Source organism: Squalius cephalus (assembly GCF_949319135.1).
Source record: "Squalius cephalus genome assembly, chromosome: 1".
In the NCBI taxonomy this organism is placed as follows: domain Eukaryota; kingdom Metazoa; phylum Chordata; class Actinopteri; order Cypriniformes; family Leuciscidae; genus Squalius; species Squalius cephalus.
The window spans coordinates 60,270,342-60,342,430 of NC_137122.1; the positions used below are offsets into that span (position 1 = coordinate 60,270,342).

Consider the following 72,089-nt stretch of genomic DNA (forward strand, 5'->3'; position numbering starts at 1 on the left):
AGCTCTGTGTTTATTTTTTTTCCACTTTTCTTTTTTAGAAGGGCCTGAAAGACTATAATACAGCAGTAGGTATACAGGGGAATACTAGGTTATGACTCCTTTAACAGAGAAGCCATCAAGTGTTAGACAGTATTCTAGGTTATTACGTGAGGAAGTTTTTTGTCCAATAATTAGAATCTGTTTTTTCAGAATTTAGAAGTAGGAAATTACGAGTCATCCAATTTTTTATATCAGCTATGCATTCTGTTAATTTAGTGAATTGGTAAGTTTCGTTAGGTTTTGAAGAAATATAGAGCTGAGTATCGTCGGCATAACAGTGAAAGCTAATTCCATGTTTCCTAATGATATCTCCTAATGGTAGCATACAGAGTGAACAGCAGCGGTCCTAGTACTGAGCCTTGTGGTACGCCATAATGAGCTTGTGATCGATGAGACATCTCTTCATTTACTGCTACAAATTGATAACGGTCAGATAAGTATGATTTAAACCATGCTAGTGCAATTCCACTAATGCCAACATAGTTTTCTAGTCTATTTAAAAGAATGTTGTGGTCAATGGTGTCAAACGCAGCACTAAGATCGAGTAACAATAAGAGAGATACAACAACACTTAGAGAGATACAACCACGATCGGATGATAAGAGCAAATCATTTGTGACTCTAATGAGAGCAGTCTCAGTACTATGGTACGGTCTAAATCCTGACTGAAAGTCCTCGCAGATATCATTTCTTTCTAAAAAGGAACACAGTTGTGAAGATACTGCCTTTTCTAGTACCTGACAGAAAAGGTAGATTCGAGATCGGCCTGTAATTGACTAACTCTGAAGGATCAAGTTGCGTTTTTTAACAAGCGGTTTAATCATAGCCAGCTTAAAGTTTTTTGGTACGTATCCTAGAGACAAAGACGAATTAATGATATTAAGAAGAGGATCTATGACCTCTGGAAGCATCTATTTCAGTAGCTTAGTCGGTATAGGGTCTAACATACATGTTGTCGATTTAGATGAATTAACGAGTTTGCAAAATTCTTCCTCTTCTATAGCAATAAATTAATCAAATTTTTCCTCAGGGAGACTACAATGCACTGCCTGATGCGATACTGTAGTAGACGGTTGCATAGTTATAATTTTGTCCCTGATATTATCAATCTTATAAGTGAAGAAGTTCATAAAGTCATTACTGCTGTGCTGCTTGGAAACTTCTGTGTTTGAAGCTTTCTTTTTCGTTAGTTTAGCCACCATTTCAAATAAATACCTAGGATTATGTTTATTTTCTTCTAATAGGGTTGAAAAATAAGCAGATCTAGCAGCTTTTAAAGCCTCTCTGTAAGCAATCGAGCTCTCTTTCCATGAAATGCGAAATACCTCTAGTTTTGTCTTCTTCCAGTTGCGTTCCATTTTTCTGGCTGCTCTCTTAAGGGCCTGAGTGTGCTCGTTGTACCACGGCGTTGGACTATTTTCTTTAATCTTCTTTAAGTGCAAAGGAGCAACTGTGTCTAAAGTGCTGGAAAAGAGAGAGTTAAAAGTTTCTGTTGCAATATCAAGTTCTTCTAAGCTATCCGGGATGCTAAGATGATGAAACTGATCAGGGGCCTGTACCATGAAGGTAGCTGAACAAACTCGGGGTTACAGGATTAGTTTTGAGTTGACAAAACCAAACCGATGCAATCAGGCTTTATTGGTACCATGATGCAGCTCATCGACTTTCTCTGTCAACTCAGGCTTTGATCTTAAGCTATGATTACTCCATGCGCGCGTGCACATAAAAGAGTGACGTCAACACTGAACAACCAATCGCGGGTAGAGAGAGCGCGATATATTTTTCTGTGGAGGAGCAAGAGATAATCATTCATAATTATCATAATTACGATGAATTTAAATATGTATTTCAAGCTCGAAACAATACGGTCTCTGCGGCCAAAGCAAGAGAAGACTGTTGGAGAAAGATTGCTGATTGTTAATGTAAGTTAAACAAATACGTTCTATATTTATGTAAAATTATGTATATATGTATGTGTAGTCTATGTGTAGCCTATACGTTTAATATAGCCTATAGCCTATTTTTATAATATATAAAAATGTGCATGTACTAAGAAAGATTAATATTCACCGATTATGGATGGGATTACAGGTGCTGTACAATCTGACCCTGGTGCTGGCTCCTCTAAGCAAGTTACACTGGGTACGTGTGCAATACATTACTACTTTTTTAAGTTTTAAATATGGCTGACTGCATGTTCTGCAGTAGAGGGAAACACATACACACATCTCCCACACAGAGGTCAGTATGCAGCAGACAGAACACCAAACATAACCTGCTTTACAACAGTTATGCTTTACATTGGCCTATTTTTATTTATTAGGGTGGAGGAAATAAAGACACTCTGTCTGTACTCTGTCTGTGTGTTCTCAGACAGTTGCTGAGGGGAATGCACTGGGCTTTACTATGGCAAACATTTGAATGTGTGGCATAAAAAAGGGACTGGCCCTTACACATCTCTTTTATTGTAGGATTTTTCACAACCTGCCCCAGAAACTGAAGCCTCTTCCTCAATGGGCTTCAGAAGAAATGTGAACAAGGATTTAAAACCCTTGACATAAATTACAGTCAGTCCTGTGTTTGTAGGAAGTCAAGGAACTTTTTGTGATTTGATGAGCCTCCAGAAAACCTGTACAAAAGGAGTCTTGAACTAGACTGCACACTAAAGGAGACTTGAACTAGACTGCTCACTAAAGGAGACTTGAACTAGACTGCACACTAAAGGAGACTTGAACTAGACTGCACACTAAAGGAGACTTGAACTAGACTGCACACTAAAGGAGACTTGAACTAGACTGCTCACTAAAGGAGTCTTGAACTAGACTGCACACTAAAGGAGTCTTGAACTAGACTGCACACTAAAGGAGACTTGAACTAGACTGCACACTAAAGGAGTCTTGAACTAGACTGCACACTAAAGGAGTCTTGAACTAGACTGCACATTAAAGGAGTCTTGAACTAGACTGCACACTAAAGGAGTCTTGAACTAGACTGCACACTAAAGGAGACTTGAACTAGACTGCACACTAAAGGAGTCTTGAACTAGACTGCACACTAAAGGAGACTTGAACTAGACTGCACACTAAAGGAGTCTTGAACTTGACTGCACACTAAAGGAGACTTGAACTAGACTGCACATTAAAGGAGTCTTGAACTAGACTGCACACTAAAGGAGTCTTGAACTAGACTGCACACTAAAGGAATCTTGAACTAGACTGCACACTAAAGGAGTCTTGAACTAGACTGCACACTAAATGAGTCTTGAACTAGACTGCACACTAAAGGAGTCTTGAACTAGACTGCACACTAAAGGAGACTTGAACTAGACTGCACACTAAAGGAGTCTTGAACTAGACTGCACACTAAAGGAGACTTGAACTAGACTACACACTAAAGGAGTCTTGAACTAGACTGCACACTAAAGGAGCTGGACTGTGAGCTGAGGAGGCTCCAAACAAAATCAAACAGCTGGATAAAACTGATCTCAGTATATTTATATAGTATATATAGTATAACTTATTTAACCAAGTAACACTTTAGTATGAATATTTATTAATGCAACTTTCTCTTGCTCTCTTTCTCCCTCCCATCCCACAAAACCAATAAAATAGTTTGAGGCCTATCTGCAGTTTCAATGTGCTTTTATTAAGTGTAATATTGTATGGTGACTGCTTCTACATCTGCACCAGCTGGGTGGTCAAGTGTGATCGGGTCAGTTTCATCGGGGAGAAGCTGGTTTTGTGGTGTTTCTCGCTCCTTTCTACTGGTGGCTATATTGTGCAGAATGGCACATGCAGCCACTATCTGTGATGCCCGCTCTGGTGACTCTGAAGCGCCGAACACAGTTGAAATGTGCCTTTAGGAGGCCAAAGGTCATCTCTATCTTCACTCTGGTTTTACTGAGGGCCACATTGAAGCGGTGCTGTGGCCCTGTCTGAGGGTCATGATGGTTATTGTGTAGGTTTTTCTATCTCAGTTCAAATTAACAGTGTTTTGTACTGTACCAAATTTAACTTGCTTTTCTCAAAGTGCTGACACAACACAGACTCAAGGAAAATTTGTGAGACAAGCACTGGAGCCAGGCCATTTGGCATCCAAACTTGATCATATGTTCATGACCACAAGTCGTCTGCAGATGAAATGTTTAGTAGATCATTGTTATATCTGTTAAAGTTACTATTAATTTAAAGATTCATCTCACAGAAAATAATCATCTCACATATTCACATCATCTCTACCTGAACATTAAGGCTGTGATAGGACTTCCTATTAACATAATCTGCCTCATGTTCCCTAGAGCCGTGGAGATTGGAGCAATAGACTGCATACATGTTGCAATGACTTGGGAATCCTATCATAAGATTAATAGAAGAAGAATAAAAAAGATTCAAAATAATTCTTAACATGTATTATATTGTATAGTACATTTGTGAAATTTGCTTTAAAAAAAAAAAGTGTTCATGTGATGTCACCCTATCAATATATCTTACAGGCAATTTAATAAAAGCCCTCTTTTATGGACATGGTCGATTAATAGTGTCCGGGGAACACTATTAATGAAACTCTTCATGTACTCCTGCAGAGCGAGGACCACCTTGCGAATGGTTTGACAAACATATGTTTTCCCCCAGCTTCTGTGCGTCACCCACCGTGCAAGTATGTACCACTTGCAAAAAAAAAAAAAAAAAAAATGCAACGCAATACCATTTGCGGTACAGTAAGTGCATGAATTCGACGTGTTAAATTCTTTATGTGCGGCTCAAGAAGTTCGCAAAGATAAGACATTCCTTCCGCGTAAAATCTGTATCTTTCATACAAGTAACTATCAGTTAAGGCAAGGGGATTTTGTCTGGCTAAAAACTCTTTCTCTACGAAGTGCACGTCAAACAATTTGCGCTGAGATGTCCACCGGATTTGGAAGAAAAGGTGAAGTCATTGCAACAGACACTTGGAATAAGTTACGTCACCTATATGTTTCTTTGCTCTCAGCTGATTGGTCAAACTTCAGTCTGAGATCTTGAATCCAGAACATAACCTGCCCCGGAGCAGGTTAGCCGGGCAGCGTAAGATACCATGGCAACGAACACCGATTAAAGCCGAGCTACTTTCATAGTACCTAAAACCCAGGGTTGGCGGAAACTAAGCTGAAACATAGCTGGCTAGCCACCTAATCCGGCTTCATGGTACAGGCCCCAGGAAGATTATTAATAAAACAATCTTTAGTGGCAGAAGTGATAGGTCTAACATATTTGAAACACTGAGTCGGCTTTGCAGCCTTGGCTAAATGAAGTTTACACGAGACTAGATAATGATCTGAGATGTCATCGCTCTGCTGCAGAATTTCAACGGCATCAACATCTATTCCATGTGATAATATTAGATCTAGAGTATGATTACGACGATGAGTAGGTCCTGACACGTGTTGTCTAACTCCAGTTGAGTTTACAATGTCTTTAAATGCCAAACCCAATGCATCTTTTTCATTATCGATGTGTATATTAAAATCACCAACAATTAGTACTTTATCTGCAGCCAATACTAACACTGATAGAAAGTCCGCAAATTCTTTGATAAAGTCTGTATGGTGCCCTGGTGGCCTGTATACAGAAGCCAGCACACATCTCAAACGTGATTTATCATTTATACTATATATTTTTACATTAAGCACTAACACTTCAAAAGAATTATATTCAAAACTTGATTTCTTAGTGGTTTTGAAAATATTACTATAAATTACAGCAACACCTCCCCCTTTGTGTTCCAGACGAGGCTCATGTTTATAACAGTAATCTTGCGGGGTGGACTCATTTAAAGTAATGTAATCGTTTGATTTTAGCCAGGTTTCTGTCAAACATAGCACATCTAGGTTATTATCTGAAATCATATCATTAACAATGAGTGCTTTTGAAGTAAGAGATCGAATATTCAGCAACCCAAGCTTTAGCATTTGCTCATCTGTATTATAGCTGTTTTTTATTTGTTGAACATCAATTAAATTTTTAACCTTAGATGGGTTTAAACATTTTTTTGGATTTCCAAGTTCGGGGGAACAGACACAGTCTCTATATGATGATGATAGCTAGGTGAAAGAGGCTCTATGTGATGGGATTTATCTGACCTGGGTGACGCGAGGCCGCTAGCAGACGGTCGGTTAAGCCAGTCTGTCTGCTTCCTGACCTGAGCCCAATTTGTCATGTTTGAGCTCTAAGACTATGAGCCATATTACTAGAGAGAAGAGCAGCACCATCCCAGGAGGGATGAATACCATCTCTTTTCAACAGGTCAGGTTTGCCCCAAAAACTTTTCCAATTGTCTATAAATTCTATATTATTACACGGACACCACTTAGACAGCCAGCGATTCAGTGAACACAATCTGCTAACTATCTCATCACTCCTGAGAACAGGAAGGGGGCCAGAGCAAATTACAGTCCTTGACATCATACTTGCAAGTTCACACACCTCTTTAATATTAATTTTGGTGATCTCCGACTGGCGGAGTCGAACATCATTAGTGCCGACATGAATAATGATCTTAGAGAATTTACGATTAGCATTAGCCAGCACTTTTAAATTTGCTTTGATGTCAGACGCTCTGGCTCCCGGCAAACATGTGACTATGGTCGCTGGTGTCTCTATTTTCACGTTCTGTGTGAATGAATCACCAATTACTAGGGCACAATCAACAGAATTCTCAGTGGGTGTTTCACTGAGCGGGGCAAATCGATTTGTTATGGTAATCGGAACGGAAGAGTGGTTTAACATACCTCCCCTTCTGAAACAGAATACTCAGAGTTTCCCTCATTTCAGGGTTAACATTCTCAGAGTTTTCACTTAACCTCCTTTCTGAAACAGGCCCCTGGTGAAACTGACTGTTTACCGTTCGAAATTAATAAATAAATGCGCTGGCTACATCAGCTGTGAGTAACCATAGCAATAGGCAGTAAACTGAAGGGTTCTATGAGCTGAGCGGACTATCTCCGAAACCAAGTTATTGTTAGTAAAAACTTTAGATTTCGATTGTAAAACTAATTAAAATATAAACTAATGTTTTAAAAATGTGTTATTTAGCAAGTGACCATGGTATAAGCGGGTTAATGCCCTTCGAGGTGTCCACTGTCAGGTATTAATGGACCTTCGCTGCGCGTCGGACGGTTCACGCCTCGCCATCGTCCATTAATACCTGACAATGGACACCTCGTCGGGCATTAACCCTTACATAATTGACAAACAGACCTTAGCAAATATCCTTTAAATGCTTTAATCACGGCCGGAGGATCTCCCCCAAGAAGAAGCGAGGCTGGAGGATCTCAGACAAATTCCATTGAGAATCCCACCAGCTAAAAGAATACAACCGTTTTTATAGAATAAGGAGGTATGGCAAAAATGTCATGCTGCATTACATAATTTCCCCACAATTTGATTGGTTTTCATAGACAAACCCTTCTGTTACCAGGTAAAGCAAACTTTGAATTAATGATTACTTCATTGTTAATCACAAGGTTCAAATGTAGTCATCTGTCTAGTTTCAATTCCCAAATGTGTAATTTATACACTCACACAACCAAAGTCAAAGGGCTATGGCAAAAATACAACATCCAAAAACACAGGGCAGAACGTTTTAGTACATTGTGTTTCAAAGTGTTATCATGTTAGGCCTGAAAAGAGAAGTAAGGTTAGATGTTAGAAACATGGTTAGTTTAATATACAGTTTACCATTTTATCTATTAAAAATCTACCACACTATCCCAAACTCAAACCCATGGAGATCGACCCTATTAATCGCCAATAAGGGCCCCAGCGTTCCTCAGATAATTAAATTGAAGGACTGGCAGAAGAACACAGACCACTACATCATGGTTAAGCAGTCCTTGTCTTGCATGGACTTGTTGAGCTTCATGGAGCTCCACGGAGGAAGCTGTAGCGTTTATACGCCCGTATAAATATAATTAATTATTATTCATAACGGATTATGATCAATAATTAATAATTTAATTACTTTCAGAATTTTCTGTAGCAGAATCAATATCATTTTATCAGTTCATCCAATGAACAGAAAGCATAAACAATTATTAACTCTAGGAAATATAATATCTTCCTGGCCAAGAAAGAATAATCCCCAGCTAACAGTAAATTAAGAAATAAATCAAGGGTAAAAGCATAGGTAACTTAGATCGCAGTTCAAGACAATACATTCGTAAGCACATAACACAAGTAATACTTCTCTTTTTAAATACAAACAATACTTTATTGATTATATGCTAACACACATAAAAGTACCTAACACAAACACACGCATATACACACACATTCATACAAGTTACAGAAAGAAAGAAAAAGTTTAGAAAAAATGAGTTTAAGGGTAAGAGGTAGAAATCTCAAGATTCTATGCACTTATAAGACATAATCTGAACGAACCATCAAGCATTAATTCAACCCTTCTATCGTTTTAGGCAGGTTATTAAATTTATATCAATGCACCAGTTCAGTTTAAAGGAGAAATACCTGTATTTACATCCTGTTTTCGGTTGAAGTCCAAAGTAGTCGATTGTCGAGTTCACGCGCATAGGTTTAGTTACCTATGATCACGCGCGTGAACTCGGCAATCGACTACTTTGGACTTCAACCGAAAAACAGGATGTAAACAGGTATGTGCGCTGGCTTAAATAACATCATTTTTATACACATCTTTCACATCTACTGCAGTCAGATTCACTCGTGTTCACTCTGAAGGAATCACTCACATTTTCTGTGCACTTGTAATGACACATCAAGGATGTTAAGAGGCTAAAAGCAGGTTTAGTACTTGCCCCATTGAAGTCAACAGGGTGCAAATTTTAAAAATAGAATAACTCGGTGTAGGCAACACCGATTTTTGTCATTGTTCTCTGTATTGACAGCACTCCAAATGTACAAAAAAATGAGCTCAATGTTAAAATTGACCGGAGTTCTCCTTTAAGGATAGAGCAGCATGTATGCTAGGCTGCTGCCACTTTAAGAACTAATGCACGACATTTGCACACATTTGATTTCATTCCCCGTTGTTTACATCGATATTCGCTAAAATGGTTCATTCAGTCAAAACGGTTCATTGTGTTTTTTTAACATGTTCCCGCGCTGTATTTTCTTATACATAACAAGACAGTAAATTCACCCTAATGGGGGTTCAATGTTTTTAATCAAAGTAGTGCATACCGTTTACAACAATTCTAAATTTACAGTTACAAAACCAGTTACAGCTTTAGCTGGCTCTTTCTTGGTGTAAATCCTTCCCCTCGTGTGTCTGTCTCATGCCTTCAGCGACTGCACAAACTCTCTGTAATGATAAACATAGACATTCATTTTGCTGCCATTATCTGATATTTTTCTGTCATTAAGTGATTTATGTCCAACATTATATAAAGTAATGCATATCTTACTCATCATACGTTACTTTTTATTGAAAGTATTTCTCCAGAGCTGACTTTACTTGTAACATGTTACCCCAAGTGTTGTGAATCTCCTATGAAAATTCATTGAAATCTTAAAAATGAATAAAACATGACATCACCTTATGATATTTGGCAAACCAGGGTCTTTATAGAGACCATTATGAAGATATCCAAGCGATCCATCAAAAGGTACCAACTTGACCCGTTCATCTGAGTTCTGGGCCTTTTTTGCGATTCTGTAAATCTGAACCAGAATAAATGTAATTTAAAGCAAAGATTTACTTCCAAATTATTTTTTATAAGGTAAATTAAGTTTCATACACGTAAACTCAAACCTCTTGAGCCGTGGCGAATGGTCTTAAATGGTCGTCTTCAGCATGGAGAATCATAATGGGAGTTCTAATTTTCTGCAAACTATCAAAAAAGAAAAAAAGATAAGAAAAGCGAGACAAAAATTTTACAACAAATTGTCATATCTAACATTACATTGGCATACTATTTCAATCACATTTCTACTAATATTGTTAAATATATATTAATTACTTAAGTGAAACAATGTCACATACTTCTTATAAGTTGGAAAGACCACAATGTTGTTTTTCAGTGGATTGAAAAGGAAGAACTGAATGTATGGGAACTTCCAATAAAACTAGAGAGAGAAAAAAGAGAGAGGTACCAAACTGATTAATGACCCATATCATCTTGTGTGGTTTGTCCATGTAAAGTTTCAAAATTCAAATTTCATCAGAATTGAATTGGGATTTTCTTACAAAGTAAAATGTACTTAAAAAGTACAAGGTAGGTTTTAAAATGTAGGTTTTAAAAACATTTAAAAGATGATCAATAAAATGCCTAATAAAAATATCTAGAATGAAAACATCTGAAACTCATTTGTCAGGACCAGTTGTTTTTCCATGATTTCTAAGATCCTAAACGTTACTTACCCAGGAAAAAGCGTGTTCAAAAATTTGATTAGGTGCCACTTCCCTGGTTAGGAATGCACCCTCAAGTATTATTCCATCAAACTGTTTTCCTGTCAATAAATGTGCAGTTTTTTAATCAAGAAAAATGTATATTTACAGAATAAAGAAAAATACACCATTCCCCTCTTGCAGTCAAGAAATATGTATAAAAAAATATGTAAGGTGTGTAAATTATGTTACCCATGTCTTTTGACTTTTGTGTTACTTCCTGTTTCTGCGCCATTTTTGTAGTCCCATGTTTTTCATGTTGATTAGTTCCCTGATACACTGCCCTACAAAGGCAAAAGACCGTAACTCGCTAGAGTGTTGAACTGAGAAAAATGACTTTAAAGATTTTTAGTTGTCCAGCCAAATTAATTATAGGTAGGACACTGGAAATCTGGCAAATAGATGTTTTATTAATGAAATTTATATACATAAAAAAATATTGAGCTCAAACTTGACTTTTGACCACTATTTTAAAGTTACTGTACTCTGCCTTTGTATTGTCAGCAAAAAGTAAGAAGTCATGCCACGTGGGAGCCAGTGGGAGCTGAGCTCCCAGAGAGAGAATGAGTTCCCATGAAAGCAGTAAAATCATACACCTGTGGAATCCGTGTATCATTCGTTCAATCGTTTTTTGACTTAATATTGAAAGTAGAAAAATGAGAAAACAGTTCCTTTTTCGATTTTTCATTTTTTCCAAAAAAACGAAAAACAAGAATTCAGCTTGATTTTTCGTTTTTCGTTCTGAGGTAGCAAAATTAATAAACAGCTGGAAAATTCGATTTCTACACGTGGGCGGGAATGAAACGCCCCTTTCCTCTGATTTGTCAGCCGAAGATCAAACTGTCCCGTCATCAGCTCTTCCTCAGTTCTGCACTGCAGAATAAGAGTCCTCCGTTGTGTGGATTCTTAACGCGTTTATTGCAACTTTTTCATGTTTTCCATTAACGAGACTGAATGAATGGCTCGCCACAACCCGTACTGGGGAATAGACTAGACGGGGCTTTCTTCTTTGTAGACCAGAGTTCTCAAGTGCCAGGGGATTGCTATTTTCATATTTTCCGAACTGGAAAGTTTTTTTAATTTTTTTATCATGAACCACGCTGAGTTTTATTCCTAAGTGACTATATAATGCATTTTACTTCAAATAATCTAAATGTTGACTTTGAAAAGTAGGCGCGTCCGAAGGCTCTTCACTCTATTTTGGTTCATTTTTGGTGTGCGCCAGAAAGATGTTCAAGGAGACTGAGACGCACTAAAGTAGAAATCATGTTGTTTTCTTTATTTTTCAAAGGCATGACATTTTGTAGTCATTTTGAATGTACACAAATAAAAATATATTTTTTTACTGTTTCGAATGACAGAGTAACGAATAACGAAGTTATTTCCCCTGCTGAGCAACAAATCCAAGTGATGGCGCCGACGCATCGCTAGCTCTAACAACATAGGCTATTATCAGTTCACTTCTGGCATTGCTAACTTGACATCGCAGCCTGTTCATTATTAAAATAAAACACAGTCAACCAAATATATAAAAAGTTATTCTGCTTAATTTAATTCGTCTGTTGTACAATATAAAGGCTGTGCCGCACAGCAGTTATTCCAAACTCATTTCCCATGCTGTGAAGATGATGATTTAGCCTATACGTGTAGGCCTATATTGGGACTCGACTGAATTTTAAAGCCTTCTTTACATTACTAGTTAGCATCCAAATTTTGCATTGCAAATATGGAAACTTGGGACCGAGATGCGCGAAACCAACGTCGGTACAGTTTCAGTTTCGATTCAAATAGCCTAAATTTGTTTAGGCTTGGCGTTTAAAATAGGCTAAATGTTGTTTATAATAAAGGACACAATAGGCTATTATTATAAGCTATTAGGTTATATTTTTATTATACGTGGCTACTTATTTTTTATTCTTGTTGTTTTCTGAATACCATTCATTTAAGGATTTGACATAGGCAAATGTCAAAGGGGAAGTAATGGTAAGGGGAAGTAAAATACGCATAGAAATAGCCTATATGTTATTAATAGTGTTTATAATGTTAATGTTGAATTTTATTTACCGGTCTTTTTCTGAATAGGCTAATAATAAAATGCGTTTGTTTCCCTCTCAACATGACCCAGTGCACTGCGCACAAGCGCACATCTTTGAGATATAAATTAATACATTTTAATAAAACACAATAAGGCCTACATTATAAAACTCAGAAGAGTATGTATTTTAATATCTCTGTTGTTCTCTGTTCTCCGGTTGTTAGATTCTCCGTTTATGTTAATATAGCCTAGGCTTAGGCTATATATATAGTCAATGCATTATTCTTTTCTTTTTCTATAAGTGTTAAAATATTTAATTTACAACTAATTATATTGATTATCTATATCTACATTTATTATTTAAAAAAAAAATTACTGGGCGATCGAGGGCGACCATGTTAGGCTAACAGCCGTCATTTACCCTGCATACCGAGCTGATGCAAAGCATAAAGTTAGGTGAATTTATATCTACACAGAAGAAAGCCCTGTGTAGTTTATTTCCCAGTACGGGTTGTGTCGAACCATTCGTTAGTCTGGTTGTTTGATGAAAAAAAGATTAAATGTAGTTGCAATAAACGCGTTAAGAATCCACACAACGGAGGACTCTTATTCTGCAGTGCAGAACTGAGGAAGAGCTGATGACGGGACAGTTTGATCTTCGGCTGACAAATCAGAGGAAAGGGGCGTTTCATTCCCGCCCACGTGTAGAAATCGAATTTTCCAGCTGTTTATTAATTTTGCTACCTCAGAACGAAAAACGAAAAATCAAGCTGAATTCTTGTTTTTCGTTTTTTTGGAAAAGATGAAAAATCGAAAAAGGAACTGTTTTCTCATTTTTCTACTTTCAATATTAAATCAAAAAACGATTGAACGAATGATACACGGATTCTGTGGGGGTCTCTAAAAATCACCAGCACCATTATTTTAAATTACAAATAAAGCACTTTTTCCTTCAGACTACTGTGACTTAAAAGATAGGACATGATGCCAAACACATGGATCTCACGGGATCTCGGATCGTCATCATACTACATCCTGCTTTTCTTTCTGCCAGGACTTTTACTGACTTTTCTCAACTCACAGAAGTGACGTCAACGTCCGATCTAGCTGAAGCATAACCCATCAGGCAAGTGTTATTTTTAACATAGACGTAATTTGCGGGTGGGACATGTCCCCACCACTTTTGAAACATCTCGCGGCACTAATATACCAATACAAATAAATAAAACATCTCCAGTTAACTGGCAGAGCATTCATTTAGTTAGTTTGTTTAATAAGAAGCAATCTAGCGCTTAAATGTGTTGTTTTTTAAATAAAGTGATCAAAGTGCTCGTTGCCGCTGCGATCAGTGGCGTGGATACTGTGTTCTCTTGTGGCTCGCGCACAGTCTTCACTCGCGCTTTAATCCGTTGTGGAGACTTTCTATTTGTTCCGGTGAAATTACAAAACAAAATGCACACAAACGTATCCTTGCCTGATATACAACCACTGATAAACATAATCGGTTTTGATGAGAAAAAAAAAACCTATAGAAGTGTGGATTAGAATCCAGAACCTCTGACAAACTTGACAAAAGTTCTACCACTTGACCACTTAAATACACACTTAAAATTGTAGAATATATTTATTTATTCACATGAAAATGACTCCCTACACTTCCTGCTTCCTCTGCCCTGGCTCCCCGCTCTCTCTGCTCCCTCTGCCCTGACTCCCCACACTTCCTGCTTCCTCTGCCCTGACTCCCCACTCTCTCTGCTCCCTCTGCCCTGGCTCCCCGCTCTCTCTGCTCCCTCTGCCCTGGTTCCCCACTCTGTCTGCTCTCTCTGCCCTTGCTCCCCACTCTTCCTGCTCTGCCCTGGCTCCCAGCTCTCTCTGCTCCCTCTGCCCTGGCTCCCTGCTCTCTCTGCTCCCTCTGCCCTGGTTCCCCGCTCTCACTGCTGCCCTGGTTCCCCGCTCTCACTGCTCCCTCTGCCCTGGTTCCCCACTCTCACTGCTCCCTCTGCCCTGGTTCCCCGCTCTCTCTGCTACCTCTGCCCTGGCTCCCCACTCTCTCTGCCCTGCCCACTCTTCCTGCTCTGCCCTGGTTCCCCGCTCTCTCTGCTCCCTCTGCCCTGGCTCCCCGCTCTCTCTGCACCCTCTGCCCTGGATCCCTGCTCTCTCTGCTCCCTCTGCCCTGGTTCCCCACTCTCTCTGCTCTCTCTGCCCTGGCTCCCCACTCTTCCTGCTCTGCCCTGGTTCCCCGCTCTCTCTGCTCCCTCTGCCCTGGTTCCCCACTCTCTCTGCTCCCTCTGCCCTGGTTCCCCGCTCTCTCTGCTCCCTCTGCCCCCTCTGCCCTGGTTCCCCGCTCTCTCTGCTCTGGTTCCCCGCTCTCTCTGCTCTCGTTCCCCACTCTCTCTGCTCCCTCTGCCCTGGCTCCCCGCTCTCTCTGCTCCCTCTGTCCTGGCTCCCCGCTCTCTCTGCTCCCTCTGCCCCCTCTGCCCTGGCTCTCCGCTCTCTCTGCCCTGGCTCCCCACTCTTCCTGCTCTGCCCTGGTTCTCCGCTCTCTCTGCTCTCTCTGCCCTGGCTCCCCGCTCTCTCTGCTCCCTCTGTCCTGGCTCCCCGCTCTCTCTGCTCCCTCTGTCCTGGCTCCCCGCTCTCTCTGCTCCCTCTGCCCTGGTTCCCCGCTTTCTCTGCTCCCTGCTCTCCCTGCTCCCTCTGCCCTGGTTCCCCCGCTCTCTCTGCTCTGGTTCTCCGCTCTCTCTGCTCCCTCTGCCCTGGCTCCCCGCTCTCTCTGCTCCGGTTGCCCGCTCTCTCTGCTCCCTCTGCTCCCTCTGCCCTGGTTCCCCGCTCTCTCTGCCCTGGTTCCCCGCTCTCTCTGACCCCTCTGTCCTGGTTCCGCGCTCTCTCTGCCCTGGTTCCCCACTCTCTCTGCTCTCTCTGCTCTGGCTCCCCACTCTTCCTGCTCTGCCCTGGCTCCCTGCTTTCTCTGCCCTGGTTCCCCGCTCTCTCTGCTCCCTATGCCCTGGCTCCCCACTCTTCCTGCTCTGCCCTGGCTCCCCGCTCTCTCTGCTCCATCTGCCCTGGTTCCCCACTCTCTCTGCTCTCTCTGCCCTCTCTGCCCTGGTTCCCCACTCTCTCTGCCCTGGTTCCCCACTCTTCCTGCTCTGCCCTGGCTCCCCGCTCACTCTGCTCCCTCTGCACCGGTTCACCGCTCTCTCTGCTCCCTCTGCACCGGTTCACCGCTCTCTCTGCTCTGGTTCCCCGCTCTCTCTGCTCCCTCTGCCCTGGCTTCCCACTCTCTCTGCTCCCTCTGCCCTGGTTCCCCGCTCTCTCTGCCCTGACTCCCCGCTCTCTCTGCTCCCTCTGCCCTGGCTCCCCGCTCTCTCTGCCCTGGTTCCCCGCTCTCTCTGCTCCCTCTGCCCTGGCTCCCCGCTCTCTCTGCCCTGGCTCCCCGCTCTCTCTGCTCCCTCTGCCCTGGTTCCCCGCTCTCTCTGTTCCCTCTGCCCTGGTTCTCCACTCTCTCTGCCCTGGCTCCCCACTCTTCCTGCTCTGCCCTGGCTCCCCGTTCTCTCTGCTCCCTCTGCCCTGGTTCCCCGCTCTCTCTGCTCCCTCTGCCCTGGCTCCTTAATCTTCCTGCTCTGCCCTGGCTGCCCGCTCCCTCTGCTCCCTCTGCCCTGGCTCCCCGCTCCCTCTGCTCCCTCTGCCCTGGCTCCCCGCTCTCTCTGCTCCCTCTGCCCTGGTTCCCCGCTCTCTCTGACCTGGTTCCCCACTCTCTTTGCCCTGGCTCCCCACTCTTCCTGCTCTGCCCTGGCTCCCCGCTCTCTCTGCCCTGGCTCCCCGCTCTCTCTGCTCCCTCTACCCTGGTTCCCCACTCTCTCTGCTCTCTCTTCCCTGGCTCCCCACTCTTCCTGCTCTGCCCTGGCTCCCCGCTCTCTCTGCTCCCTCTGCCCTGGTTCCCCGCTCTCTCTGCTCCCTCTGCCCTGGTTCCCTGCTCTCTCTGCTCTCTCTGTCCTGGCTCCCCACTCTTCCTGCTCTGCCCTGGCTCCCCACTCTCTCTGCTCCCTCTGCCCTGGTTCCCCACTCTCTCCGCTCTGGTTCCCCGCTCTCTCTGCTCCCTCTGCCCTGGCTCCCCGCTCTCTCTGCTCCCTCTGCCCTGGCTCCCCGCTCTCTCTGCTCCCTCTGCCCTGGTTCCCTGTCTCTCTGCTCTGGTTCCCCGCTCTCACTGCTCCCTCTGCCCTGGTTCCCCCGCTCTCTCTGCTCCCTCTGCCCCCTCTGCCCTGGTTCCCCGCTCTCTCTGTCCTGGCTCCCCACTCTTCCTGCTCTGCCCTGGCTCCCCGCTCTCTCTGCTCCCTCTGCCCTGGTTCCCTGCTCTCTCTGCTCCCTCTGCCCTGGTTCCCCACTCTCTCCGCTCTGGTTCCCCGCTCTCTCTGCCCTGGTTCCCCGCTCCCTCTGCTCCCTCTGCCCTGGCTCCCCACTCTTCCTGCTCTGCCCTGGCTCCCCGCTCTCTCTGCTCCCTCTGCCCTGGTTCCCCACTCTCTCTGCTCTGGCTCCCCGCTCTCTCTGCTCCCTCTGCCCTGGCTCCCCGCTCTCTCTGCCCTGGCTCCCCACTCTTCCTGCTCTGCCCTGGTTCCCCGCTCTCTCTGCTCTGGCTCCCCGCTCTCTCTGCTCCCTCTACCCTGGTTCCCCACTCTCTCTGCTCTGGCTCCCCACTCTTCCTGCTCTGCCCTGGCTCCCCACTCTTCCTGCTCTGCCCTGGCTCCCCACTCTTCCTGCTCTGCCCTGGCTCCCCGCTCTCTCTGCTCTCTCTGCCCTGGCTCCCCGCTCTCTCTGCTCCCTCTGCCCTGGTTCCCTGTCTCTCTGCTCTGGTTCCCGGCTCTCTCTGCTCCCTCTGCCCTGGCTCCCCGCTCTCTCTGCTCCCTCTGCCCTGGTTTCCCGCTCCCTCTGCCCCCTCTGCCCTGGTTCCCCCCTCTCTCCGCTCTGGTTCCCCGCTCTCTCTGCTCCCTCTGCCCTGGTTCCCCGCTCCCTCTGCTCCCTCTGCCCTGGCTCCCCACTCTTCCTGCTCTGCCCTGGCTCCCCGCTCTCTCTGCTCCCTCTGCCCTGGTTCCCCACTCTCTCTGCTCTCTCTGCCCTGGCTCCCCGCTCTCTCTGCCCTGGTTCCCCGCTCTCTCTGCTCCCTCTGCCCTGGCTCCCCGCTCTCTCTGCCCTGGCTCCCCACTCTTCCTGCTCTGCCCTGGTTCCCCGCTCTCTCTGCCCTGGCTCCCCGCTCTCTCTGCTCCCTCTACCCTGGTTCCCCACTCTCTCTGCTCTGGCTCCCCACTCTTCCTGCTCTGCCCTGGCTCCCCACTCTTCCTGCTCTGCCCTGGCTCCCCGCTCTCTCTGCTCTCTCTGCCCTGGCTCCCCGCTCTCTCTGCCCTGGCTCCCCGCTCTCTCTGCTCCCTCTGCCCTGGTTCCCTGTCTCTCTGCTCTGGTTCCCGGCTCTCTCTGCTCCCTCTGCCCTGGCTCCCCGCTCTCTCTGCTCCCTCTGCCCTGGTTTCCCGCTCCCTCTGCCCCCTCTGCCCTGGTTCCCCGCTCTCTCTGCTCCCTCTGCCCTGGTTCCCCGCTCCCTCTGCCCTGGCTCCCCACTCTTCCTGCTCTGCCCTGGCTCCCCGCTCTCTCTGCTCCCTCTGCCCTGGTTCCCCACTCTCTCTGCTCTCTCTGCCCTGATTCCCCACTCTCTCTGCTCTCTCTGCCCTGGCTCCCCACTCTCTCTGCCCTGGTTCCCCGCTCTCTCTGCTCCCTCTGCCCTGGCTCCCCGCTCTCTCTGCTCCCTCTGCCCTGGTTCCCCGCTCTCTCTGCTCCCTCTGCCCTGATTCCCCACTCTCTCTGCTCTCTCTGCCCTGGCTCCCCACTCTTCCTGCTCTGCCCTGGCTCCCCGCTCCCTCTGCTCCCTCTGCCCTGGCTCCCCGCTCCCTCTGCTCCCTCTGCCCTGGCTCCCCACTCTTCCTGCTCTGCCCTGGCTCCCCACTCTCTCTGCTCTCTCTGCCCTGGCTCCCCGCTCTCTCTGCTCCCTCTGCCCTGGTTCCCCGCTCTCTCTGCTCCCTCTTCCCTGGCTCCCAGCTCTCTCAATTCCCTCTGCCCTGGCTCCCCATTTTATGTTCCCCACGTCTTGTTTAGACTTGTGTTACTTCCTGTTTTGGTGCCATGTTTGTAGTCTCTTGTAGACTTGTTTTAATGTTGATTAGTTTCCTGATTGTTGTCTTTTTAGCTTGTTACCACTTTTGTATAAACTGTATAGCCCTTGCGTTTCCCTTGTTCTTTATCAGCCGATGTTTGTTGTGGATTTATGTAGACGGATTGTGTATCTACTCCCAGTGTTCCCTGGTTTTCCTGTTCTTACCTTGTTCATGTTTTTTCAATAAACCCCTCGCATTTAGATCTGAGTTCTGCCTCCCATTACATGAAGTTTACTAAGCTATACAATGACAAGTGAAAAGTAAAAAGCAAGACAACAACACTGAAGAGACATTGAGAGAAATAAGAGCATAAAAGTACAACAGTCAAATTCTTACCTTCCTCCAGTAATTTCACTGCAGCGTTAGTCGTTACACTATTGAAAAAGAAACATACAGCTGTTATACTGTTTATGTAGAAAATATTTTATTTACAGTAATTTTATATTTATTGTCTTTATTGATTTTTTTTATACATTTGTAGAAACTTAGCAAAAGTCAATAAAAAAGCAGATTCTACACACCCGCTACCAAGTGAGTGCCCCCACACACACACCAGGCTGTTTCCACTGCGTGCCTTAACCCAGTGGTACAAGAATAAGGCATCAGTACTCAGACCGGCCTCTGTAGGTTCCCCAGTGGAGTCCCCAAAACCTGACAGATTTGAATCCATTTGAGTAAGCATTGCCATAGAAAAATCATATGAAGTTTGAAATGAGTTCCAATGATTGTGGGTACAGTGAAGTGACAACATTTTAACCCACCTCTGTAGTCCAACGCCAAGACATGATATCCAACATCACTCAAGACCTGTATGGTAAAGATACTTCAGTCATTGTCTCTATTTAAGTTCTTAGTCTTTCTACATAATGAAATAAGTGAGTTTGCTCACGTTTGCAATTCCAATACGATGGGGTGCAGATCTGTTTATTGAGGGTACAAAGGTCATGACAGCATCAAGACAAAAGCAAATCATTTACATGTATTTTCAATATAATGCAAAATGTATCACTTTATTTATTGATATATATATATATATATATATATATATATATATATATTAGGGGTGTAACGGTTCACAAAATTCACGGTTCGGTTTGATACGATACACTTGTGTCACGGTTCGGTTCGGTACGTTTTCCATGCAGCAAAATTAAATAAATGCCAGAGAAATTTCCTTGAATTCATTTTTTTATTATTATTATTTTATTTAATGAAACTAACGTCATAAAGTATGATTTTTTTTTGCTTTTTTTTTTTTTTGCTTTTTTTTACTGAGCAATAATGGAGCTATACTTGACTTATGAGCATATAAAACAAAACAGCTCCTTGGACAAAATGAAATGTAATATTGTAGAAGTAGGCTAGTTATAAACAAAGGTTTATTTTAGTTCAGATTAACATTTGAGGGCAGCAGTTGTATTCATAATGTCAAAATAAAACCGACGTAAGGGTACTTGAAAGCATTAGGCTATAGCCCACTATTCCTGACAAACTTCCATACCTTGCAGTTAGTGTTAGCCTACTACAGTAAATCCACGGTGAATGTTGCTGATCTGTGGACACCATAGACAGTAGTAAAGGTGGACACCGGCCAGTTCATTCATGGCACGATGTTTCTTCCTGGTTTCCACGTCAGCGCTGTTTGATCCGTTAATAACAGAGAAATGTGCATGTTTCTCACTAGATCTCGCAGCGATGTTATTACTTCAGTGGCGATTTCAAAAATCATTTGAAATTCAAATGCTTTCTTTACTGGTCTGGATCTCTTAGCGCTGTGTGGTGTTGCCTGATCAGGCTGGCGCACAGGGCTCGTGCATAGGGCTCGCGAGTCCCGCTTCACAGGTCAAAACTGATAAACGGTCCACACAAACACAACAAGAGTAGCTCAGTTTCGTTCCTTACATTGCGTTTGCCAGTTGATGTTGTGGTCGCGCCGCGCTTGCCACCCGCGACGCGCCTTCATTTGAAATAACGAAATTGTGGTCGGCAGAAAAAAATGGTCCAACGAACCGTTCGGTACGTAATGCGTACCGAAAACCAAACCGAAAGCCTCGTACCGAACGGTTCGATACGAATACGCGTATCGTTACATACGTTGTATCGTTATTAGAGGTGGGCATAGATTAATTTTTTTAATCTAGATTAATCTAGATTAATTTTGAAATTAATCTAGATTAATCTAGATTAAAATGGCTCATTTGAATTCTGCCGAAGGCATTCAGAGTATGTGTGCTACCCAAATAATGACTATAAAAGTAAGTCTTTGAGAACGGGTTTGTCAAGCCAGGTGGCGCATTAGACCAGGTGCTCATCTCCTGTTTCCAAAATGCATCACAAACTGCTTGAGAAAGCTGTTCTACTCATAGACTGTAAAAGGTTACTACTGTACTGTTACCGTCCGTAGGCAACATTAGGTAGGCCTATGTTATTATCAACTACTATAGGCTATCAATTAGGGATGGGCGATATGGCCTAAAATCCATATTGTGATATACATTGCAGCCTCTTGCGATAACGATATTATAATAAAACCATTTCAGAACAGGTTACACAGACCCTTTTTTTTTTTTTTTTTGAAAGGGTGTATGTAGTTTTGAGAACATATATTGTGCAAAACTGTAAGTATACAACATCATTTTGCAGATAAATAAAATTTAAGTACACTAGCTGCAGAGACTTAAGTAGGTCTAATGTTTATTATGGCTTGGAGCTTATGAAACCCCAAATTTAAAATTAGAATATTGTCTAACTGATGTCTTTTCAGTTAAAAAGAAACACAACAACGATTCTTAAAATCGGGCGCTTTTAATAAAAAGAGATTATGTGCTACACCACTAAGATATATTGGGAATAATACGCGCGCGCTGGTTTTCAGTGATATGTTTCGTTTTGAATTTGAGGTGGTAGAACGGATTAGTCGTGTGTTTACTTACCGAACTGTTACACCACACAGTCTAAGTCGGACGGCTTAAATACAAACCAAGTCCAAATAATGGTTTGTTGCACCGATCTTTTACACCAGCTTTCACTTTCAGCCGTGTTTACTTAAGATGACGACGAATATGATGCGTTGCAGCCGGGTGTTCCTCGCGGCCGCGGGTAGATTGCGTCATCATAGCTTGTGTAGCTTGAGCCAGCTCCCAACGCTCCCAACCCAACTTGGAGAATAGATTAACGGCGATATTTTTTTTATCGCGCGATAAGAGTCTCGCGTTAACGCAGCGCGTTAACGCCGATAACGGCCCACCACTAATCGTTATATATATATATATATATATATAGAAGAGAAACAATTTTAAATAGTATCACAAAGGAACTCAATGTGCAAATTAGCCAAAATTAATATGTGGTAATTTTATTTAAGCTAAACAAGTTGATAATATTGTGGTAGTGTTTACACACTTATATGTACACACTTATAGTTTTTATGTTTGGTTTTATTGGACTTTGATCTTTTTTTCAAATAGTGAGGTTGCAAAAGGATTGAATGTGGAGTGATATGCTGCAGTTGCCCATCGCAGTTTTTTAATAAGGTAAAGGTAAGGTAAAAAAAAAAATGCACAAGTTCAATGTATGTAAAAGATATGTAGGCCCACTGATCAATGTCAAGAAATTATGTAGACATTGCATAGTGTCAGCATGGTTAGCATATCAAAGGGAAACTTTAGTGAACAGAGATTAAAAGTCTTAGAATAAAAGGTGTTCTCTTGTGTTTCAAGTTGATTAAAGGTTTCTTGCCTGTTACCCGCATTGCCATGGAGGTAGATGAAAATTGGCGATCCATCCCCCAGAGCTTTCTCATACCACTCTAGATTCTGCCCCTGCGCCTCCTTCCATCTATGTGCAGGTACAGTATACCTACAAATTAATTAATTCAAAAACAAAGAAAAATAATATATTGACAACATCAATATTTGTTATTGTTGTTTCGTAGTTTTTGAGTATATATGTGACATGTAGGTGTCTTAAAACTAACCACACGCCCACTCTCACCCCCTCCTCGGGTTTGAGATAGATATTTATAGTGTGATTGAGACCTATATCTGAAGGTTGGCTGAGGTCAACATAGTCTGGAGAAATAAACAAATGCATTTATAGGAAAAATCCATAAACTACAACAGTATATACCGGTAGATGACATTGGGGGGGGGGGGGGGGGGGGGATTGCATACCAGAGAAGAGATGCATTAGAAATGGTATTGTTGCAGAAAGCACGCACATCAAAAGAAGTCCCATTTTAGTCCAAGCCCACTGAGATCTTAAGAAAAGAACATTCACAGAATCTGTCATTTTTGACCCAATGGGCTGTATTCAAGATGTGTTAAAGACAAATTTATTCTTAAACCAATGCAATGTGTTTTGCTTTTGCCTTTGCTATACAACTCAATTATGTAGTTGTTGAATATGAAATGTTTTGTGTTGCAAACTCCTGATGAATTGTACAAATAACCTTCTAAGTTTTAGCTTTAGATTGTAGTGAAAATTAAACGTCAAATCACCAATTGCATTTTATTTTTCAATTTGACAAGGATGATGCATTGTCACAGTAAAAATGATTCATTTAATTTAAAAATTGTCACATATTTTGCATACAGGTTTTTTTATAATGAAATTGTTAATCTGGTTTTATTTTTAATTTTGATCATTTAATTGATTTAAAATTGGCAGAAAATGCCTTCCATAATAACAACAAATATGGCTTGCCTTGCAGGCTCGTTCAAATCCTTAGGTTTCTGCAATCTTCCTTCAGACTGAAATTTTCTTTCAGATTTATTTATTCTTTGCTTCATTTTGCAGAGCAGGGAACACTCTTGATGGTTACTTTACACAACTATGCCAATAATTGACAAGCAAACTCTGCAACTCACTGAAGTGGATGGGTGTAAAGAGCAAAGAGCATAGACTGGGCTTATGTGCACACATTTTACAGGGTTTTTTTTCCCACTCAAGACAAGCTACGTCATTTGTGACTTATGAATATACACTGCTCTTGATCTGCTTTATTTATTGGTTCAGTAATGAATATAAAGTGTAACAGAAGAAGATTTCATTAAATTGCCACTGTGTAAATCAATGCCCAAAAACAAATAAGCATGTTTAGTGTGCATGTTTGTATAGCTTTAATTTGCAAAGTAAGCTATACATATCGAAACAGGGCTTTAAGGTGTGTGTTTTATGGAGAATAACCCAGTTTAGGTTAGATTTATAGCACCATGGTAGCCTACATTATAATGTCATTTTAATGCTGAAATTCTCAATGAAAATATTAGTGTCATTATTCATATTACAATTTTACATAGAATACATTAAGACTGAATACATTAACACCACATTATCATAAACAGTTACAAACATAATTGTTAATAATATCAAAGTTAAAGATAATAATAATAATAAATATAGCTGCAAGCAGCCATTACCGGGGCCAAGCACAATCAGATGACAAGACAAGCCGACATTGCTGAAAGTGTCAGACCAACTTCGACAATGAGCAATTAAAGACATTTAAAAAGGATTATAGGCAAAATGCCTGAAAAATCAGAGAAACAGTAAATAAAAATATGATTTAATGGATTATCACTTTTGACCAATAGGTGGCGCAGTTACAAAACTGATGTGATGTGGTCAGAGTGAAGTGACAATGACACACAAAGTTTGGTGTCAATATGTCAAGGAATTGCAGAGATAAAGCCTGAATAGTGCTATTAGCATCATGCCTCAACTTTGCTGCTGCGCTATACGAAAACGGTTTTGTCAATCGACACGAAATCCATAACTTTTAGTCGGCACGGTCTGGAGATGATACGATTCGATTTTGGTGAAAATCGGACAAACGGTCTAGGAGGAGTTCGAAAAAGTAGGTTTTGAATGAAAATCAAGATGGCGGACAGGAAGTTAGGCCAAATAAGGTAAACTTGGTATCTATCAGAGCCCGTCTACGGAGAGCCTGCCCACTCCCTATTAACTCCTATTGTACCGAATTTTGGTTGTAGTACCACCAGAGTTCCACTGGGGGCGATCGCCATGAGTGCAAAATGAATGGGAGTCAATGGGGCTAGACGGCTAAATGTGTCTCTTTCACCCGATTGCCGTTGATAAATCTCAAATCTGATTGTAGATTTTGCAAGTTCAACATGGGTTTTAAGTCGAAAGTTGAATGAACGAGTACTTATGTCCTTTCGATTTCTTACAGGTTGAGTTGTTGTTGCCCATAACACGCTAGCATTCTGCTAATGAACGCTGATTGGTCAGTGAAGGACTGATTACGACCAGAGATACCGCTTGATGGCATCGTGTCATCCGCAGCGGGACCAGAAACAAACAAAACAAAAACTCTTCTAGCACGTGTGTTTACCTGTGTCAGCTGTGTTGTCGATGCCTCGAGAGAAAAGAAAGTGCAGAGCGCGAAAGCACCAGAGTGACTGAAGGATTGCCGTGAAGCAGTATCTCTGGTCGTACATGTATATGACGTCATTGACACTTTAAAAGACTTTTTAAAAGCAAATAAGTGACTCTAAAAAACTAACACCCAGCAATGTGTAATTTATTTGCATCTCCTTTCGAATACAACATTCAAATTACTAGACAAAAAATTATATCCTGAGAAAAGTGGATTTTTATTGGTATAGCGCCATTGACCTCCATTCATTCTGCACTCGTCCTGTGAGCGCCCTCATATGGAATCAGAGAGGAACTGCAACCAGTTCAGAAGCCGGAAGTGTAGTGAGAGTGAAACTTCTCGCCATATTAGACATTCTCTGGTATCTATGTTCTCAGCTTGACCCAAGGAATCTACTAAGATGAGTTGCATTACAATAGGCCAATTTATTCAAAAGTTATTAGCAATTTTGGAAATTTTGTTATAACTTTTGACCACTAGGTGGCGCTGTTTCTAAATATGTTGGGTACCTTCAGGGGATGGTGCAGATGGCACATTCTGAGTTTTGTAATATTACACCAATGCATTTGTTTAGTATAGCATTTTATTTCACAAAACTGTATTGAAGTCAATGGGAATTTCATGTTTTGTTCTATTATAGCGCCACCAAGAGGCTCAGTCCAACCATTTTTTTTATGTGTCCTCAGAGTGAGCCCATACATATGTGTGTCGATTTTGGTGAAAATATCTCAATTATCTTCGGAGTTATAGACATTTATATGAAAAAACACGTAAAAAATGACTGACACATGACTTTAATTGGAATTTACTACCTCTAGACATCAATATTTTCGCATTTGGGCTTTGACGTTTAGTTAACAAGCTATGATTCCAAACTTCTGACGGTGGTTTCGTCTCGATCGGACAAACGGTTTCGAAGATATCGCCTAATGTTTTTTAAGTGCTAAATCACAACGCTACACAAACCGTAAGGCGAAACCTAGCATGTTTGGTATTGTTGGACTCGGCAAGGATTCAGGAGTCTAAAGAGATGAGTCTCCTGAAAATATGTCAACCACACCCAAAGTTATAAGCATTTAAAAAAAAAAATTCACCACTAGGTGGCGCTGTTTCGAAACTTCTCAGGCTCCTTCAGGGCATCGTGCTGATGATCCATTCCGAGTTTTGTAACGATACGTTCACGCGTTCATAAAATACAGCATTTTAGCACATAATTCAAAATGGCCGACAGCCAAAATGGCTGATCTGGGAAAATTGGATATCAGTCGACTCGGCATGTTGCCCTGAATCTAACGAGACTGATTTTATGATTTTTGGACAAACCATTCAGAAGTTATAAGCAAAAACATCCATTTGTCATATCTCCGGACCAGTAGGTGGCGCTGCGCCGAAACGCAGCATGTAGCCTCAGGTCATGCTTGTGATGACATGTACCAAGATTGGTCTGAATCTGATAAAGCGTTGCGGAGATACAGCCTTATGTCTGTTTTCGCAAGCGCTACGTAAAATTTCTTCGTGGGTTTATCGAAAACGGTTAAGAGAATCAACTTGAATTCCATAACTTTTTGTCGGCATGGTCTGGAGATGATCTGGTTCAAATTTCGTGAAAATCGGAGTAACGGCCTAGGAGGAGTTCGAAAAAGTAGGTTTTTCGGAAAATTCAAAATGGCGGAAAAATTTTCATGACGGAAAATGACGTCATAGGGTGCAATCGAATCGGCTTGAGCTAAGGAATCAGAGAAAAAAATAATTTTGTTTCTAGCCCATGTGGTTCAAAAGTTATTAGCATAAACATGAGTGCAACTTTGGACAGTTGGTGGCGCTAGAGGTAATGACTTGGAGACTCCAAATTTGCTATGCTGATAGGTCAGACCCTCCTCTATCAGTGTGCCAAATTTCATAACTTTCCCGCAAGCGGTTCTATGGGCTGCCATAGACTCCCAGTCGGAAAAATGAAGAATAATAATAAGAAGAACGGGAACAGATACAATAGGTGCCTACGCACCTTCGGTGCTTGGCCCCTAATAATAAACAATTAAAAAAACAAACAAACATGGGATTGAGTTTGAATAGTTGTAAATGCCTGATGAAGGTCGTGAGTGAGACCGACATGTTGCTAGTAAAATGTTGATACTCATTTGCAAGTACTGATAGTGTGCGGGAGTTCCTTCTAGATTGTTTTGACTTTTTTAAAATGTTTTTACCACGCGCCTATCACCTGCAGGTGTCCGATGGTGTTTGCTAATAGCTATATTTCTGAAACATTTTAGTTGAATAATACTCTGTTGACAAAATTAGTTAAACATAGGCTAGCGAACATTCACATCCAAGATAAATCACTTTTAAAACATTAAAATAATCTGGATGTTTTAAACGTTCTAAGAACATTCAAATTAAATGGACAGTCACATCACATTTAATGGACTTCAATGTTTGGAGGATTTTTTTTCTGTAGAAGTAAGTTAACGTTATCAAATACAAATAGCTAATAGCCTACCATTAAACGGTGAATTTGTATTTATATTTCATTAAATTGCTTTATTTAGAAGTGGAGAATGCTTACCAGCTTCCAATTCTAATGAAATTTTAGATTTTTGATGAAAAAAAAGAAGAAGATGAACCTTTATTAGGAGTTTGAGAGCCATACATCACTTCCTGCTGCTGACATCTTCTTCTTCTTCTTTATTGTTTATTGGCGGTTGGCAAACCAGCTTTTGGTGCATTTCCGCCACCTACTGGGATGGAGTGTGAATACCTAAGCTATCTGGGATGCTGAGATGATGAAACTGTAAACTTTCAACAGCCGTTGAAATTCTGCAGCAGAGCAATGACATCTCAGATCATTACCTAGTCTCGTGTAAATTACATTTAGCCAAGGCTGCAAAGCCGACTCCTGAATTTTGAACTCAAAAAAGCACAAAAATAAAACACATTAATTAGCATCTCCTTGTGCTTCCCAAGGCAGAATAAAGTCATCAGAGAGACTGCACACTGCTGTCTGTAAGTTTAAAAAATACAAATATTAGGAAAAAAAAAAAACAATTACAAAATGCAAGTTGAGTGATGTAGTATCAAATACCATTTTGTCGACACAGATCATGCTTCTTTCTTCGGATGGAATAAATAATCTCATGGATTTCTCTCTGGAGCTCTTCCTGCTACTGTGAGTCCTGTGTCTCTCTTGAAAACCAGAAATAAGCAAAGACGACCATTACAGAAAACACAGTATCACTGCAAACATGTAGACAAATATATATGGAAATGTATACACCAGCGACTATATTACATACCAGTGGCTGCCCATTGCTTGCCATCACACACCCACCGATCTGCATCCTCCATAGAGATGTTCAACTCCTGCTTGAGACTCTCAAGATCGGCTGCTTCCATTTCTGCTCTCTGTGTAGTCTATTTAAAAAGATAAAAAAAATGATAGAAAACATAGTATCACTGCAAAATGAACCACAATTGCCCCTGAAAGAAATGCAGGGTAGAGCACAATCACATTCATAGTGTCTCCAGGGCCCAGGAAACACCTTAACGTGCGGTCTAGGCTTCTTACTTTGACAAATCTCTTCGCCAGTGTCTTGTGGAGACTCTCCACCTTCCTATTGCTCCATCCCATGGCAAGTACAGTAATCATATCTCCTCTGCCTATAAAAAACTAAACCAATAAGAACAAATCAATTGTACAATCTAGCATTGTGTGTCAAACACACTTGTTAACCCTTTACTTGACTTGGTCCTGTAGTTTGTAGTAAGAGCTGCCCTTGAAAGGAAGCTATTGACCTGTTCCAGCTCTTCACCAACAGTGTTTCCTGCTCCCTCCTGGCTTCTCCCGCCCCACCTAACCTGCTCCCAAGAAGAAGACCAAGACCTTTATCATTCACATCTTATTTATTAGTTTGTGTATCATCAATTGAGTTTGGTGCCATGAGCAAATTTTGATATGTTTCAATATTTAAAATATAAAATGTTCTGAGGTAGGATAACAATGAAAGAAAAGCTTTCACAACTGCAATTGTGCAGTCAGAACTTTTGGACGGGATCAGGAAGCATATCCTGCAAACAACCCTGCGGTTAATCAGATATGTTTTTTAGCTGAGTCTTGAAGGTAGCCATAGATGAGATATAACGAAGTGTAAGGGGTAGTGAATTCCATAATTTAGGAGCATTAACACTAAATGAACTTCCACCTACAGTGGACAAAAAAAAAAGTTCAGCTGATCTAAGTGATCATACTGTAATTCACATTATAAAGATTGAAGAATATATATCATTCATCTTTTTAAAATGCATCAAAACAGTACACTCATCACCATTTAAATAATCACCGGGCAGGGTGGTAGGAGTAAAGTAGATCAGATGGATATGGAGGTGCAAGACCATTTAATGCCTTAAATGTTAGAAGTAATATCTTAAAGTGAATACGTGATGCCACGGGTATCCAGTGTTGAGCAGAGGAGTAACGTGAGCAGAATGCCTGGTCGATGTGAGAACATACTGTAATCGATTGATGCATGAATTAAGGTGTCAGCATCAGATAGAGAAGTTCGAAGATGTGCAATTTTACGAAAATGGAAAAAAGAGTTTTTAACAATAGAAGAAATAAGAGAGCAAAAAGAGCTGAGTCAAATACAACACCAATGTTACAGATGGATGAAGAAGGCTTAACATGAACCCCGTCAATATCAAAGGACCGGTCCATCCTTTTGACTGAGGCAGCAGAACCAATCATCAATATTTAAGTTGTGTTATTATTTAACTTGAGGAAATTCGGGGACATCCAATGCTTGATATCCCTGATACATGCAGTAAGTGAGTCGGGCAGGGATGCTCTATTAGAGCTGGTGGTGAGGTAAATTTGAATGTCATCAGCATAGCAATGAAACTGAAGTCCATGCATGTATATGAGGTCACCAAGTAGATATATATAAATGATGAACAGTAGTGGGCCAAGAACTGAGCCTTAAAGAACACCCAGTGTAAGCGGAGCAGTGACCTATAGTGATATAATACTTTCTGTCGCTGATGTAGGAAATGATCCAGGAAAGAGCTGAACCGGTGATGCCGATATCACTAAGGCGAGAGATGAGTATTTAATGGGAGACTGTGTCAAATCCAGCACTTGTTTATTAACCTTGAATCCATGGACAGAAGAATGTCATTAACCACCAGTGGTGGAAAGAGTATTGAAAAAACATACTCAAGTAATAGTACCATTACATTCCAAAAAATGTAGTGCGAGTAGAGTAAAAAGTACTTGTCCAAAAAACTACTTAAGTAAGAGTAAAAAAGTAGCTAATTTAAAAGTACTCATGAGTTTGAGTACTGAGCTGTGGATTCTACCCCCTGTGCACTGTGCACTACAATTCATAAAGTAAAAAAGCATTGCACATAATGTAATTCACATTATAAAGATTGAAGAATATATATCATTCATCTTTTTTAAAATGCATCAAAACAGTACACTCATCATCATATTGTTTAAAAAAAAAAAACATTAAAAATTAGGCGTAAGGCCACAGCCTGAGCATGCTTGTTGCACATAAAATATCAATGTTCATAACTGTGCAAAGAATTAAAAACACCTTTAGAAACTCATACAATAGTTAAACATCACACACCAATGAGATGGGGTAAATAGAGAGATGAAAAAATACCCAATTTCTCTCCAAAACGGTACCAGTTTTTGTGTTTCGATAAAGAAATGAGAATCACTAATATTATCAGTTTACCTCACTCAACTGTAAAAGCTGTGAACTAACACTAATTACACTGTAATTCCATGCCATTAAATACTGTTGTAAAGTTTTTCTTTCTTCAAAGCAGAGATCAGGAGACGTTGGGATCGCGTTCAACTGAAGTTATTCTTTATTGAGAACTCCGCTGTACGCGGCTGTAGGAATCCAACATGATCTAACTAAAACATTATACATTGTAGCTATATACATTCCAAGGGGGAGGGATTGCATAGAGGCGGGAACTCTGAATAAAGCATGCAAATGAAGAGGGAACACACCCTACTCTGAGTCCAATTGAATCAGCATAACTATTCACATGCTGATACTGGCCAGGAACTCCAATTCCAAGAGCCATCCCAGAGCCATTAAAGACAATAGGTGAAAGTCAATCAACCTAACGATTCAACGTCTGGGCTCCGAAAGGTGAGAATCAAGTGATCTGACTTATTTAAAACACAATAGAGAAAACAGGTCGGGCAGGAAAGGAGACTCTTGCTGGATAAATCAGTCTATAAACGTTATCAGTTTATATACTATTGCAGTGGAAAAACTAAATTAAACATTTAATAAATATGTAATACAACACTTCCCCCTTTGAGAGTTCTAATAACTCTCACAAAAATACAAATTTAGACACTTAAAAGTTCATTCTTGTAACTGGTCTAAGTTACAGGCACGTATAACTTATTCTGTGTTGTGTCCTTGATTTACATGAGTGTCATAGTTCTTCTCAAAACCATAACTGTTGACACCTGCGACGCAGGGTGTAAAATGTCATATAAAACTACATGATTACACAGAAAAACCATGTAGCATAAGAGTGGAAGTCTTGAAAGTCCATGGCGCCTGAATAGCTGTGAAGTCTGTTTCCTGTAGAGTCCATTTGTCACGTCGAGTCGCTAAGATGACTCGTCCCTCATGAGGCTTGTTCATGGAAATCTGAGGTGATGTTTTATACCAGGATGCCGCTTGTAAAGACATCATGGCATATACACATACCTGTAACACAATAAAACAAAGAAACGGCAGACCGGTAGTATTCATGCATTCACTGAATTCTTCCATTAGTCGCACATGTTTTGTGTTGATTTTCTATAATTGCATGTTGACACAGAAATGAAACATGCAATTAGGGTCAGTGATGTCTCTGCGCTGTGTTTTTTTTTTCTTCTTTTATGGTTGGAACTCATTTTCTCGTGAACAAGTTTCTGAACCATGAAGAATTATCTTCAGTCATCTGGTGTGTAATTTTGTTGAAAGATCAAGATTGCTTGTTGGTTAACTTGACATTAACCTGGTGCAGCACTCATGTAATGGTGCAGGCTTGTAGTCTTGATCATGTCGATGGATGACTGAAGGTTTCGTATGTCTCTGCGTTGTGTATTTTTCTTTTGTGTTGGTTGGCTCGGCACGGCAGTGGGTCTAGTTGTTTTCTTGAGGTTGTGGCTTCATATGCAGGTGAGGAGGTCTTTGCATATGGGTCTCAGGAGAGCCATCAAGTGTTTATCTGCAAAGAGGAAGAAAGAAAACAAAAGACGACAGAGCAGTATTTGTCCAAACACTAGGGTTGTAGCAGTATTTGTTTAAACACTAGGGTTGTAGCGTTTTCAGAGTCTGCTGTTGTTGTTTCATTCTTTCCCTATTTCTCAATTTATTTGACACCTATGGACCAGTGAGGTAAGGATGGACTAAATCGGGAAAGGCCTATGAGGTAGTGTCTTCACCCTGGGTTCACCCCCGAACGCCTGTTGCGTCAGTTCTTCCCAGGGCACCTCACTTGTCCGTGTCCTATTCTGTCCCTGTGTTGTGTACACACTGTACAGTGTGTGAGAAAATTGGCACATTTCCATTCTCCAGTGAAACATCAGTCCTAATAAACATCATTAACAGAGGATTGTGTCTGATTGTAGTGTTCTGCAGTGTAACATTTAAGGCTGTGAGTATACTGAATGTCCCCCAAACAAAAGGCTGTGACAGTCACTTTCCTTTTGTTCTATTAAACAAAAATAAGTCTTTCATCTTTGTTGTGAGTTACTGGGGAAATTAAGCACTCACAGCCTAAATGGTTAACACTGTATCAAGTTGCCCCACGAGTTTAACGAGGAGGGGAGGGGCTGCTTCAGAATATCAAGCAGGCTAAGCAGAAGCTGGTTAACCTTGTTAACTTGTCTTAAGTTATTTTTGTTTTTTCTACATTCTTTTCCAAAATGTCCATGCTTGCCACAGTAAGAACAACTGGCTTCTCTAGGACTTTTGCGTTTCTTTGGCTTCTCTGAGTTGACCTTAACAGAAACTGCTGCTGCAATTCTTACTCTCTCTTTGACATCAGAATCTCTTTCCCAAATAGCTAAACTTTCTAGGTTACTTCTGAGAGTTCTTTTAGCCCACGTAATATCTAGGAATGGCAAGGCTGTTCTGTACTCAGCTACAAGACCATCTGCCCAAATTCGGATTAGAGCTCCTTTGTCAGCTAACACACTTTCGGAATCATCCACTATTCCACTGTACGTTACCGCTACCTGACAGAACCTCTCAGTATATTCACTCACAGTTTCTTCTTTCTCTTGTACACAGCTAGTAACTCTCGACCAATCGATTTTCGGTCCTAAGATATTCTTTAGGATTTTCAAAACACCTTCTCTGAAATCGCCTTTACTGACATGTTGCAGTTCAGAAGTAACAGCAGACTCAAAATTGTTGAATTCAGATTCAGTTAGAATTTGTGACATCAGCTGTGTAACTTCTGGCAACGACATGTCGTAAAGATGCATTTTACTGAACAATGCTCTCCTAAACTCAGAAAAATTTCTTTGCACTGATGGCAAACTTTCAGCAATTCTCTCAATATCTTTCGGACGTAAAGATGTTTTGACTGCTTGTGGCTGCAATATGGGGGTTGCAAATGAAAATTTTATTCACCCCTTTCCGCAGTTGAAAAACACTGATTGGTCGATATTATGTATGAGGAATATACAATTTGGTAAGTTGGACTGTATCTTTCAACAGTGTTCATTGGTCTTTATAAATATTAGCTAGTACAGATGATTGGTTCACGTGCGCTAGGGATCTGTCACGTAACATTTACAAGCGCCAAAACGGTATTTATTGTTTGAATTTTGTAATAAAATTGACAGAATCGGAGAGCTGAGATTTTTACTAACTAACCTGCTCTGTCTAAGTTAGTCTGTCGGTCTCCGTGTCCTCTTGCTTCGCGATTTTTCTGTGCGTGAGAAAATGGATGGTAAATGGTAAATGGACTGCATTTATATAGCGCTTTCACAGACCCAATGGCCACCAAAGCGCTTTACAATATTGCCTCACATTCACCCATTCACTCAAAAAGCAAAGGATGTGTGGCGTGAGAGCGTGTGAAAAGTGTCAATTGCGTGTGTCTCACGGTGAATGCGTGAGAGTTGGCAGCTCTGACTTCGTTTCATTTTCGCGTTTAGACTCATCTTGCTTTGTATCTGTTTGTTTCCCAGTCCTCCTGTCACTAGTGATGTGACATTTGAAGCGAGGCGTCGGAGCGTGTGTCGAGAAAAAGTGGGCGTGCCAGATGAAGCCGCGATTCGAGGCTTGTGTTGTTAACGTGAAAATCACGTGACTAATGACAAACGAGGCCTCGGTTTGTGTAAATATGTCATCGGTTCGGTCTGAGTGTCGCTTCCGGATAAAAGGATTCGAAACTCGCGCCACCTTGTGGGTGTTGTCAGGAGTTGTAGTAGTGTCAGAGAGTCAGAGAGTTATCATTGTCATAGTCGTTTATTGTGTCATATGTGAGGGCTGTAGGCCTATATTATTACATTATTAGGTTAGAATAGTTATAGTAGCCTATATTATTATTATAGTAGGCCTAGCTATATTATAGTCTTGTTATATTAATTAGTTGAGTTTATTTGGATTGCTCTGGATTTTTGCATCTGGACTGGATTGCTTTTTTATTTGGATTGCCCTTTTGGATTTGTTTGCTTTTTGTGACTCTTCCTTTTTCCTGGTAATGGAGCCAGCAAGAAAGAGGGAATCCTCCCCTGTCTGGGCTCAACAGAAGCATCAGTGTCCTCATTTATACCAGCTGGCACTGGCATTTATATGTTCCCCTGCATCCTCTGTTCCTTGTGAAATGATCTTTTCCAAGGCTGGAGAGATTTTGTCCAAGAAGAGGAATCGTCTAAACCCCAACACACTTGAAATAATTCAATAAATAAATAAAAAAAACTTAATAAATAAGTTTCTCAATAAAAAATCTATTGTAATCCTTCCTTCTGGACTATTCTGTTGCAGTTTACTTTAATCTGTTAAATGAATAAATGTACTTTATTACACTCCCTCAAACATAAGCACTGCACTCAACACGGTGTCACTGTTGTTGTTCATACTGTCACTATCTGTTCATACTGTCACTTTGGGTGTATTTTTAAAAAACATGGTGTCTCTTTTCATCTATATGCCGACGATACACAGCTCTACCTGCCCTTGCAACGCAGTAATAAATATACTCTTCAGCCACTGTTAGATTGTCTAAACGAACTTAAGTCATGGCTTTCAAGCAATTTTTTAAACTTAAATGAAAATAAATCTGAGTTTATTATTTTCGGCCCCAATGAAAACTGTGTTTTTGATTTTGATCTGGGCTTTCTCTCCCCTTATAACACAAAGTGTGCCAGAAATTTGGGCTTCCTTTTTGACTCCAGTTTAAAGTTTGATAAACAGATTTCAGCTGTTGTCAAGTCATGCTTTTACCAACTTCGCCTTCTCAGTAAAGTAAAGCCGATTTTATCTAGGAGAAATTTGGAAACAGCTATTCATGCATTTATTACATCTAGGCTTGATTACTGTAATTCTCTGTATTATGGTATTTCTCAGGCCTCCATCTCTCGTCTACAGTTGGTTCAAAATGCAGCCGCTAGACTACGCGAAGGGAAGCGAAAGTATGACCACATAACACCCATCTTAATGTCGTTGCACTGGCTTCCAGTAAAGTATAGGACTGAGTTTAAAATTTTATAATTTCTCTATAAAACTCTGAACAATTTGGCTCCTCAATATTTAACGGATCTTTTGACCCCGTACACTCGTTCCAGAAACCTGAGATCCTCTGACCTTGGCCATCTTACAGTCCCTAAAGTTAAACTTAAAAAACGTGGAGAGCGTGCTTTTGCCACTGCTGGGCCGAAGCTCTGGAACAGTCTTCCTCCTTCTATTAGGCATGCTCCATATATCTGTAGTTTTAAATCTCAGCTCAAGACTCATTTGTTCACCTTGGCTTTTAACACTCTGTAGCTTGTCTTCCTGGATTTCTTTTATTCTATTGAGTGCCTTTTTGACTTGTCTGGTATTTATGTATGTGGTTTTATTTTTGTGTCTCTTTTATTCCTTGTAAAGCACTTTGGTCAACTTTGGTTGTGTTTTAAATGTGCTCTATAAATAAATGATTGATTGATTGATTGATATGTCTGCTGTCTTTGGCAAAATCCCCAGTTAAATTAGTGTTAAAGTAACTCTGAATCAGGGTACGTTTACACGACAACGATATGCTTAAAACAGAGAAGTTTTTCATATACAGACTTTGTCAAAACGATCCCCATTCACACAGATCTGTGAAAATGGCTAAAAACGCTGTATTCTGCTGCCAGGCCAGTAGATGGCGATGAAACACTATAGACTGAACACGTAATACACATGTGCATGACGTCATCGTCTTCAGAGATTCACGTTTTTGTTGTTTACACGGAGACCATTTTCAGAAACTTGCACTTTGAAACTCGTTTTCAAAAGTTTGCGTTTTCAGGCCCCAAAACACTGTTGTCGTGTAAACGAATGGTCAAAGGGATGTTAAAGGGATAGTTCACCCAAAACTGAAAATTCTCCCATGATTTACTCTCCCTCAAGCCATAGGTGTATAGACTTTCTTCTTTCAGACGAATACAATATGAGTTATAGTAAAAAATGGCCTGGCTCTTCTTTATAATGGCAGTGAATGGCCGTTTCTGTTAGTTCTGTTAGCTAGTTATTTTAGTCGATAAAGTTTTAAATATGGATATTTTTCTAACACATCGCTTCACTTCAGAAGGCCTTTAAAAGTATCTGATTACCACTGCGTTTGATCTCTTGATATAGTTACACAGTGTTTATAATACAATATTTAACACTTTTTTTTAATCACATTCAGTGATAACTGATAGCAGAAGAGGCTGTGAACAAAATCACGAAAACAAAGTCAACTGTCAGACAGGTGAATGTCAAGCACACAGGGAAAGAGAAGGAAGAGTGCACGAGGTGTGGTGACGTACATGAGCCAAGGAAGTGTCCGGCTTATGGCAAAATGTGTAATGAGCGCTCGCGGAGGAACCATTTTAGCCGCATGTGCAAAACACCACAGCAAAAAGGCAAACCTGGAAGATTGTAGAAAAAAGTCCATGAGATTGAACAACAAGAAGATGCTGAATTGTTTACGTACCATCGAAATTGAACGAAGTGAGCAAACAGCTAGCAAATGGCTGACACAAATGAATACAGTCGCTACCATGGAAAGTGGAAACAAGAAATGGACTCCAGAATTCAGAATAAACAACTGCATACTAACCTTTAAGCTAAACACAGGAGCAGAGAGGAACGTGTTGTCCTTTAAAGACTTGGAGAAAACCTCTAACAAGAAAACACCTCCGAAGAAGTCAAACTGCACGTTAGTTACATATTCTGGCCACACGATGGAGACAAAGGGTAAAGAAAGGCTTAAATGTGGTTACAAAGACAATGAGTTTGACCTAGAACTCCAAACTGTAGAAGAGGATTCACCAAACTATTTACCAAACTACTACTTTTGAACACAGCTGGTAGCCGGTAATGCTGTTTGTGGAGTTGTTTAATCCTCCTCTGCTGAGATCTTCACAGATTTAATGTCTTCTTTTCTCTTCAGCTGATTTCATCTAAGGCTGTGTCTGAAGTCAGTTGTAGATCTTGTGTTTCTGCTCGTCTCTTTTTCTGTTCTCTTCTTTCCTTCAGTAGCCCCGTTTACATGTAGCATTGTATTCCGATTATAACTAGTTTAAAAGTCCAATCAGAATGAAAATGCTCCATGTCAACACCTCAATCGGAATAAAAATGCTCAAACCGATTGAAATTTCAGTCGGATTGAAGGGGGTGGAATCAACCTTTTCATGAACCGATCAAACGAAAGATTACACCATGTAAACGAGCTGATCCGATTACTTTGAGTGTACGTCTTGCTGCGCATGCCTGGTTTTGCGCCAGATAATTCTGTCAGCTAACATAATGCCTTCTGTTTGTGATCCGTTGTGGATTCTGATCACCGTATAAGGTAGGAATATTTATACCCGATGCAAAAAACTATGCGCGCTAACCATTACCATAGTAAACATGGTAAATATGTACGTTTGAAGAAATCAGACAAATCATAAGTTATCTTAATCCTGTTTTTATTTAATCTTATACTGGACTATCCTCTTTTAAATATAACTGTATCCTTCTGGGAGAGAGTGCTAAAGCTCCTCAGGTCAAATTTCTGGTGGCATATTTGTAGAAATTATCATTCTTTTTAAATGTGATGTAAATGTCCTGTAAGGCTACCAAATAAACAGAAACAGACGCGACTGAATAATTGTGTCCTCTTTCTTTTGTGAACGTTCACAAACGTCATAAACGGTAAACCACTTTACTTCTGTGTGACTTATGTGCAATTTTGACACAAATTAATTCATTATGATCAATGTATCGCTTTTTATTGTAAACCTGTGGTAAAACATCTATTCTTGGGTTTTAAATATTCAATTAAACAACAAAAATGCCAGCAAACGGTCGCTCTTGTTTTGTGATCACGCTGTTTCCAGTGATTTCTTTCTGATTAGTTTTCTGATAAAACTTCCATTTTATTGGTGAAATGATGGGTTAGTGTGACGTTGTTCCAGAGAGGCGTGTTACGGGCGTGTTTTAGTGAAGCGCTGTGGAGCTTCTGGCCCGACAGTGGAAACGCAGCAGATTTTGGGCACGGTGCGAACGTTACTGGCCCGAGGCTATTAGCCTGGCAAGGGCCGTTTAAAGCCCTGGCTCGCACTGGCCCGACATTGGAAACGCGGTTAATGCCTAACGTACAACTAACGCGGCGATTAAGTGATGCACCATCTTGACAGGATTGAAAACGTGGGAAATAATGAGCTTCCAGATCCGGCAGACAAGCTGTGTGCGCATGTCACAAAATGATTTCGATTGGAAGCGTCAGCACATGTAAACACCTAATCGGTTTAGATAACATCCCATGTAAACAGTCAACCGGAATCCGTCAATCAGAACGATCTCAATCAGAATAGCTAAAAAGTGTGCATGTAAACGGGGCTACTGATTCTGCTTGTTAACAGACTTATTAAGGCTGAAATGACTCCATATTTAATATACACAGGTTTTGTGACTCAGATACGGTCCAGTTCTGGTTTATTTCTTTGCTCTTGGCTGACATGTGGCCAGAGGTGTAAAGTCCCGGTTCAGAAAGTAAAAGTCCTCCTCAGTATTTTGTTCCAATCACCTGGATATGCTAATTCAGTCAGGAGATATAACTAATTAGTGAAATCAATTCATGGGTGGAATAAACATATGGCAGGACTTCTACTTTCTGACCCCTGGCCTATACACCTCTGACTAGATCACATCTCAAGATTTATCACTGCCATCTTTTCCGACATGAAGAATACACTTTACGGGAGTTAATCGAGCTTGATCGCCGCTATCAGATGAAGATGCGCTGCTTACGTCCTCCTCCATGTTTACATGTGCGTAGTGATATTGGCTTGATTTCGGCTGTGACCTACTTACATTTTCGATGCTGATTGGTTGAAAATCTAGCTCAACAGTTTTATATGTCTCAATACGCAGTCAATAGCCTATAGTGCGCCAATAAATTACACTTTTCTCATTAACTGCAGGATAATGCGTGGATAACTTTTTGCTTGTGTAGCAGACTTCAAGTGGTAACCACAGGACACCATGGAAACACGACCACACCACGACTGAAGTGACGATACTCAGAGTTGTTTATTCACCCTTAAACAGAGTAGTGAGACACAATTTGGGACATACCAGAAGGCCTACTCTCTCGTTCCTCCGCTTCCCCGTCTGCATACACTATGCGTCTGAGCCCGAACGGTTTAACAAGGGCATTATATAGCATTTAACATATGTAATTGATGGTGCTGAATTACCCCACATAACAGGACAGCACTCGTAGGAAACATAAATGGAAATTAAATAACACATTTGAGAAAGTTAATATACAAACATGTTATAAATTCACTTAAATGCACATATGAATGTACTTTAAACTGATTGTTGAACTACTGTGTGTATAATAAAGTTCCTTTTTTTTTTTACACACTTTTTTTTTTTTTTAAACTACCTCCGCTTCCCCGTCTGCATACACTATGCGGCCCTGTCCCAAATGGCGCACTTCATGCGGACTTTCGGTCTCGTGGACCAGTGTTGCCAGATTGGAAATTACAATTGATTGGGGGGGGGGGGGTGGAAATCAATTCTTACAATTGATTGGTTGGGTCCTTACATGCGCTTCGTGAGGCACACTAGCACACACACGCAAGGTCTGTCGCTCCCTCTCTCTATACGTTCTTATCCCGGTAGACGCAGAATCAACAGCTAGATCAATGAGAAACCCTATGATTACAACGACCATCATTTGAAGTGTCACACAGTTCTGAAATTATCGTACATTATATGATTTTTTCCATTATTGATCGTACAGAGGTCAAAATTATCGTACAAATACGATAATTATCGTACATCTGGCAACACTGTCGTGGACTTGAATTGCGTGTGCTCGCTGAGTCTACGAGTCCGTAGGCCGTCCCATTCAGCATTTTACCGCTCTGAAGTGTGCTCAGCAGCGCCCCCTTTGTACCCTTGATGGGGTCTTCCACGAAGCACACATAGAAGCAGGCTTCACGCACTTCAACTACCCAGGAATCCTTGCGAAAGGCCAATCAGACAACAGATGGGAGGAGATTTCACTCACGGATAATTGTTGACATGGCTGAGAAGAAAATATTACGGTTTTTATGACCTAAATGTACATTTTACCAGTTGTTACCTACAGTTTATACAAACATTATGGTCATCGAGCAGTGGTTGATGTCTCAAACATAATAATAGCGCGTTTAATAATACGATCGCATTATGATTCATTAAATAAATAGAACCGAATGTCAGGGCTTTACTGAGTCATATGTAAACATAGTATGAATATTGAAACCTGTAAATTCATCTGAAACACATGCACATTTTCATTATGTTTTAAAATTGCAATCTTAGTTCAAATGTAACATTATGTATTATTATGTACAACTGTATACATCATTTAAATAAGCATGATGTATCTATTGTCTAATGCCCAGGTGATATGCACAATATCAAAATATAGAACTGTAAAATTCGGCTGTGTAGTGGACATGGAGATAAGACGTTGGAGCGCAAAAAATGTGATTTCTCCTGTCCAACAACAACCTGGCCTGTAATATTTCTGTCAGTAAGGTTATTTTTCACTCTGATGTCTCTGAAAATAAAAAGCTAGATGATATATTAAACTTTTTCTGTAAGATGGGTAAATATCATATTAACAAAGCAAGATACCTTAAATTCAAACCTAGTTGCAAATTTTTTGCTTATGATTTACAGTTATTCTTCACTTCAAAAAATCCCCTCCAATAAAAGAGCTTCGAAAATATCCTGTATTATAGAACAAGTTTTACTGTTATTATTTACATTCATTTTCTCTGTATCCCCACATGTTCATGTTCATTGTTTTGTATTATTTCCATTGTAATGATTTATATTGTAATGCAAAAAAAAAAAAAAAAACACAAAAAAAAAACCAGCCCGTTATTTCCGGCGTGACCAGGCACGTGCACACATAGACATCAAAGGGGGCTTGAGCACCTGCCCTTTTTTATTCCTGGAGAGAAAGTGCCCTTTTTTCTGGGGTGCTTTTTTTCTATTTTTGAAAAATAATATATATTCCTGTTTGCGCACAGCTTCCCTGTCAAACAAATATATTTATTGAAGAATAGTATATCTAAATATCAGGTCCGTCCAAGTGATCTGAGGGCGCGCGCGCATCCTGGTGTGTGACGTGTACGCAGACTGGTGCATAGATATATATATATACACTAGATGTCGCCTTGTCTACGGCAGGTCAATGGAACGAATGTCTTTAAGGCGACATCTAGTGTATATATATCTATGCACCAGTCTGCGTACACATCACACACCAGGATGCGCGCGCGCCCTCAGATCACTTGGACGTGGCTGTGTATAGAGCTAAAAAACGATATAAATACTGTTCGTTTTCTCACACAAACCGCTCGTTTCGTGTCTTAGGCAATCAATGTGTACTTACGATGGGGAATTGTTTAATTTTGACGATGGGGAATTGTTTTAATTTGGACTCTGTGCATCCTCTTTGAGACCGTGACCATAGACCTGCATTAACGTATACGACTGACAGACAAGAACGGTTTGACCTAAAAATATCAAAATTGAAACTACTGCGGAAAAAAAGACACCTACATATTGGATGCCCTTGAGGTAAGCTAAAACATACCAAAATTTACTTTTAAAGTGAACTATCCCTTTAACTAGTTGACGCCTAATTTGCATACGTGGGGGGGGGTGGTGTGGCGCAATGGATAAGACACATGCCTTTGGTGTGAGAGACCCGGGTTCGAATCCACTGTGAGACACCAATGTGTCCCTGAGCAAGACACTTAACCCCTAGTTGCTCCAGAGGCGTGCGACCTCTGACGTATATAGCAATTGTAAGTCGCTTTGGATAAAAGCGTCAGCTAAATGAATAAATGCATACAAAACGTCCCCAGTTAATGACTGACATCAAGAGTCTTTCCCCCTGAAATTTAGAAATCTAAATGGGTGAATTTAAAAGAAATCTACAGATGCAAACAGATGGAGGATACACTCTAAAAAATGTAGTAAATCTGAGTAACTGCATCTGGTACATTAATACATAAAACTGAGTAGAAATAAGTTTACATTAAACATTAAAAATAACAATATTTATAAATTAACTTTTTATTTATGAGTAATTTAACTTTTTTTTTATTTCCTCTAAACCTTTATAAAATAGTATTCCATACAACCACATACATGACATTGGCTTTTATTGAATTTTTACTCAATTATTTTGGTAAGTTTAATTCAAACAATCAAGTAAGATTTTCAGAGATTTTATTAAGTTAATAAAGTTAAATATTTCTGTAATATTTACTAAGCCACAGAATATTTTTTAGAGTGTAGTACAGGTTTAAAACAAACTCCATCTAAATGTGGATTTTGAAGGTTTTATTTGATGATGATACAGTCCTCCCTCAAATGTGAAACTAAGTCCATGTCAGTCACCATCAGTTATTGTGTATGTGTATGTGTGTGTGTGTGTGTGTGTGTGTGTGTGTGTGTGTGTGTGTGTGTGTGTGTGTACATGCATAAACATCTACAGGGACATGGCCCTTCAGAAGGTTGCCGCTGTAAGGGAGGAAGGAGCGACAACCAGGGAATGGAAGTAACAGATATTATTTTTAAGTAGAAGACCTTTTTTTTTGTAATAATATTATTAAATTGCTGTATTTTTGTATTTTGTCAATCATTTTTGCAGTGATTTTTTTTCAGTAAAGTTAACAAAATAGCAGCAACAGCCCTCTTCAGTTTAGAGTGAATATTTGTGTTGATTTTAAAGTGTTATGTATTCTGATAACACCAAAATAATTAAAATGATGTAGTGCCTTGTGCAAAAATAAACAAATTATTAGTAAAACACGCCCCTCTTCTTGATGCAGTTATTTAGGTTATTCTAAATATATATTCGAAACTAGTAGCATCTTTTGAAAATGAAACAATTGCGTGAGTTTGAGGAAGATAAAATTAATTAACTTTTTAAATTATTTTTTAAAAAGAAAGTCAGAGTTGCGTTAATATATATACTTTTTTGTTAAAGGGGTCATATAATGTCATTTTTGTACAAGCTAATATGATTCTTTAGGGTCTAAATTAAAAGTTTGTAATATACTTTAATTAAAAATTCTCATTAGTATTGTAAGAAAACACTCATTTTACCTGGTCAAAAACAGCTCTGTTTTCAGCACACCGTTTCAGTGCATGTGTCTTTAAATGATAATGAGCTTTGCTCACCCCGCCCCTCTGTTCTGTACGCACACCGTTTAAAATAATAATACAAAAACCATAACGCGTTGTTCATTATAAACGTGGGATTATGAATTATATTGAGAACGTCGTACATAGAAAACATGCCATAATGTACCGAGTGTAAAAATAGCCACATTCATCGTGAAGTGTGCAAGCTATTTGCAAAGATTAATATAAAGATTAATATAAAGGTCAATAAAACGTTACACTCACTTGTTTTTCTGGAGATTCAGCAGGAACACGAATAGTTTGTACTGATCCTTTTTTCTGGAGCAGCTTCTTAGCAAACCAGCTTTATACTGACCCTCGTTTGTAAAGCAGTCTGGTGAAATGATTCGCACAAACATGACAGCATTGACGTTGATCGTGGGGAATATTCCCTTCGAAAACAAACTCAGCCACTGCGTCTTCAGCGGTTCGGATTTAGGGACATCAACATGACTGCTGTGTTCCTTATTACACCCAAGAACAGAACACCACAATCGCTAGATGCCATTCTACTCAGCACTCCAGCTATCAACAATGAACACGCGTCGGCGCGTGCTATGATTGACAGCTCGAGGGCGGGTCTGTGTTTGAAACGCTGCTGTCAATCACCCATCGTGGGAGGGGCGTCGATATTGTGACGTCACAATATCGAACAGCTTGATTTGAGACAGGAGGAAACATATAAGAGGATTAAAAAAAAAACACTGGATGGATTTTTATCATTTTATGATGGTTGTGTACAGGCACTGCCAACACACATTTCAGTACAATCAACTTGTAAAAGTGCATGTACCATTATATGACCCCTTTAAAAAAAAAAAAACGTAATTATGAGAAGTGCCCTTTATTTCACTTGAGCCCCTGCCCCTCTGTGCACGTCCCTGGGCGTGACGATCGAGTCTGTCCCAAAAATACCTCTCAATGCGCCCTCGTGGACTCGCGCCAAGGGCCCTATAGGTCTGCACTACATGACGTCACCAAAGTGTGGACTCTGAGGAAGTCCACAAGTCCGGAGTGTGCCATTTGGGACAGGGCCGAACAAGCCTATTGTGTCGCTTATGTGATACGCGCATCGAAGCTTCAGTGTCATACGTAACATCACTACCGCCTACTCTCGACTACATTTCAGGCGAGGCAAGGCGCAACTCAAACAAGCCGAGAGCAGCACAGCATTTGACGGAGAAGCAGGAAAGAAAAAGCGGCTGCGTGGCGAGGGTGATCTGTTTATGCTCTGCATTAACAAGTTATTATTTTGTTTTGTTTTGTTTGTTTGTTTGGTTTGTTTTCTTTTTTTACCCTTTCTTTAACTAGGAGAGAGACTAGTATTTCAGGTAGGATAGTGGTGGGAAGAAGGGAAATAGAAGCCGATGGCTTCTGGGAGTGGTGGGATTGAGGGAGGGGGGTGGCAGAAGGTGGTAAGGGACAAGGGTGGATCTAAGAGGGGGGCATCAAGTGAAAGACCTGGAGTGTCAGGGGATGAAGGAAGTAAAATTAGGAAAACTGGGGGAAGTGAAGAGTTTGTTGTGTTGTTTAAAGTTAAGAATAATGATCAAGGGGATGCAGGATTTAGAGCTTTGAATCCATTAAAGATTACTAGTGCTTTGGAAAGTCAGATAGGCAAGGATTTTCAGGCTAAGATTTTGTATAATGGAATGTTAAGAGTGTGCTGCAAAAACAGGAAACAGTATGAGGATGCTAGAAGTGTTGGGAAGTTGGTGGTCAAGGTGGAGGCTTTGATTCCTAGAGGAAGTCATCAGGGAGTCAAGGGAGTGGTGTATGGAATGTTTGGAGGACTATCTGAGAAAGATATTTTAGAAAACGTCAAAGGGGCTCAGGTAATTGAAGTGGTACGGTTTAAGCAAAGAGAAGGAGCTGGAGATCCACCAGTCCTCTTAACATTTAAAGATATTACTCTGCCACAGAAAGTATATCTAGGTAGTATGGCATATAATGTGAGGGAGTATGTTAAGCCACCTTTGCGATGCTATAATTGTCAGAGGTTTGGACACGTTGCTGGGTCTTGTCGGGGGAAAAGAAGGTGTGCAAAATGTGGGGGGGATCATTCAATACAAAACTGTGAGGCAGAGGCTCCAAAGTGCCCTAATTGTGATGGGAATCATGCAGCAGGGTTTTATGGATGTGAACGTTTTGTTCAAGCTAAGCGCGTGCAATTTGTGAAGGAACAGAGCAAGGTATCGTATGCAGAGGCAGTTCAGAGAGTGGCAAGAGAGCATGGAAATGGAAGATCTAGAGACGAAATGGTGATTGGAAGCCAGGGTATTGAGTCAAATATATCATCTGCGCATTCTTCTGACTTGTTGGATTTTAATAAGGAGTCATTTCTGTCTTTCATTTCAGATGTGTTGGTGGGAGCTAAGAAAGCAGTCAATCGGTCAGATGTTATCAGGGTAGTGGTGGATGCAGCGGAAAGATATTTTAATATTAAGCAGGTGCCAGCCAAGTTACATCAATTCATGACGGAGAGTCAGCATAAGGAAAGATCACAGTTATTGAGGGCTGGCAGTATGGAGGATGTAAATGGGGAGGAGGATTTGTATCCTCGGTAACATCTTAATGTGGTATATACTTCAGTGGAATGCTCGGAGTTTGATAGGAAATGGACAGGAATTAAAGCGTTTTGTTGATGATTTTAAAGAAGTTCCAGAATTGATATGTATTCAAGAGACATGGTTAAAATCTCAGTTAGATTTTGTAATTACAGGATATGAATGTATTAGATTGGATAGGTCTGATAGATCAGGTGGAGGGTGTTCAACTTTTATCAAAAATGGGCTGCAATATAGGAAATTTGACATTAAAGCTCCAATATGTAGGAATTTTGTAATAAAATTTCCAAAAATAACTTGCACAGTGTGATATATTTCCTCCAGTTGTGTACTTACAATATCTCAAAAGTCTCCAAAGATTTTTTATTTCAGAGAAATTCCTATTTTAAATAACTGGCCGTCCCGGAAAAGAAATGTCGCGCCTCAGTGACGCAATATCCGCTCTATCCTTGTTTTCCGGTGTGGACCATGTGATCGGATATTCCACCACACCGGATTTTTTTTTTTTTTTACAACAACTTTATTGAGGTTTTTTTCTTATCACAATAAACAATAAAGACGTCTGACAAAGAATAAAAAAAAAGAATAAAATAAAAAATATGACCCACCACACCGGAATATCGCATGGTCAAATGCGGAAGTGGTGGTTAAAGCGTTATAGCCATAGACTGTATTGTTATAGCTGTTATGGATCACAAACTCTTTGGCGAGTATTGAAGTGCCAACAAAACGAAAGCGTCCATATTCGGATACACGCGGAGTCGCGGACTGTGTGACAAACGGAGGAATAAAACCCGGATAAATATCGGCCAGACGTTTTCGAGATGGAGAGAGCTGCGCGTCAATCTTGGACTTGACAGAGACTCTCTCGCGAGTGTATTGAGACAGTTAAGACATGCAACTGTCAATAATAGCACTTATAAACAAAGTTATATTGCTCTTTGTACTTTGGTAAGGCTTTTTATCACGTGTGGTGACCGAGATTATGGCAGTACAATTAAATACAATCGGATATGATGTTAAAAAAATATATTTAGTCATTACTTGCAAATGTTCGTTCAAATTTACTTTTAGATATTGGTTTGAACACGTTAAACAACACGGCATTAACCATAAAAACGTAAAACTGCACAACATTAACCAAACAAATCATTTGACAAATAGCTGTATGTTGTAACGGGATAATAGCATAACATTTCACGTTCCTTGCAGTTCATTAATTATGATGACATAAAATAATACGATCAGACATACAGGTAATACAAAAACGAATAAATTACCTCATCCGTGATCATGATTCATTAATTCCATGTAGATATATCGCTAGATGGTGAAAACGCATTAAAAACGACATCTCCCATCGTCACCTCCTTCATAGCGTCATCAAGCTTCGCCTTTGTTATTGATGGAAACTGCGCCCTCTTGTGGTCAAATACCAAAGTCACATACTGGAGCTTTAAGTCTAAACTGGAGTGCTTGGTTGTGGAAATATGGACTAGCCACAATTCTATCTCTGTGATAAATTATTATAATCCCTGTCAGACTATAGTAATGTCAGATTTTGATGAGATCATGGAAAAGGTAAGGTTTCCTGTTGTTTGGGTTGGAGACTTTAATGCACATAATCCAATATGGGGTAGTGATCATAGGGATAAAAATGGGGTTATAATAGAGGAAATTTTAGATAAATATGAGCTGGTTGTGTTAAATGATGGAAGGCCAACTAGGTATCAAATTGTGAGAAATACTTGTAGCCATATAGATTTATCAATTGCTTCATCAAACTTAGCTAGAGTAGGTGAATGGGATGTTTTAGATTCCTGTACAATGGGTAGTGATCATTTCCCAATTTTATGTAGATTTGGTAGAGAATTGAGAAATGAAGTAGAAGAAATAGTCCCTAGATACAATTTTTCTCAGGCTAGATGGGATAAATTTCAGGAGAAAGCTTTAAGTTTAGTAAGAGGGGTTGAAAATAAGAAATCTGTAGATATCTGGAATACCTCTATTTGTCAAATGTTACACGAGGCTGCTTGTTATTCTATCACGATAAAGCAAAACCCTAAGTCGCGAGTGTTGGTTCCTTGGTGGAATAAAGAGTGTGATAGAGCTGTAAAGAGCAGGAATGTAGCATATAGACGATTAAGGAAATTTCCAATAATGATTAATGTAATGGAGTATAAGCGTTTGAGAGCAGTAGCTAGAAGAGTTATAAAAGACGCGAAGAGAAATAGTTGGAGGAAGTTTTGTAATACTTTAGGTCCCGAAACTCCAGTAAGGAAGTTGTGGTCAGCTGTACATAGAATGTCAGGGATTAGTAGAAGAAGAGCAATACCAGTGTTATTAAAGGGTGATGTGGAAGCAGTCTCCAATAAGGAAAAAGTGTGTTGATAGCTTTCAAGCAGTGCATAGATCAGGGAATGTGGGGGTTGAGAGGTGTAGGATGCGAGATGAGTTGATGGCAGATAATCAGTGGAAGTTGGGGAGGAGTTTAGAAAATCATAATCCTGTTAGTTTGTTTTTTACTATAAAAGAATTGAGGGATGCAATTATGTCTGGAGCAAATACTACCCCGGGGAGAGATAGGGTGTCATATGAGTTAGTTAAACATCTGGATTATATTGTTCTTGAAGAAATTTTAGCTTTGTTTAATAAAGTGTGGGAAGAGGGTAATTTGCCCAAGGAATGGAAACATGCTGTTGTGATCCCAGTTTTAAAGCCAGGTAAAGAGGCATCAGACCCTAGTTCATATCGTCCAATAGCGCTTACGGCAGTGCTGTGTAAGATTATGGAGAGGATGGTAACAAATAGATTAGTATATTTTTTAGAAACTAAAAGACTTTTTGTTGATATTCAAAATGGTTTTAGGAATGGAAGGTCTACAATGGATTCAGTTGCAGTTTTGGATCAGGATATAAAAAAGGCATTTAGCAATAAGGAAATAGTAGTTAGTGTTTTCCTGGATATTGAGAAAGCATATGATTCTCTGTGGAAGGAGGGATTAATGGTTAAAATTTTTCATTTAGGAGTTAGAGGAAGAATGTTTAATTGGATAAAGAATTTTTTAATTAATAGAACAATTCAAGTAAAAGTTGGTAGTGTTAGTTCTAATATTGTAGGAATAGAGAATGGAACTCCACAGGGAAGTGTTATTAGTCCGGTGCTGTTTAATATAATGATCAATGATATCTTTGGTAAAATAGAGAGAGGGTTTGGGCTTTCTTTATTTGCAGACGATGGGGCCATTTGGAAAAGAGGGCGCAATGTAGGATTTGTTTTAAATCAAATACAAAGAATGTTAGTGCTGATAGAGAAATGGGGGAATACGTGGGGATTTAAAATATCAGCATCTAAAACAAAGTATATGATTTTTGGTTTTAAAAGAAAACTTCCTAATATAGGGCTGTATTTATATGGTTCTCCATTGGAGAAGGTGAAGGTTTTTACATTTTTGGGGATCCGGTTCGAAGAACGTTTGACTTGGTTTGTGCATGTAGGTAAGATTGTGGAGAGGTGTGAAAAAGTTCTGAATGTTATGAGAAGTCTGGCTGGATGTGAATGCATGGGGGGCCAATAGGGAAACGCTATTATTAATATATCAGGCAATGATCAGGTCTATTATTGATTATGGGTCTTTTGTATATGGGTCTGCCTCTAAAACTGTGTTGGATAAGTTAGATGCGGTGCAAACAAGAGCTTTGAGGCTGTGTTGTGGGGCCTTCAGAACTTCCCCAGTTCCAGCGTTGCTTATTGAGTTGGGAGAAATGCCCTTATGGCTAAGACGTATTAAATTAGGATTACAATATTGGGTAAAACTTAGTGGTTGTAATGATGCAGTCCCAGCAAGGTGTCTGTTGAATGAGGTTGATGGAAATAGGAAATATAATTTTTTTTTTTGTAAATGTAAATCAATGGGTTAGGAAGATGGGAGTGGAAAAAGGAGATCTTGCAAAGCATACAAGATGGTTACCTATGCCATACTGGGTAATGCCTGAGTTGAAAATTGAGTTTGCTTTTCTCCAGGAGAAAGATAAAATTGAATTGATACCAAAAATAGTTAAATATCTTGATTCAATTAAACCGACCAGTATAATCATTTTTACAGATGGATCTAGAGATCCAGTTAATGGAAGATCTGGGTTTGGGGTGTATGTTGAGAAACTAGGAATGAAAATTGGACGACGTATTTCGAATGGTAGCTCTGTTTTTGCTGCTGAGCTAATGGCAATTCTGTGGGCATTATGGTGGATTGAAGAAGCCAGCCCGAGAGAAGCTCTTATCTGTTCTGACTCTGCAGCAGCCCTGGAAACTTTAAGAGCAGGAAAATCTGAAGCTCGCCCTGATATTGTAAATGACATATTAAGTGTTTTCTTTAGAATTGTGTTTACTTGCAATATCACTTTCTGTTGGGTGCTTGGGCATGCTGGGGTGTTAGGGAATGAGCAAGCAGACTATATAGCAAAAGAGAGCCTAGAAAGAGAAATAGATATCTATATACCCTTGGGGAGGGTGGAACTGAGGGAAAGGGTTAAAGAATGCATAATTAAAGAATGGCAGAATGGATGGGAAAAGGAAATCAAGGGTAGACACTATTTTTCTATTCAACCAAAAGTTAGAAAAAAAAAGTTTTTGTACCTTTCCGTCCCGTAGGGACTCAGTTAAATTGTGCAGATTGAGGTTGGGGCATTGTGGGTTAAATTATTTTTTGCATATTATAGGAAAGCACATTTCTGGTCTGTGAATGTGGAAATATGGAAACAATAGGACATTTTTTTAGAGTGCAGGAAGTATAATATAGAAAGGAGAACACTTTTTTGTAAATTGGCAGAACTTGGGCTTAAAGTCTTTTCTGTTACTTCTTTATTTGGACACAGTGACAAGCATAAACAGATCTCTGAAGCAGTCATCCAGTTCTTGCATGAAACAGGAATGTATTTAAGAATTTAGTTTAAGTTGACCTGTGGAGGTCAGTAATACGCCTAGTAGCGTCTACACTGCCGGAAAGAGAAGAAGAAGAAGAAGAAGAAGAAGAAGAACTCAAACAAGCCTATTGTGGGCTTAAAGAAAATCCCGAGCTGTTTTATGACATCGTGGTGGCGTTCATGTGCGCTCAAATGGTAAATACGATCTTTACGAGATAACATGAACGCACCATTATTTCCTCGTGCCAAAACCCGGAAGTGTGAGAAGAGTCCATTCGAGGTAGTGATGGGATTTATGGCTCTTTGAGGGGATCCGGATCTTGGCGATCCGTTCCTTTCAAAGAGCCGTTCAAAAGAACGGCTCTTTTGGCTCTTTTTAAATATTTAGTCAGTTTTAAGAAGCCAGCTTGGGGGCATCTCAGTTTATCCTGGAAATAATCACTGAGAGGAATGATGAGGTGAGTTTGTAGTCAAATAATTAAAACTCAGATATCACACACCAATATCTGAGATTGAATTATTCTGAAATATTGATTATTACCTCATTTGTCATGTGTGGACTATATTCCATAGGGTTGCACAACATCCCTCTGCTTAGACAGTGATATCACTATTTTGGATTTACCTTTAGTACAAAGTGTGTGTATGTGTAAAGCTACGTTGACTTATGTTATTCATACAATACCTACTCACAAATAAACATAAAAAACAAAGCCGGCTGCAATGAATTTCTGTGCAAAACAGCTTTTACTACAAACACTTCCACACAAGAACACTGTTATCACACAAGAACATTTTGATAGAAAACAAAAAATATTTAAAGTTTTAAATATATACTGTATATAAAATTAGAATAAATAAAATGGAAATGTCTACATACAGTCCACTATTACTACTGTAAACTGTGCAAATAGGACATCAGCCCCTTCAAGTCTTAAATGAACAATAACAAAGTGGGCTGCAATGAATGTCTGTGCAAAACAGCTTTTAGTGAAAAATTTCTATACAAGAACATCACAAAAGAACATTTTGATAGATAACAAAAAATATTTAAAGTATTAGACATATACTGTAGATAAAATTAGAATAAATAAAATGGAAATGTCTACGTAGCACCCCTGCGCTGGGTGCGCCCCTCCCCCTATAACTGTTCTGTCTCGCGGAGGAGCTCATTTGTGTGCATCTGTGTGAAACACGCATAGGAAAAAAAGAACGACAGAAAGAACGGCTCCCCTCCAGCCGCGACTCGGCTCCCATCGTTCATGTTTATGAGCCGTTCAAAAGAATCGGTTCGTTCGCGAACGTCACAACTCTAATTCGAGGAGGAGGAGCTGCTGGGTGTTTACTCGTCTCACAGTGAAATCGAAAGCACTAGCAGCCGATGACTGTAAAGACGCCATTTCGCAAGATAGAAAATCAGCAATCTCTTCACATGTGACAGTAAGTTCGTTAAACTTTTCATAGCTGTAATATCGATAGAGTATTTGCGTCTAAACAGACTTTATGCCGAACTCAAACTCAAACACATGATACACTTTAAGTTGCTTTCGTTATCTAGGCCTACTTCACAACACGTCAACTATAAAATGGCCGAAAATGGTTAAACTTGCACTTACTTTTTCCTTAAACAGGAGAATATTATTTTAATGTTGAAATCTTCGGTTGACTTTAAATACGTATTTAATTATTTTTTATAATATTGTAATGTGTGTTCAGTGACGCAGTGAGACTTCGGGAAGGAAGTGTGGCCGTAGGATAAACGAATAACAATAACATCATATTTGCTTAATGCAAGACGAAAAACAAATAGTTGAAAACACCTGCAAGAGTTCAGCAGTGTCATTAAAGTGAAGGTGAATCCAGTGTTTAAACGAGGATGCTGTGTTTGAAAGTGTGGCCGACATGTTGCTCTACAAACACACTATTAACTGGAGAAAAACTGTTGATGTTAAGTTTAAATGAATTAAATGCCACTTAAATAAAATGTGTCAAAATTCAATTGTGTTGTGTGCATGTCCTCTGTGTCCACATACAGGCCTTTAAATAAAGTGTCACATCAAGGAGGAAGAGGAGAAACGTACCTGTAAAATCAGTGTGTGTGAGGAGAGAGAGGAGGCGGCGTCTGTTCACAGCTGTGTGTCCATGAAGAGTAACGCCTCCATGGATACTCCCCCTATGTTCAGTAATGGACCATCTCCAGGATTCAGCTGTGTCTCTATGAAGAGTAACAACTCCATGCGTGAGCCCCCTATGTTCAGTAATGGACCATCTTCAGGATTCAGCTGTGTGTCTATGAAGAGTAACGCCTCCATGGATACTCCCCCTATGTTCAGTAATGGACCATCTTCAGGATTCAGCTGTGTGTCTATGAAGAGTAACGCCTCCATGGATACTCCCCCTATGTTCAGTAATGGACCATCTTCAGGATTCAGCTGTGTCTCTATGAAGAGTAACCACTCCATGCGTGCGCCCCCTATGTTCAGTGATGGACCTGCTGTGACCTCTGACCCTGTGTGAGTATCATGAAGTTCAGGGCCGGTCCAGATTCTGCTGGCGCTTATTATATTATATTATATTTAGGGCTGTCACTTAAACGTGTTATTAACGGCGTTAACACAAACCCATTTTAACGGCGTCTTTTTTTAACCGCGCGATTAATGCCTAGCAAAACTTTGTAGTTTTTTTTCAAATGCTTTTGCAACAAATAGTAACGTTAGCAAAACTACAACACCACTGGATCTAGCTAGACCGGAAACAAAACAACAGGCACGCCGCACACACTTGTTTGGGCTTGCGAGCCGGCCAAAGAGTGGACGAGAAGCCGCGTCTAGGACAACTTGTATCGCACATCGGACGCGCACTTTCTCAGTTTATGGCCAGCAATAAAAACGCTGAAAGGCGCCGCCGGTGTGTGTACACTCATAGAGAATAATGTGTTCGAATTTAAATACTAGACGCTAGGGGTGGGCGGTATGACCAAAATTCTGTTTCATGGTATGACTAATTTTATTTCACGGTAACGATATATTTCACGATATAGTTATTTATATCTAGTTTTTCTCGAAAAATCGACAAAAAGGGCTTTGTATAATAAATAAACCCAAATAGGCTACTTTAGAAAGGAAAAGTACTTCACTGTGTTTGAATTTTCTTTTTCTTTTATTTGGTAAATTATTTCTTTGGTAAACTATTTTTAATAGCTAAATATAGTAAACAAAACACTGTCATCAAATTTTAGATGAACTGCCCCCAACTGATTGATATTAAATACAACTCATATGTGCAATTAAACTTTAAATTAAAGTGTTGCTTCATCAATCAGTTTATAATATCTAAATATTTTATATTGAACTATTCTATTCATAATAAATTAGTTACTTCCTTTTAATTTGGTAGGATATTAGTAGATACTAATTAGTTATGTTTAAATGTTTTTCCGGTACATTTTTAGGGCTTTTAAAGGACTTGTTTTGTTCTTTTTGTGATATCTGTTAACCCGTCACCTAAAGCTATGTTCAGAAGCGTCAAGTTCAGAACAGAAGTGACTAGGAGTAGAACAGCAGTATGAAAACCGAACAGCAGCTACTGTTAGTGTTGACTAAGTAGTGTAAATTATACACACCTTGTTGTAACTGCGTCATTATTTTACATACAGGGGTGCAAACACATGTATGGTCAAAAAAGAGAGAGGTAATCAAAGCCCTCGTCCCGCGGCAAATATCCAGATACTACATTGCCACCATGCCCAACCCACCCTAGGCACATAGAGTCAAATGAAATGTAGAAAAACTATCTTGCACTTCTTCTTCTTGCTTTACTGCTACTTCCTGAAAACAATTTCACCTGATGATTTGAATAGCTCTTTTTGTAATGAATGAATAATTCTAGGATGATTGGGGTAATTGTGTAGGGTAGGCCTAGTGCATCTGCATAGAAACTAATAAACAAAATACAAATATAAATACAATAAAACACAAACACACGAGAAATAAAGCAGTGCTTTATGTTTTTCAGGTAAATTAACTGTATTAAGTATTAATACAGTTTATCTTTTGACAAAACGTAATTTTTCTCTTTCTCTTTTGTTGTTTGATTAACTTAGGTGACACAAACAGCTGCAGGTATATTGGGTGCTGTCCCTTTAAGACGAATGCACGTATCTAATACCGGTAATGACACGCATCCGTTTTATTTTGACTGCGTTTACGGGGAAACTCGTTGAGACGGACACTGGCCTATTTTTTCGTGCACATGTCTGTTCAAACACAAATAGATAAGAAAGAAAAGGGAATTCGGTGTTCACGAACTTCACGTGCTGTCTGGGACTGCGTGGCTCTGTGCGCCGACAGACCATCTACATTTGGATGTTCAACATAATATATATAGCCTGATACAGCAAAGACAACGTCGGCAGTATTGACGGCAAAATAGGCTACAGAATATTTCGTTCTGTAGGCCTATTGACAGGGGCAATATTTGAAAATCGATAATTAGGCCTATTTTTTAAATTACAATTATATATGCATTTGTCAAAACCGAGAGACTTTCAAGCATCAAAATGTAATTTATTAATATGATTTGCGCCTTCTATTTTGTCTGAAAACTTCCAACACTCTTGCGTGTCGCGTGAAAAATAGGCGTCGGTTCTATTTCTAGCACGCGGTTTCGGCGCGGCTCGAGAAGTGTGTGTGTCACGCAGGCATTGTGCTCTAACACAAGCTCTAACCAGTTAACATGAGAGCCGATATAAAAACGGACACTCCACGCCACGCAGAGAGAAATGTGATGCAGTGGCAGATCCAGAGTGAGACAGAAACCCTAGTGGTTCACACTTGCGCACATACTGCTGGTTTGTCGCGCAGTGTTCTGATTCGCTTATTTCCTATTTACTTGTTGGTGGACGCAATCCAGAATTACTGTTGGTTCAATTATAATCAGACCCTCTCAAACCTGCAGATCTGCACGATTCACACAAGTCACCCAAACTGACGTGAAAAAAGCGGGAGGCGCCGAAAAGCGCGCTGTTTGCACCCCTGTACATAGCTCGGTGAACACCGACACACCGCGCTCCCTCTCAGTGCGTGTGCACACGCGCGTCTTTTGCATCAGTAAAATGCGATCGGAATTTGAGTGACACGTTGTAATCACGCATTGAGTCGAAGCAAGATTTTATCAGCTGTTTAAGTGGCCAATTGTTTGGAGTCAGAAATATATAACTCGCGCTGCATATTTAGTAATTTTGCCTCAGATACAGGATTATACATTTGCATTAACAAACAGGATGTTCATTACCACGGCAACCGCTCGCGTGTCATACTGAATGCTTTCGTGTTTAAAAAGTAACTATAGAGACAGAAAGATGCAGATAACTATACATCATAGGTTATTTCTATTCGTTACGATATTGATATATGAACTGTTGTTGTCAAGTAAGCTTCATGCTTTCCCCGTTGCGATCGTGCACTCCTCTAAACTGTAGCCTACGGGTGCTGCTCTGCTCTAGTTGACTGCTGCGCCTTTCCCCCCGAAAATATCACGTTAACAACAACCCTTTAGAAAACGTAATTCCTTTGTGGATCCTCTTGATCTGCTTTCTCCATGTTTCTTTGACAAATCTCAGTGTCTCATTCTCATACACGCTGCACGTGAGTTAACCACGCCCACTTATTTACATGTGTCGGTATCACGGAATAAAAAAAATCTGTTACGGTTGACATTTTCTACCGCGGTAATGATATATACCGTCATACCGCCCAGCCCTACTAGACGCTGTGCTGCGCTTCTCATCCAGTGTGCGACCCCCTTTAACGTTACGTTTTGAGTGGATGAATGATCGTGAGATGCCGAAATGGATGCCAATAAGATTCTGACTGGAAAGTTTAATTTTAAAAAAGTGGCCAAATGGTTCAATTGACAAGACCAAAGTGATCTGTGTGTTTTGTAGTTGTGAACTGAGCTTTCATCGCAGCACATACCACTTGGTGGCCAAGCACACACACAGCTGATGCGAATTCTCCGCCCCCTCGTCAATATCAGGACCTCGTCAGTATTTCTTTCACCCTTTTATTGATGGACAGTGTTACATTGTGTGAGAGATTATTTGCTCCAAGTGAGAATGTTAGTGTGAAATTGAACACCACAGTATATGCCAATGTTGTTTTCAATAAAAAACATTTGCACAAAGCAAGCCGATCCACTTTTCCATGTTGATAAGAGCATTCAAATGAGAAAAAACAATGGGACAAAAAGAAATCAAGAGACATTTAAAATAGATAAAAATGTGCAATTAATTGCGATTTATCGCGAGTTAACTATGACATTAATGCGATTAATCGCGATTAAATATTTTAATCGTTTGACAGCACTAATTATTATTATATTATATTATAATAATCGCCCCTAAAAACTAAGCTACAACACTGGCAATAACACACGCAAACACAAGTGTGTGTATGGCCGCACAAATAGTTGTTAAAATAAAGGGTAAAAAGGCTATATAAATATGTACTCAAATTTAATATATTTCTATGATAGTCTTAGAATCCAGATAACTAGTTAGCCTCATTAGCCTCTTACCTGGCGACCCTATTCTTAAACATAGACTGGAAAATTACATATCCAGACTTAAATGGATGCTGAACTGAATCTGCTGCTTTACATTTATTTTTCTTTTCTATTAGGCTAATATAAAACCTGTGCCTGGGCACCTAAAACTGAAAACGCGGTAAATCCAACCAAGTTGTCTTTCAAATGTGTCTCAAACTCAATATGCTCTGGGAGTTTTAGGCGCAGTAGCCAATATGGCCGCTAGGAGACATTCAAACTCCATTTGGTGATTTAAAAACTTGAAGTGTTTTAATTTCATGAATGTTTTGGACCATTGGCCTCTTTTGATAAAATACACGTATGGTTTTATTGGTGAAGTGAAAGCAAGCAACAACAGAAGTAAAAATACAGTTTTACACTGAACTTGCATTAAATGTAAATAAAATTAAAAAGTTTCCACTAGTGGTCCGTCCCAGTTAAAATATTCTAAAGTAACTCCTCAAAATAGGAAAAAAACATCAATGACTCACACACATTGTAGTTATGATTGATTCATCCACACACAGCAAAGAGTACCCTAGTACCCACATGATCCGCAAGCCCAATATTGACAAATGTTAAATTTAAAATAAATAGAAAGAAACAGTTTGTGATTTTTTTCTTATTATATGTATTCATGAAAAAACGATCACTGTAATATAGACTATGCAATTATCAGACACAGATATTACCTGTGTGACATGATAACTAAGAAAACTAAGTGAAGACTCAAGTGCAGAAAGAATGATTTATTAACAAAAGAACATAGTAAAACAAACACCCACGAGGGGGAAAACCATATATAAACAACACAACAACTACAAAATGAACATACCACTGGGTCACAGGAGACGTAAACAATACAACGATCCAACAAAGACTGCAAACACAAAGGAGCTTATAAAAGGGACAAATCAGGCAGATAATGAGGGAACAACTGGGACAAATGAAACCAATAATGATATAACAAGGAGGGTGGGGTCAAAACAGAGACAGGAACACAAACACCACATGTGCTACACGAGACAGGACAGGCATGTGACAACCTGTCACTCTCACTGTCATCCTTTCTTGCCCTCTTTGCAAAAAAAGCTGTGATTTTTTTTTTTCCCCCACGACTGGCTTTCATTGTTTTGAAAGATAAAATCCTTTTTTGATAGACCTGATAATTATTTTAGTATAATCATATAAATTAAAAAGTAGCATTAAAAACTTAGCGTTAAGATGTGTAATAGTGTAATTTTTTACCATATATAATTAGCAGCTAGCTAGCAACAGCTTGATTTGTGCTTTGATCTAGTTTCATCTCACTCCAGTCTAACTTTAAACTAAAGGATTTTATAGGTAATTTACTACACATTGTCATAGGCGATACATACTGTGGATTATTAAGGCTAAATTTTACTAAACACTAAGTAATGATTTGTTATACACCAGTTCAGACACTGACGGGCAGACCAATTGACCTATGGCTAAGCCACGCCCCCCCCCCCCCCCCCCCCATTTTTGGAGACAGAAAGATTATATATCATCTCAAAGTTACCAAAAGGGCCTTAGCTATGCATTGGAGGGTTATATTAATCATTTTATTTTGAGAAGGTCGATGAAAAGCTTCAGCTCCAGAGTCCAGACAAAGATTTAACGTTACAGGTCAGTGTGTAAACGTTATAGTTTGGTGCTATTTCGCTTCAAACGTTCGCTTTATACGTGCGTCCTATTCACTTTGGACGCGCAAATGGATTCAAAATGTTCAAGTGTCGAAGTAGACGCGATACGCGCGAATTTGACGCTCTATTCGCGTTTGGTGTGAACGCAGCAAATGAACATTATAATGAATCGGCTCAAAGGAGTCATTAGGTCGCGAATCGGACTTTAGCGGACATGTTGTGTGGGAATCCTGGCTGTTAGGACATCACGAAAGATTTGTCAACACACACACACACACACACACACAAAAAACACTTCAAACTGGATAGATTTTTTAAAGTTATGTCAGCTGCATGTGTGGAATGCTTGTCACAAGTTGTAATAGAAGATAAGGCAACTTTTTTGACTGCAATTCACACCCAAGCGGCAACCTCCCCGTCTCTCTCTTGAAACCAACACGGAAGTGAGTTAAACTGCAATTCATTGACTGGCCGCTTGGGCTGGCTGCAGAAGTGAGGCAAATCTGTATCTCCCCCATGTTAAAATTACCAACTTTACAGCAGAAAAAAATATGTTTACAGCCTGGATTTCTATGTGGCTTTGGTCTATACAGCTAATTTTGCCCTTCATAACAACTGTGGGGGGGGTGCATTTTTTTATAACTCATTCGTTTAGTTGATTAATATTTAAATTTAAGGGTGTGGCCACTTGAGTGACAGGTGGATTGCCGCTGTCAATGCTAGCCGTTTGTCTGCTGTTACTAGCCGTCACTTCACCTCAGCAAATGTTAGCTGCTGAACTTGCCATCTCTGCAGTGTTTGTGCTTTTTTTCGGGATTATTTCATACAATTTAATACACCCATTACTTGGGGTATACAAAGCCCACGTCTTACGGTACGTTCACACGGGGCGTCAGCGTCATTCCCATTGACTTTGAATGGGTGACGTCAAGCGTTGCCGAAAAGAATTGTGGATCCGTCGGCGGCGCTTCACTGGCGTTGCTCGTGGCAGAAGTTGAGAATTTTTCAACTTCTGCCGCGAGCAACGCCAGTGAAGCGCCGCCGACGGAAGCGTCAGCCAATCAGATCGCTCTATGCAAATACAGTAGCCAGGCGGCAGCCAATCACGTTCATCCTGTTCAAGAGCTGCAAACTGAGGATTTTAAATTTTAAATTTTAAATGGAGGAGAAACTAATTATTGCGGTGAGCAATCACCCGGTCCTTTATGACCATTGAATGACAATGAAGCTTGTTGTTGAGTTCCTGTCTAATTTCATTGGCTGACGCTGCTATGACCATGGCGTCAGTGCCAAACTTCAGCCACGCCTTCCATCAAGCGTTGACGCTGACGACCCGTGTGAACGTACTGTTAGGATTCCGTCGTTGTCGGCGAGTATCGTTCGAGAGAACAACCAGCGCTGTATTTCAGTTGTTTTCCTCTGTGAACATGCACTAATGGATGTCTGGCAATTTCGTTGCTTTTTGGAGTTGTCAAATTTAAAAACGTCAATAAAGGCTCGTTCGTTCTGCTCTCACGGAACAGATTATAATATGTTTATGCCGTCAGATGAAATCCTGCAGGTGTCGGCGCTTTCTCCGTCCGTGCTATAAATGCATATCCATGAATGAGCGCGGATTTTCTAGCGCATTTACTTGCACTTCAAAGGCAATATATCTATGGTTTAACCCATTTGAGAGGTGGCCAAAATCAGATTTTAAAATGGACTGAATAAGCTCTCTACGAACTTGAGCGATGCCGCGCTGACGGACCATAAGAAAGAGTGACTGACATGTGCACATAAATCACTGTCACACACACACTCTCGAAGTAATATTAGTGCATAATACATTTTCAACTAGCAGAATAGTACAGAATCACAATACACAGTCTCACTTGTAGCCATGTCTTTTAACTATTATAATATTTCGAAGGGCAAAAATAGGAACTTTTAATTGGCTTTACATAATCAGATAACTCGATCACGTCGAGGCTCGAGCTAGTGATTTCAGATAGCCAGGCTCATATCTATGGCCAGGTTCCTCAGCTCCACCAAAGCCCGTCACGCCCCGCCTCTTTGCCCATTTTCTGTTATCCGGGAGTGACGCAAGGCCAAGATGGCGACGGCCGGCTCCGCCTACTTTAGGCTTCAAAAATGCTCTTCAGAAACCTACGGGTGACGTCACGGACACTACGTCCATATTTTTTTACAGTCTATGTTCACACCCAGCGCTAATTCAGCAAAAATAGTCTCCGAATGCACCACGTGAAACATGGATTCTGTCTTCCGACCTTTAGGATCAGTTGATTTTGATGCGAGGGAGAGAGCAAAGACAGAACTGAAGATGGAGAGTGCCCGCGCGGGGGTGGGGCGCTGTGATCGTTCTCTCCGTCACTCCGTCAGTAGCCTGCTTCACTCACAAAACCCAATATAGATCAAATAAGGCTTTGGCGGGACAAAAAATCGTTTTGGCGGCTGCCAAAAAATTTTCAATGTAGGAAAAACCCTGAGTATGTTTTTCTGGCTGCCTCTGGAATCTCGCTCTCTATTCAGAGCCATTTGCTCTTTATGCATAGTGTATGATTGCAGAAAAAATACATGTTTTTATTGAATATTGATGGATCAATACATTTTGTGGGAAAATAAATCATTAAAGTGGTTTGTTTTGGTAAAAAATCTTATACATGTATGAGGCGGCAATAACTTTTAAGCATTTTGCCCCCGACTATACAGAGTCTGGGTTAAAAAATAAATAAATAAATAAATAAATAAACCTTATTGCCACATCATATAAGATTTAAAAGACTCACCAGGATGGGGCAAAAGGCCCCCAGTATCGATACAAATACTTTAGCAATAGTAATGTGCTTTGCATAATATCGAAGTTAGTTTGTTCAAAACAATCACTTTAGTTCCGTTTATTTTAATAAATAAAGGAAATGCATTTTTGTTTAATAATATACTATGGAAGTAAAATAATGTCAAATGTTTTTCAAACAAAAAGCCTGTTGAATTGCACTACTTGAAAAAAAAATAGGCATTGCATTAACCATGCTTGCATTTTAATGCATTGTATTTTTAGGGCTTGCATTTTTATGGGCTGAAATTCAACATGGTTGAATATTTAAGCTGTGAATATTTCAGTTAAAATCATTTCAAACACATTTTCATTATTAAAAATTCAATAATCCATATTCACCTTTTAAATTTCACTTCCAAAATATTCAAACTGTTTAAAAATACAACCTATAATATTCAACAGTCAATTTTCGGTCCATTTTATTTCGCTTTGCAAATTCGCTTCCACAAATTCAGTAGTTCAAATTAGACAGTAAATTCAACAGAACTGCAGGAAAAGCAGTAGATTACCGAGCATGCTCTCCATCTGCTGTTAGTCGACCTCACCAGCAGGTGGTGCAAAAGCGCGTGTTGTTGACGAAGAACAGCAACAGTTAGATCAAGCCATTCATTCATAAAATGAAAATGATTACCTGTCAGTATATATGCGGAAAAGATGATGAAGACACAAAAGCTGTGTTTCATTCAGCTTTTATGTTTCATTCAATAACTTCATTGTTACTTTCCCTGTGTAGCCTACATGTTATCAGCTTTCTCTTCCATGAACAGGATTATAATCAGTTTCCCTCAATACCTCATACTCAAGGATTCCCCTTCCGTCGGGACAAAACGCTTAACGTAGCTTATGGACTAATACAGTGATATGAAAGACCAAACTCGCACCTTATTGGGGATGTAGGATGTAGGATGTAGGCTACTAGGCTATATAGCTTAACCCTTTAACTGTCACCCCCCCTTTTTTCGCATACACAAAAAAAACACTATACAAACTTGGTTGTAATTCAAGAATGCTTTGGAATATAGACATATGGTTGGTCTTGTTTTTAAGAAGACATTTGCCAGATTATTGTAGAAGTGAAACAAATTATGAAAGTGAAACAGAAAAAAAGTTATGTAAGTTTGAGTTTATGAAAATATGGAATGTAAAAATATAATTATTTATATTTTATATAAAATATATATATTACAAAATATATTTTACTCCAAATCTGCTAGAAAATTAAAGCCAAAAATCTAAAGTTGTGTTCCAAATTTTAGGTTGATATCTCAAAAAAAGAGCTTTCAGTAAGATTTTATTTGGGCGCAGTACCAAACTTTTTCACTAGATGGACAGCCAGCTTCCTTACTGACCATATAAGGGCGTCTCCATTTTCATATATCTTTTGAGTGATCTGAACCATGTATTTCCATAATTTCATACAATTTATGAAGTGTACATCCTATTCAGAAATAGTATGGGGGTTTTGGCAGTATTTGATTTGATTTCAACCTCTAATAAACATAAAAAGAGCACATTTGTGCGTTATAGCTCGCTGCCGCTGCGTGCCGCATCACAAATCGAGAATCCTTAATATTTTTCTTTATATTCTAAACATTTTCAGACCTTTTTTTCTCATAAAATGTAATTGGTGTTATCTTTTGAACTCTTGGCATGAGGTTTCTCCCAATCTTTCATGATTTTTCATGTTTATTTCTATTTCAAAATAAAGGCCTAAACACGCCTAATGAATATGAAATATTCTTGTTGCAAATTGATAAATTATTGCTCCTCTGTAATTTATTTAAAAAAAAACAGCCACGAAATATGAAAACTAGAGATTGTAAGCTTTCAAATGATATATAGTTTGTCAATATTACTTTAGGTTTTTACTAAGATATTATTGTTTTAAATATATATGGGCAAACGTCCCACCTGTGGGACGGTGACAGTTAAGGATTGGACTAATGCAAAATGGACTAAGAATATGAACGTAACGCGCAAAGTTTCATGCAGAGCGTTTCGTGATATACTGGCATAAAATCAACACTTGATCAATACTAACACTTTCTCTTCTCCTCTCTATCTCTCTCTCTCTCTCTCTCTCTCTCTCTCTATATATATATATATATATATATATATAGGCTAGAGATATAAATTAGTATAGTATAGTAGGCTATGCCTACGTGTATTGCATTAGCTTAAACTGGGAAGAATAGCACTTGCATATTGTTGTCCTCCTATTGTTAGTTTAACTGTAAATCGCTTTGGATAAAAGCGTCTGCTAAATAAATGACTAAATGTAAAATTGGCTTGACATTGGACATTCGCACATTTAGGGACCGTCTCAAAAGTTGCATACAACATTGGCATACAAGTTTCTAACTTCAATAGCAAACTTTAATTTATTTGAATAAATATCAAAAATCCAAAGGGTGCGCATTATGCCTGACACTAAATGAACACTTTACAGTTGGTTTTATGACTGTAAGTCGTTCTATTCAAATGCTATTGAAGTTAGAAACGTGTATAACAAAGTCCTATACACTTAAATGTGCAAATGTCAAGCCAACTTTATGCCAGTCTATCACTGGGAAACGCTCAGCATTAAACCTTGCGCGTTATTCTGAGTCCATCTGCTTGCCTGCGAGTTTGGTCTTTTATATCACTGTAATTAGTCCATTAAGCTACGTTAAGCGTTTTATATGTCCAGCAGGGGAATCCTTAAGTATTGAGGGAAACCCTAATAGCTTGCATGCAGCACATCGCCACAATATAAAAGGCAACTAAACAACCAAGAGAAATATATGTCAACCTCAAAAATGTAACATTGGATCTGTATATCCGCATCGGGGAATAACATTATAATCTTGTTCACGGTAGAGAAAGATGCATGTAGGCTACACAGGGAAAGCAACCATGAAGACACTGAATTTAACATAAAACCGCCGTCATAATAATCACAAATACGCATTGCTGTTAAATGAGTTTTATGAATGAATGGCTTGCTCTAACGCGCTTTTACACCTCCTGCTGGTGAGGTCGACTAACAGCAGATGGAGAGTATCTCGGTAATCTACTGCTTTTCCTGCAGTCCCTTTGAATTTACTGTCGAATTTGAACCACTGAATTTGTGGAAGCGAATTTGCAAAGCGAAATAAAATGGACCGAAAATTGCCTGTTGAATATTATAGGTTGTATTTTTAAACAGTTTGAATATTTTGGAAGTGAAATATGAAAGGTGAATATGGATTATTGAATTTTTAATAATGAAAATGTGTTTGAAATGTTTTTAATTGAAATATTCACAGCTTAAAAATTCAATGTTGAAGTTCAGCCCATAAAAATGCAAGCCCTAAAAATACAATGCATTAAAATGCAAGCATGGTTAATGCAATGCCTATTTTTTTTCAAGTAGTGCAATTCAACAGGCTTTTTGTTTCAAAAACATTTGACATTATTTTACTTCCATAATAAACTGTCATTAAAATTAAACTGTTCATTTTAAAAACGCACAAAAAATATTTAAAAACTAAAGATTCTGAAAGCTTTGAAGGAGATCCCATAAATTATATTGGCTTTACAGTAGTAACAATAATCGTGATATTTTATTATGATTAATATATATATATTTAAATATAATGGTTTCATTATAAATATGATGATTAATATGATGACACCCAACTTAATACGATATTTCCCATCTGAATCAAACTCTGTCATGTCAACAAATGGAAAAGTAAGCCAGCTGTTGATTATCATGTTAATTATTTTGCCTTTAGCTCAAACAGCAAACTTTACATATTCTTCAGAATAACTGTTGATTTAAGTATCATCCGTCGCCATTTACAAGTAAATCAATTACATGTAATGATTTCACATGAACACTGCTTTTTCTTCATGTCAGTGTTTCTGTGATATTTTAAAATAATGGTTTCTGGTAAATCTGGTCAAGAATTTTAGCCACCTTTCTCTTTTATTCGAACATTTTGACTACTGAAATATTGATGTCTCATTACTTTTAATATGCAGGTCATTATCTGCCCCTAATGCCTGATGTTCATTATTAATTTACAGTTTGTTGTAAACATGGGTAAATAAATTCTGTGCGGGAACAGAACCTTGAGGATCTCCATGTAATATATTAAGAAGACAGTTTTTACATTTTTCAGATTTTTATATTTATTTTAACAGAGGTTTTTGTGTCTCTGTTCTTCTTGATGTGTTTTCAGTGGTGTGAGAGCTGACCAGATCAGAGATGTGTCGTGTCAGACCAGCTCATCCTCCTCCTGTCAGAAAGACATCTGTCATCATGACACAGAAGCAGTCCTGCAGCTCGACTCTCACCAGCCAGTGCATGATGATCTGCAGAGAGTCAAAGACCAGCACAAAACCAGCATGAAGAACAAGTATGAGAGCTTATTTGAGGGAATCAAACTACAAGAGAATCAGACCCTCCTGAACAGGATTTACACACAGCTGTACATCATAGAGGGAGAGAGTGAAGGAGTGAATGAAGAACATGAGGTGCAACAGATGGAGAAAAGTTACAAGACACTCCAAGACACTCCAATCAACTGCAATGACATCTTTGATCCTTCACCTGAACTAGGGTATGAGGAGAAGAGAAGAGAGAAGGACAAAATCAAGACTGTTCTTACTAAAGGCATCGCTGGAATTGGAAAAACCGTCTCTGTGCAGAAGTTCATTCTGGACTGGGCCGAGGGAAAAGCCAATCAGGATGTCGATTTCATGTTTGTGCTTCCATTTAGAGAGCTGAACTTGATTAAAGATCATCAGTACAGTCTTCACAGATTTCTGCTGGACTTTCATCCTGAACTTCAAGATCTGGACTCAAAGATTTATGATGAATGTACAGTTGTGTTCATCTTTGATGGTCTGGATGAAAGCAGAATTACACTGATGTTTTCAGACAGTGAGAAAGTTTCTGATGTGACTGAGTCTTCATCAGTGGGTGTGTTGATGTCAAACCTCATGAAAGGAGATCTGCTTCCCTCTGCTCTCATCTGGATCACCACCAGACCAGCAGCAGCCAATCAGATCCCATCTAACTACATCAACCGTGTGACAGAAATTCAGGGATTCAATGACCCTCAGAAGGAGGAATATTTCAGGAAGAGAATCAGTGATGAGGATCAAGCCAGCAGAATCATCTCACACATCAGAAGAGCAAGAAGCCTCCACATCATGTGCCACATACCCGTCTTCTGCTGGATCTCAGCCACTGTGCTTCAAAACATCCTGAAACATCTCAGTGCAGAAATCCCTCAAACTCTGACTGAAATGTACATACACTTCCTCCTCATTCAAACTAGCATGAGGATCCAGAAGTATGAAGGGAGATATCCAAAGAAACTCATGCAGTCCAACAGAGGAGTGATTGTGAAACTTGCTGAACTGGCTTTCAATCAGCTGATGAAGGGCAATGTGATGTTCTATGAGGAGGACCTGACTGAGAGCGGCATAGACGTCATTGACGCCTCAGTGTATTCTGGGATTTGCACTGAGATCTTTAGGGAGGAATCTGTGATTTATCACAGGAAGGTTTACAGCTTTGTACATCTGAGCTTTCAGGAGTTTTTTGCAGCACTGTATGTGTTTCTCTGCTATGTACGCAAGAAAATTAAAGTTCTGAAAATATTCCTGACAGGAAAGTCCAGAACTCAGTGTAAGACTGTTTCTCTGGATGATTTTCTGAAGGCAGCAATGAATAAAGCTTTGAAGAGTAAAAATGGACACCTGGATCTTTTCCTTCGATTCCTTCATGGCATCTCGCTGAAGTTCAATCAGAGGCTATTAAAGGATCTGCTGATTCGCACAGAGAACAACCCAGAGAGCAGAGAGAAAATAATCCAAAACCTTAAAAAACACGAAAACACAGAAAGTCCAGAAGACAATGTCAGCCCTGAAAGATGGATGAATCTGTGTCACTGCTTGATTGAGATGAAGGATAGTTCTCTTGTTGATGAAATGCAGGCATTTTTACAATCTGGAACAAGTAACCAAAACCTTTCTCTTGCACAATGTTCAACTTTGGCAAACATGATCCTGATGTCAGAAAAGGTGATGGATGAGTTTGACCTTATAAAGTACAACATATCATCACAAGAGGGTCGAAGGAGACTGTTACCTGCTCTGAGGAACTGCAGAAAAGCTCTGTGAGTGTGAAAATATGAACATAATATCAACTGATTTGAAATATGAACATATTTCATCTCATGTAGGCTAATAGTTTAGCTAAATGCACTTTAATTACTTTTTTATTTACATAAATTTGAAGTATCTACAGATTAAAATATTTAAAATAATTATTTTAATTTGTAATTATAATCAAAATCCAAGTAATTACATTTCTGAAGTTTTAAAAGCTGAATATCTTTTCAGCCAATGAATTTACATGACTTTCACATTGTTCATAATTTGCTGGATATGGATTAAGCATTTTTAGAAAAATATATTAATTTTCCTGGTCTAGAAATCAAACTTTTAAGGCTACCTCTTATATCTAGTTGCGTATGGAAGGCATTTTCTGCCAAATTTAAATAAATAAATTAAATGATTAAAATTAAAATTAAAACCAAATTAACGATTTCATTACAGAAAACTGTACGCAAAATATGTGACAAAATTGAGAATTAAAATGAAATGATTTCATTTTCACGGTGACAGTGCATCATCCCTGTCAAATTGAAAAATAAAATGCAATTGGTGATTTCACATTTCATTTTCACCACAGTCTCGAGGCAAGACTGCCAATATTAAAATGAAAAGCCAAACGTGAAAAAGAAACTACAAATCCAGTTTTTACAAAGCTCTTTATTAATGCTCACGCAATAATAGTGACACAATTCAAATTCAAATGTAAATTTTAGTTGTCATTTTAATTCCTCTTTTATTTCACAGCTTTCATTTTCATTTTCAACCACAACCTGCATGCAAATTCTATGTTAATGAGTGGGTGTGGCTTATTCAAGTAACGGTGCTAGAGACACGCCTTTTGTAAAGCGAAATCGTCGACGTTCCGTGTGCATGAGTGAATGTGTGAAACGAAATTATTTAAATGTGATTATATTGTAATCGAGACGATGAGATATGGCGAAATCTGTTAGTGAGCTTTTGCGGGAAGCTGCCGCAGCATTAGTGGAAACAACCAGCCTGACCAGCATGCGTCAAACCCTCGGCACACTGCAGTTCCTCGGCCTGAGTCACGGGCATCTTCAGTTGCGATGAAGTTCATTCATGTCTTAGGCTGTTTTGGAAGTTCAACTATTTGGGTGTACAAAAGTCTTAGTAACACAATTTCTACAACAATTATAGCTAGATATAGACATTAATACCCGCTAGCTTTAACCGAGGACTTCAGCCAATGTTTCATATTTGCATCGTGCCTAACAACGCCCTTCAGCCGTGACTTTTTCAGATACAGCACTAGCCTAGAGTACCTTATTGCTTTTATAAAACGGTTACCACGCAATACAAATTAAACCTGAAAAATATGTATCTATATATGCAACTTTCATGAAGTAAAATCACTAAAAGCCAAAAGAAAAAAAAAGAAAAAGCGAGAAAGTGAGTGTACCTGCATTTACAGTAGGCTAGATATAGCATTTTCCTTCAGGTCAGTCCTATATAATCTTAATAAAAAATCTGTTTGAATGCCGGGTGTGAAAATGAAATCATTTAATTTTAATTCTCAATTTTGTCACATATTTTGCGTACAGTTTTCTGTAATGAAATCATTAATCTGGTTTTCATTTTCATTTTAATCATTTAATTTATTTATTTAAATTTGGCAGAAAATGCCTTCCATAGTTGCGATGATGATGTATTAAAATAAGAAATATCTTGATTTAGGTCAGTGATTTTCAATCCCAGCACTGTACATTTTTAATGTCTCTCTTATCTAACACAAATTTTTGAGGTCTTGGAGTCGTTACTAACTAGCTGATGAGTTGAATTTGAAAATGTGCAGTGCTGTGTGTACTCCAGAAACAGGATTGACCAGAAACTGTCTCTGAGCCCACTAGTCCGGGCCTTAATGCTATGGTACTGTAACCGTGATAAGAGCATAAAACAATGTTATGTGGCTTGGATGGCTTGAGTCCTTGTAGAGTAAGTTACTACGGGTTAGAACACGGCTCAACCATTCAGAATCAAGGTCCAGAACTATCTGTTTTATAACTAATTATTGACATACAAGAGGGCTTTTCACACTAATAATAATAGTTAACCCTGGGTCATTGTAAACCTTTACACTGATCATAATTTACCCGGGGTTAACAATTAATCCTTGGTATTTATAAACTGATGTTTCATGCTGTACACTCCTAAACCCTCGGTTAACGTTCTTATTTGCGTATTTGTGGTGTTAGATTCATTGATTGGACGAATGCTGCATGCAACCTGTTTACATGAAGGCTCTTGCATTGCACATCCTCATATTATATTGCTAAGTACTATCAAGGTTTTTTTCTCTATATGGATTTTTTGGACAGTAAAGTTAATAACGAAAAGGTCTCTTCTTCACTCCAATTGACGAGTTTTCTGTGGCCATTTAAAATGTTTCCCGTTAAACGCTGAAATAACTGTTTACAACGCTCATGGTGCATCCGCAATTGCGTACTGTCGAGTAGGCACTACATTTGAATTAGAACATCCTTCATGACCGTTAAAAATCTGTTATATATGGTATGAATTAGGGCTGCACGATATTGGAAAAAACTTACATTGCGATATTTAGTTTTTTTCCGATATTGCAATGTATAAATAAACAATTTCACCAGTTGATTTGAATAGCTCTATTTGAATAGAATTAATCAGTCTAGAATAATACGGGTGATTTTGTAGGGAAGTGAATCTGCATAGAAAATAATCATTTATGAGCATAGATAAATACAATAGAAGAAAGATACAATTGAAACAGTATTCAAGTACAGAAATTGAATAACAGTCTTCAATGTATAAATAAAATATAACTAATATAATTGATTACCGTAATTAATACAATTTACAGTATCACAAACAGCTGCGGGTACATTAAGCTGCTGTCCCTTTAAGACGAATGCCCAGACCAAATGACACGCATCTGTTTTCTTTCTCAATTGTTTACAGCACACAACCAACTGTGTTTATGAGGATACTCGCAGAGACAGACATTTTAACCTAATTTTACGTGCATGTGTCCGTTTAAGCTTGGAAAAAAGAGAAAAGGAACTGAATTCGGTGTTCACATGCTGTCTGCGTGGCTTTGTGTGTGCGCAAAGAAAATGGCACCCAAGTCCTCTTGCGCTTGATGCCTGACTCGACTTAAAAAAACGTGTACATTATAAACTTTTACTCTATGATGGTTAAATTTAGCAAATTATCCAAGGCTATCCATCACTCCATGACTATCGCGGATGCACACATCGCAGGGCTGAAACGATAAATAAAAAATCGTCGACAAAATATCATGTTGCCGAGTAGTCGTTTGATCTCACGTGAC

The 72,089-nt window shown here is 39.7% G+C and overlaps 2 protein-coding genes across 5 annotated transcripts in view; one reads left to right on the plus strand and one right to left on the minus strand.

Moving 5' to 3' along the window:
• Positions 1-8,268: 8,268 nt before the first annotated feature.
• Positions 8,269-27,757, minus strand: LOC307168842 (lysophosphatidylserine lipase ABHD12-like). 3 transcript variants are annotated; one of them, XM_079889121.1, is made up of 14 exons: positions 27,630-27,729; positions 23,371-23,533; positions 22,839-22,924; positions 22,643-22,736; positions 22,405-22,524; positions 19,556-19,586; positions 19,428-19,473; positions 19,188-19,317; positions 19,003-19,040; positions 10,414-10,502; positions 10,036-10,118; positions 9,805-9,883; positions 9,589-9,713; positions 8,269-9,354 (listed from the first exon to the last, which is right to left on the minus strand). In XM_079889121.1, the coding sequence occupies exons 2-14, from the start codon at positions 23,454-23,456 to the stop codon at positions 9,327-9,329; spliced, it is 1,035 nt and encodes a 344-aa protein (XP_079745247.1). In that variant the 5' UTR covers positions 23,457-23,533; positions 27,630-27,729; the 3' UTR covers positions 8,269-9,326. The 3 variants fall into 3 exon arrangements, with proteins under 3 accessions (XP_079745247.1, XP_079745248.1, XP_079745249.1); XM_079889122.1 differs by lacking the exon at positions 23,371-23,533 and having other exon boundaries at positions 27,688-27,757; XM_079889123.1 differs by lacking the exon at positions 23,371-23,533 and having other exon boundaries at positions 27,630-27,745.
• Positions 27,758-51,598: 23,841 nt separating this feature from the next.
• The window catches only part of LOC307171074 (NACHT, LRR and PYD domains-containing protein 3-like), a 75,168-nt gene continuing 54,677 nt past the window's right edge, over positions 51,599-72,089 (plus strand). Inside the window, exons 1-3 of one of the 2 annotated variants that reach the window (XM_079892453.1) lie at positions 51,599-51,975; positions 53,553-54,030; positions 66,817-68,763. In XM_079892453.1, the coding sequence (XP_079748579.1) occupies positions 53,660-54,030; positions 66,817-68,763 (2,318 nt within the window). In that variant the 5' untranslated portion in view covers positions 51,599-51,975; positions 53,553-53,659. Of the gene's footprint in view, positions 51,976-52,836; positions 52,958-53,552; positions 54,031-66,816; positions 68,764-72,089 lie in introns of those variants that run through there. The other variant, XM_079892452.1, reaches the window with a different exon arrangement.

Coding starts and splice junctions, on each gene's coding strand:
- LOC307168842 (XM_079889121.1), bottom strand. CDS start 23,456: ATGAAGCAAAGAATAAATAAATCTGAAAGAAAATTTCAGTCTGAAGGA. Junction 22,525..22,642: donor GGGGTGAGAGTGGGCGTGTG/GTTAGTTTTAAG, acceptor ATTAATTTGTAG/GTATACTGTACCTGCACATA. Junction 19,587..22,404: donor CATGGCAATGCGGGTAACAG/GCAAGAAACCTT, acceptor CTCAATAAACAG/ATCTGCACCCCATCGTATTG.